General features: G+C 30.1%; 6 protein-coding genes across 6 annotated transcripts; all 6 read right to left on the reverse strand.

The window, feature by feature from the left end:
• Positions 1-2,506: 2,506 nt before the first annotated feature.
• On the reverse strand, positions 2,507-3,883 carry LOC113867885 (carboxylesterase 1-like). The gene has a single exon (XM_027503390.1). It carries the CDS (start codon positions 3,775-3,777, stop codon positions 2,809-2,811), a length of 969 nt encoding a protein of 322 aa, XP_027359191.1. The 5' UTR covers positions 3,778-3,883; the 3' UTR covers positions 2,507-2,808.
• Positions 3,884-8,583: 4,700 nt separating this feature from the next.
• Positions 8,584-13,929, reverse strand: LOC113866682 (carboxylesterase 1-like). The gene is made up of 3 exons (XM_027501492.1): positions 13,805-13,929; positions 9,669-10,252; positions 8,584-9,047 (listed from the first exon to the last, which is right to left on the reverse strand). The coding sequence occupies exons 1-3, from the start codon at positions 13,927-13,929 to the stop codon at positions 8,584-8,586; spliced, it is 1,173 nt and encodes a 390-aa protein (XP_027357293.1).
• Positions 13,930-20,811: 6,882 nt separating this feature from the next.
• On the reverse strand, positions 20,812-22,550 carry LOC113866683 (carboxylesterase 1-like). The gene is made up of 2 exons (XM_027501493.1): positions 22,002-22,550; positions 20,812-21,275 (listed from the first exon to the last, which is right to left on the reverse strand). Exons 1-2 carry the CDS (start codon positions 22,528-22,530, stop codon positions 20,812-20,814), a joined length of 993 nt encoding a protein of 330 aa, XP_027357294.1. The 5' UTR covers positions 22,531-22,550.
• A 6,124-nt stretch (positions 22,551-28,674) lies between these two features.
• Positions 28,675-30,153, reverse strand: LOC113866684. The gene is made up of 3 exons (XM_027501495.1): positions 30,083-30,153; positions 29,912-29,998; positions 28,675-29,119 (listed from the first exon to the last, which is right to left on the reverse strand). The coding sequence occupies exons 1-3, from the start codon at positions 30,151-30,153 to the stop codon at positions 28,675-28,677; spliced, it is 603 nt and encodes a 200-aa protein (XP_027357296.1).
• Positions 30,154-36,458: 6,305 nt separating this feature from the next.
• LOC113867735 (carboxylesterase 1-like) lies at positions 36,459-37,727 on the reverse strand. Its single transcript, XM_027503184.1, has one exon. The coding sequence runs from the start codon at positions 37,618-37,620 to the stop codon at positions 36,532-36,534; it is 1,089 nt and encodes a 362-aa protein (XP_027358985.1). The 5' UTR covers positions 37,621-37,727; the 3' UTR covers positions 36,459-36,531.
• A 16,861-nt stretch (positions 37,728-54,588) lies between these two features.
• Positions 54,589-58,246, reverse strand: LOC113866685. Its single transcript, XM_027501496.1, has 4 exons — positions 57,151-58,246; positions 56,450-56,842; positions 56,302-56,349; positions 54,589-56,024 (listed from the first exon to the last, which is right to left on the reverse strand). The coding sequence occupies exons 1-4, from the start codon at positions 58,244-58,246 to the stop codon at positions 54,589-54,591; spliced, it is 2,973 nt and encodes a 990-aa protein (XP_027357297.1).
• Between the last annotated feature and the right edge of the window lie 13,843 nt (positions 58,247-72,089).

A 72,089-nucleotide genomic window follows, 5' to 3' on the forward strand; every position in this document is an offset into this window, starting at 1 on the left:
TCTCACTGAATTATAAGACTTTATGACCTGTGTCAATGTACACCACTCGCTCTAAATGTTAAATTAGAGCTTGACAGTGATTATTTTGATATTTTAGAAAACAAAAAAGAGACAAAAGTTAGTGATGAATCATGTTGAGACGACGCATTTATTAATCTCCAACATGTTTTAAGCTTTTTATTAACACTAAAAAGACAAGTTGGTGATGAAATTAGTGATGAATTTGGTCCACGCTGAAGACTTTTCAACTCGATCTAATGTATATGACAATTTTCACCCATTTCATTACAAATGTTACTTGCATGTATGTAACAGTTTTCAAATAAAAAAAAAACATGAAAACCTCAAAGAGTAGTACTTCATCACAGGCTCCATGTGCAAGAGATAGATGCTCTGAAAGACAGCACGTAATAAACTAACTATACAACATTAATCATACAATTATGCAATTTTGATATCTTTACAATGTCTACACAGTGAACACGTGATTCTGTGCCAATAATAATGCTAATTTATGAGTATATTGTGTAAGGCACTATTCGATCGTCCGTCAATAAATCAAGAAATCAACACCCATTCAACTTCACTTATGGATAAGAAGTACTAATACTCTTTCGGTCTAATCTCAGATGAGGGGTATCATCACCCTTCTGCCTCACCATCCCTTCGATCTCAGCTCTGGATGAGAGGTACCAACACCCTTTCGGCCTCACTTTTGGACGAAAGGTACCAACATTCCTTCGACTTCACTATCCCTTTGATCATATCAAAATAAATTAATAAGGTAATTAAGGTAAATAATCAATAAAAAAAGGTTAATTATCCAAGCAGTCAGAAGGTTAATCTAGGGTTGACTCATTAAGTTCATTAGTCCAATATTATGCCTATAAAAGGAAAGTACGAAAGACAAGTAAAAGAGGAACTTCAGAATATTTAATAGCATTTATTATTCTATACCGAATACTTATTTGAGAGTGCTATTGCAGGTACCCTTCCCTAACAGATAAAGAGAATCTAAAATATTTTACGAGAACGTCACAACATTACGCGAGGACAGAAGTTATAGTGAACAAGTGTATTCTTACAGGAATAATGACTATATGCTCTAACTTCAAATAAAAACCAAGCTTTAGTTTGTTTCAAGACATCAAAAATTATATTTTCTCCGCTTGTTTATATTTAATATTGTTTTATCTGCTTGAAATGATGATCGAATTAGACACATGGTTTACTTATGGATTAATTATCAATTATTTTTTTTTAAAAAAATTATTATTTACTAATTGATAAACAAAAGTTATGAAATATAAAATAATTATATTTAAGTAAAAGTTAATCCAATGTTAAATTATAAATAAATTAATGACATTTTTTAATGCCTTGAGATAGCACCACGTTTAAGATACCTGTAAATAAAATGCACTTTAGACTTCTTAATTAATTGATGAGCAGCTAGACTAGTTTCTCCGATTTTATTAATTAAAATTTATGCCGTTAACAATTATGGAGAGTTTTTAATCACTTGTGATGCAAACGCACTTTTGTTTGTGGGTGAAGTTGACAAAGATAGAAGTTAGAAGATATTTTGAGGATGATTAATTGAATAATTGCAAATGGACAATTTAATTAAGAAACCATGCATGTTTCACGTGATTAATATCTTAATCATTTTGACTGTTGCTTCTCTTTTGGACTTTTGCCTTACTTTACTTCCGAAAGCTCTTACGTAATCTATAAACAAAATGCCTCTTGATATTATCTTAATCATATACATAATTAAAAACTTGAACAATTATTGGTTTATTATTTTATAATCCACATTAACTTTTTTACATATTATATTATATGTTAAAACAAAGTTATTCAACAGGATTTTTAAATTTTATTAGTTTAATTTGACAAAATTTTAATCCAACAATTATAAAACTTAATGTTCCAAAAAACAAAAGTTTTGGGCGGTGTGTAACCCGTAGAATTTGTGGCGATTTTATAGAGTTTTTCGCAAAAATATACTTTTTTTAAAGAGGGGTGTAAAGTTATATTAAATATCAATTTACATGGATTTCATCATACATGGTTTATAATTTTAAAGAATTTTCGTGACAAAATTTGGTACAAAATAGCATCAGTAATTTCTTTTTGGCACTTATAAGTGCTACAAAATTTAATATTTTGGATTTGGTCGGTGACGAGGCTTTTGCAATAGACTTTTTGCTAGAGCTCAATTAATATATGTGCACTCTGGGCCTCTGGCTTCTTTTGGGTCAAACCAGGCCCAAGTTATACACGGTCCAGAATAGCCTATTAATTTCTATCTTAACCCAATATATCTTCATCGTTCTCTTTAAGTGTCTTTGTAATATCAATGCTTCAACTTTGGGCCTTTAGGTTTTTCTGCCTCCTGTGACTTGGTTACATTTACGTATTGAGCAAAAACAACATAAGCGAAAGATTGAAACAACCCCGAAAAATAAAATACCCTTTTTTTTTTTTTCTATTTATAATCTTTTTAGTTTTTTTTAAATTTATTTTCACAAATATCGTTATTAATATTGGAGTTAAATATTTTTAAGTTAATATAGTTAATATTTTTTATCAGTTTCCTTTAACTATCTTTTTCATTCAACACCAGATGAAGAGCAACATAAAAGTAGAGCAACTGCAAAATGGGTAAGAGAAAGATAACACTGTGGTAACTTGAGAAATTTTTTCATAATCTCAGACAATTTGTAACAAACTGATTTTAAAACTCATAATTAAAATTTAGAAAAAGAAAGGTAACATAATTTAGAATAATTATTGATAGCATTAAGCATGGGAGGAGTAAACAAAATCTTTGAGTACCCGAAGGAGTCGTTTTTCTTTGGAGGGATCAGAATGCTCAACTCCATGATACCCTTCTTCATCAAAATCACACACCACTTTCACCCCTTTCTCCTTCAACAACGCCACCAACTCCTTCGCACGATCCACCATTGGGTCACCCTCGTTCGCACTCACCAACACCCTCCATCCAAGTTCCTTCACCATCTCCAGTTTCTCACTCCCACCCTTCACATTACAATACTCGTGCTCTTTCCCCACGCCACGTGGCAGCGCCAACTCCCAAAGCATATCCGTTACACACAACGGCAAATTCGCATCATTTTCAAGCCTCAACTCCGATTCAGTCCTCTCGCTCCCACCGAAAAACGGTTGCCGCACTATCAACCCTTTTATCTTAAGCGGCTCCAGATCACGCGCTTTCTCCGCTGCACGTAGACCGGCGAAGTACGCAATCGTCGCTCCTGCACTGTTTCCCATCAGAAAACAGCTAGAATAATCCACGTGTCGTGTCAACCACTCCTCGTCGCTCGTTCGGATCCACGCCAGCGCTTCGGTCGCATCGTCGTACGCCGCCGGTAAGCGATGCTCCGGGGCCAGGCGGTAATCGACGGAGGCGACGACGGCGTTGACGGTTTCGGCAATATGGACGCAGAGGTCGTGGAACATGGTGGAGGAGGCGCTGGCTACGATGAAACCGCTACCGTGGAAGAAAACAATGAGTGGGAGTTTGTTGGGGTTTGAGGATAGTGCTGTTCGGGGTAGGAATAAGCGAAGCCAGGTTTTGTTGGAGGGGTTTATCGTGAGGTCTTTGGTGAGAACACTGGTGCCTAAGGAGGGTGCTGTGTTTGGGATGTTGCGCAAGCGCGTGAGGGTGCCGTCGGGGTTTAGAACGAGGCCGACGTGGCGGTAGGGATCGTTGATGTTGGACGGTGAAGTTGTTTCGTTGGACATAGTGGAATTGGAATTTGGGGGTTTGTGTTTGATTTAGGTTAAAAGGATGAAGATGAAGGTGTGGCGTGGGGCAGTATTATAAAGGAGTTTGGAATGAACATCAACTTGTTGTCTTGTTTGTAATTCTTGCTGCAATACAAATTGAAATTTCCATTCATTTGCGTGGGTTCCACGGTTTCAAACTCGGCAACTTTGAAGATCGTAAGAGTATATTATCATTTTTATTTCAGTTATTTTTCATTAAAATGTTTTTCATTATTATATTAGTAATCCGTTTCATTTTATTTATACTAAATAATCATTAATATTTTTATGTAAATTATGAAAAATAAAAATTTAGCTTTAGATTTATTAATTGACATGTCTTTTATACTTTTATTCATTTTACAATTTATACTTATAAAAAATATTCGTTTTTTATTATTTATACAAGTTAATATCTCAATTTCCAATTTAACTTGTTAATATAAGTATTTTTAAAATAAAATAAAGTGTAATTTTATAACATAACTGCAGGTATTTTTTTTATATGGGAAAAAAATAAAAAACTATTCAAATATGATATTTTAGAAAAAAATTGTAAAAATAAGAAATTTTTTCAAAAATTTTTATTAAAAATTTTTAATCAATTTTTTTTATTTTTTTCAAAAATTATGGCAATTTTTTATTTTTAATAATTTTTAAAAAAATCACCAGTGTTAATTCTCAAAATTTAATAACTTTCGGTGATGATTTTTAAATATTTTTCTTTCATAATTTTTTAAAATTATTATATTTTAATATATATATTTTCAAATCCATATAAAAAATTATTCTGATAACTTCTTTATTTTGGTAAAAGTATTAAATATACGTATTATTAATGAGTTGTTAGGAAGCTGCGGAGTTGTGTGGGAGTATTCGGGAAGAAAATGACAACAGCTGATTATTGGGACTTTTTTATTTTAATAATATTAATTTAAAAATTAATTTCTGAAATAAATATAATTTAAAATTAATTTTATGTTAGGTGTTTTTTTTTTTCCAATTCAGCACTAATTTTTACTTTGACCACTAATATTACTATTTATTATTGAGCTCCCTTATCGATATATTGAATTCTCTGTTGTGATAATATATTAAAATAATAATAAAATTATAATATTGTCCATGCATGTGAGACTAATGCTGTGTTTGAAAAAAAAATATATTAAATAAGGAATTAGTTTTAAATTATATCTATTTTAAAAAATTAGTTTTTAAATTAGTTTTATTAAAATAAAAAAACCGATTATTGGATCAGAAGTTTGCTTGAAATGGATGCCAACTAAATCAAAGGGACAAAAGAGGATCAGTATGACCCAAAAACACGTGACATGAATTTATCTTTAGTTCACGTCATTATCTTTTTGTGAATTAGTAATATATCGTCTTATTTTTAATTTTCATCGGTTTTATTTTCTTTTACTTCCCATTCAAAAGTGCAATTTTAATCTTAAATTTTAAGGGTTTATATTTAATTTTTTTAATTTTTTCAAAGAACAATTTTATTTTCTTTAATTTTAATTTTTTATATTTAATATCTTGAATTTTTTTTAATGTGTCTTTTTCTTTTTTATATTTTTCTAAATATATAATTTTAGTTCATCTAATATTAATTGCCTATGTTTAGTCCCTTAAGTTTTTTTAAACATGTAATTTTGATCTATTTATTTTTAATTATCAATATTTAGTGCTTTAATTTTTTAAATGTTTAAGTTAAATTTTCTATTACAAAATTTTATTTAAGTTAATAAAAATATAATTAAAGTATGATATTTTATTAATGTTAAAATAAACAAGTATATAAAATATTTAAATAAAATATTTAAAATATAATAAAAAGTCTTAATGAAAAACTTAATTTAAATATTTAAATAATTATATAGATTAAATGTGAAGAATTAAATTTAGAAGAACTAAAATCGCATATTTAAAAACTTCAAGGACTAAACACGAGTAATTAAATTAAAAATACTAAAATTATAGATTCTAAAAATTTAAGAGACTAAATATGAGTAATTAAAACTATAGACTAAAATTGCGTATTTAAAAATTGTACATCATACGTTCAAAAATAAGGAATAAAATGACAATTAATTCATTATAATACAATTAAAGACGATTGATAAAACAAGCCTTGTTAGTTAGTCTTTTATGGACATGAGTGAACATTTAAAAGTAATTTTTTATTCTAAATTATGTTAAAATGTATTAAAAAGCATTAAAGAAGATGTGTTAATAATATATTTTTAAAAAAAATTATTGTAATTTTTTATTCAAATCTTTATTTCTTTAACGTGACATGTGATATTTTAAACATTTTATATTGAATTTTTCTTGTGTGGTTTTTTTGGTCAATTTGGATTTTCACTCTAAGCATCCGAGGCTCTATTTTCGCTTGTATGCATAAAAAACGATTAAGGCATTAATTATTTTTGTGTTTAGTTAGCAAGTTGGCTAAGTCAATCCATTAGAAGCCTTAATGATTTTGGGTATACAAGTGATTGGGGCAGAGGAGATTGAAAGTAAGGACAAGTTTACGATAGTGAAACATTATGCTTTAAATACTTGAGAGATTGAATACAATACTTTATTCGGTGAGTGGTTTGAGGTTAAGTTCAACAAAAAACATCTATCATATCCATGCTTTGAAGGTGCATTGGTTTTCACTCTCTCAACATGATTTGGATTTGAATGCAATGGTTTTGGATATATGAAAAGGAAAACGTATTATTAGCTTCATTTGCTTGTTGAATTAAATTAATATTTTTGTTTGATTGAAGACGAACAAAATTTAGAGTTTGGAGTGGTGATAATTCTATATTTAGTTTATTTCTTAAAGAGCAAATTTTCATCACCTTTTATAAATAATGAAATTTGTTAAAAAAATCATAATCATTGTGTATTGAGTCTGTAACCTTAAGAATAATTAAATATCATAAAAAAACAAATTTGTAGGTATATATAATGCATCTTAATGGGTGTATTTGGTGTTCAAAGAAGAAATTAAGAGCATGGAAGAAAGAATTGAACGCCTTAAATCTTTTTACCGGGCGAAACTACGACGGAAAATTAATGTATCTATATTTATAATAACTAGAAGTTTCTTCTTATCAAAATTTTGTTGCATTACCAAAGTAACCAGCTCTTTGAAAAAGTTGATTATGGTATGCAAGCAAAATTACAACAAAAATTTACTGGATTTACAGACAAAGTGTTGAAATATAAAATATATTCTTAATTGATTTCAACGATTTTGTAGTGTGAAACTTAGATCTGTAAAAATATTTCTCTAATGTTAGAACTTAGAATTTGTGAAAGCAATATTAAAGAGCACCTATCTAATCATGAACTCATTCAATCTTCTTCTTTTTTATCCTTTTTTCCCTCCTATTGTATGTCTAAATCGCTTGTGTTAAGGAATGAAGAATCCTAACTCAAATTATAGTTTTGTAATTCATGTTGATGTGCCCATTGATTGTTTTTTGCTCTATATATGCTTCTATGAATTGGTTGCTCATGGAAGATATTTGGTCACTAATTATGATTGAAGATTTAAATTAGAGAATAAGAAAGGAATAAGCAATATAACTTATGATGCTCTAGGAAAAAATTGTTAATAATGAAATATTTTAGATTCTTGATGCTAATGCTTTCTTTAAAAAAATTAAGGTCCATAATAATGAGAATGAGTTCTTCTGAAAAATTGAGATTTTACTAATTAATAATTTTTATCGTTGATTATTTAAATTTGAAATGAGTTCAAACCCAATGTAGTTATAACTATGTTATTCACGATATTGAAGTTTGTGTTTTAATTGATTGGTTGTCTCTCTCTTTTTCTTTTTCTTTTTATGTTTCTATAAATTCATCACTCGATTGATTTTAAACTTCGAGTTGTGATTGGAAATTTAAATTAGGAATTAAAAAGAAAATAAGCAACATTAACTCTGAAAAAAGAGATTGTTATTGTGAGATCTTTTAAATTTTTTTATGCTAGTGCTATTCTTAATTAAGAACATTTTAAGAATAAAGTTCATAATACGGTTGTGAATGATTATAACAAAGAATTGAGTTTTTAGTTATTATGAATTCAATCTTCTATTATTTCATTTTGGTTACTTAAATAAGGTTAAGTGAATTTATACTACCATAATTTTTTATGCACTGTAAAATTCTTTGCTCCATTATTTTGAATATTTTTTCTTATAATTCTCTTTAATTCAATTTAGTTATTTTAATTTTTAATAATAATAAACTTTCCCTTTTTACTCTCACACTTTTTTTCATCGCGAAGCAAGCAAATCAGTCATAATATTTGATATTTTTCATTTTAGAATACATATGCGAACTAAATACCCATACACATAAATAAACTGAAGAATTAATTATATGTTAAGTTAGACATATAAAATATTTTATTAAGTCATACTAGTCCATTATTAAGTATGTTACTATGTTCATATATAGACATGTTCAAATGAAATAAGAACTCAACAAAAATAACAGTTAATTATCAAATAATTTAAACAACCGAACAAGAACAGACGAAAAAATTAGATGGAGGGTGAAAATAATAACATACTAACAATCTAACACAAAATTTAAGTGCAATATCAATGTATTTTTATATTATTTTTAATTAAAATTAAAATGCTGTATTAGAAACTTACCACGGCATTAAAAATAACATTTTACTGAAATGGATTTATTCAATTTTTAAAATAAAACAACCTTAAAAAACACTTGTAAATGACACTTAAATTTGGTGAAACTATTTAACGCTCAAGCTTGCTTTTGGTTGTTAATGAAAACTTTGACTAACTCACTGAGCTGCTTTCCCTTGAATGGATCAAAAATTTCTACCCCATGGGTACCTTCGTCTTCAAAGTTCTTCACAACATGCACCCCTTTCTCTTCCATGAATTGTGCCAACTCCTTCTCACGATCCACAAGAGGGTCCTCACCGTTCCCACTCACCAATACTCTCCACCCAAATTCCCTCACCTTATCCAATTTCTGAATACCATTCCCAGACCTTGGATTGCAATATTCATGATCACGATCAGCCCCAATTGGCAGTGCCAATTCCCACATCAAATCAGTGACACACAGTGGAATAACTGGGTTATTCTGAAGTTTCAACTCTGATTCAGTCCTTTGGGTGCCCCCAAAAAATGCTTGACGCAATATTAATCCTTGGATCTTCAGTGGCTCAAGATCATTCACCTCTTCCAATGCACGTAGACCTGCAAAGAAATTTTTTTATCACTCATTTCGTCCACTAAAAGTATAACAAAATGTTTTATTCTTAATAGATTTTGTTACTTTAAATTAACTTCAGGATTAATGTTAACATAATTAAAAGAAAATATTATTAAATGATGAAATAAATTTAAAAATATTATTAATATACTTAAATTTAAAATATAAAAATTAATATATTTTAAGTAATTTAAAATATTTAATAGTTTCACAGCATTCATCCATAAGACCCATATTAATCAATATTTTTAGTTTATATGTTAAAAATTTAAAAACCAAACACATCTATCAAAACAATATTACTAGTGTAATTTTTATTTATTCATTAAGTAAAACTTATCTATAAAGATTGAACAAAAAGTTTGTCTAAATTATCACATGAAATGTATAACTTTATCTTAAATAAATTAATACAATTAAAAATTGATTTTTATTTAATTTTTAATAAATATATTTTATTAATTCATCTATAAAAAAATTTTAAAAATTCCAAAAGTCATCCTTAATGATTTTTCAAAAGGTTATTAAAAAATTTTAAAGTACCAAACATCGTTAAAGATAATTTTCAAAAAATCATAAAAAAGCCGTCAAGCATGTGCATTCACCTGCATGGTAGGCGATAGTGGCTCCAGCACTATTCCCCAAAACATAAGACTTGGAATAATCAACATATTGTGTTAGCCACTCCTCATCGCTGCTTCTGATCCAACGCAAAGCTTCCATCGCATCATCGTACGCCGCCGGCAACCGGTGCTCCGGCGCAAGGCGGTAGTCAACGGAGGCAACAATGGCTTCAACAGTTTCGGCCATTTGCACACAAAAATCATGGAACATGGTGGTAGATGCACTGTAAAGAATGAAACCACTGCCATGAAAGAAAACAACGAGAGGTAGCTTCTTGTGGTTGGAAGATAATGCAATTTTGGGTAGGAATAAGCGAACCCAAGTGTTGTTTGATTGGTTAATTGTGAGGTCTTTGGAGAAAACCGAGATTGGAAGAGTGGTGTCTGAGAAGGGTGATGTGTGCGGAGTAGTGTCTTGCAAACGAGTCAAAGTGCCATCGTCGTTGCGTTGGAATTGAAGATAGTGGAGAGGATTAATGGTTTCAGATTGTGGGGTGCTTTCATTGGACACGGTGGAGTTAAGGGTCTTTTGTATTTCGTTTTTGATTTTATGAAATTTTTCTTTGCTTCAATGGGGTTTATGTAAGGAGTTAACAAGAATAATTTTATTCATTTCTTTAATATTCATTCAATGCTACATGTAAAAATATTATAAATTTATTGTTCTGTTTAATGTTCATGTGCACCGACCAAAGTTCTATTTAATTTTTGTGAGACAGCTGTTGTATTGATCGGCACTCCTTGATTACACTTCTTTTTTTTTTTGGTTTTTTTATCCCTCTTGGTATGAGCCGTTGCTTTTATATATATATTATGCATACAAAAATTTTAAGATAATTTATTTAACAATTTTTTTTTAGTAAGAACAGATTGCAAAGTAGCACCTTCTGTTTTACAAAAAAACGTACAGAATATAGTTTCAAAACATATTTTTGCTAGATGGCAAGCTTTATTATTAAATTTCGATTTTGATATACAACATATAAAAGGAGAAAATATTTTTCTACCAGATTATTTAACAAGAGAGTTTTTATAGGACCATGTCAAAAATGACTAGTGCTGACTATGCATTACCAAAAAAGAGTGAACTAGAGATTCTAAAAACCCCTACCAGAGACAAAGGTAAAAAATCTATGACCTGTTTACAAGTTCTACAAGCCTAAGCCCAAAATAAACAATCAGAGTTATTAAAATAATATACAGTTTTGCCTAAACTATGTCAAAGCTCTCAGATAACCACACAGACCAGAAAATTGCTTTCATGGGCAGAGTCCACTTATAAAAGACCTACAATAACTGACAAAATTTTAGAATACTATGAAAACCATATGATCTTCTAGTAATAGAGATAGAAGCAGAATGATTTAAACTAATTGTTATGAAATAACAAGAAGTGTATTTTCCTCTAATTGTCATGTGGTTCCATCTTCAGCAGAACAAAAAAAAGAATTTTATGAATTAATTTTTATTGATTCAAAATCAATAGAATTAACTCATAAAAGAAATAAATAGAAAGAAATTATTTTTTCAAAATTCAAAATCTGTCAAATATTCACTCTTAAAGAGTGGGGACAACATTTATATTATTATCGTAAATTTACGATAGATTATCAGCCTACACAATATAATTACTTTGATTATATAAAAGCATGGAAGAAATTTTTATTTTTTCGACCAGACACCCATTCCTGGTTCATTTGGTTCCGGAAAGGGATTTCTCTACACTTTCCAAAATGGTTTTCAGCCTGGTTTCACAATTTTGGACCAGTTAGACAAATATTACCAGAAAGAGCCCAAATAGCCTTAGCCCATTTTAAAGAAAAAGCCAATTTCCAAGAACCATATAAATTTATTTCTTTTATAACCTCTCAAGGAATATCATGGATCATGATGTGGCAGTATGATTCTTTAACGTGACATGTGATATTTTAAACTTATATTGAATTTTTCTTGTGTGGTTTTTCTGGTCAATTTGGATTTTCACTCTAAGCATCCGAGGCTCTATTTTTGCTTGTATGCATGAAAAACGATTAAGTCATTAATTGTTTTTGTGTTTAGTTAGCAAGTTATGTTAGATTATTATTATTATGGATTAACATAATCAATTATTTATAATTTATAATATCAATTATATTATTATTATTATTATTATTATTATTATTATTATTATTATTATTATTATTGTTTAATTATATTTTATTTATTGACTAATTGATGGATAATATTACTTTGGGTTATTCTTTTAATAAACCGTGATGGGTCGGATTATTTAATAAGCCCATTGAGAGGTCCCTGGTCTCATCTGGAAAGTTTGTTATATGCTATCTCATTAGGCACTAACCCATACACACGATCAATTTTGTAACTTCTGATAACTTCCCAGACAGAGAGCAGAACACTCTCATCTCTTACGATTATCCTCTCATCTTTTTGTATACCAAAGACACATCAAATTCGAGATGGATGAATGATTGGTTCCGGGTATGTAATCTTAAACTAAAAACTAATTATAATTCGTATCTTGAATTGTTCATTGTTTAAAATTTTTCGGGTATGTAATCTTAAACTAAAAGCCAATTTAATGCATCTTATAATTCGTATCTTTAATTACTCATTGTTTAAAATTTCAACAATTGGTATCAGAGCCAGGTTAAGGTATGAATTATAGTTGCTTCTATGTATTCTGTAATTTGTTTGAAATCCTAACCAAAAGTTTCTCTTAAATTCTTGATAATGGAATAGTATGAAAAATTGATTTGAGTTTTTTTTATGAACATAAACACAGTCGTAATCCCTTTCAGATAAGAGATATAAAATTTCTACGAACTTAATTTGGAGATTTGTGCCTTTCGTTAATGATCAATCTTTTGTCAGATTTAATTCTGGTAATTAAAATTTTTTACGTCGATATTGAATCTTGCTTCCATTGAAGATAAATTTTCTTTCCGCTGAAACCCTTTAAAAAAATTTAGAATGTTATTAATATCGATTAGTATGGAAAAATTGAAAACTGCACTATTGCCACCTGTCCATAAATCTTGAAGCAATCATTGGTTTTATTGGCATATAAAGAAGTGCCGTGGGTAAGAATCTCCATAAACATTAATGTTATGTCAAATAAAGACGAAAAAAAATATAAAAGTTCATAAAATAGAATTAAAATTAAAATAGAAATAAAATTCAAAGTGGAATAATATGTTGTTGCTATATAGAATCTTGTGTTCTGGCTAGTAATTCTCCTGGAAACCATTGACTCTCGTTCCTATGAGACTTTCTTTAATTCGAATGAATTCTAATCCTTTTATAATTATCTAGTTTACATCTTCTATTAATTTGATATTTTTTTCAGATTTTAAAATATTGCAAATATTTATTATTATTAATTAATTAAAATTTTAAATTGATTAATTTATGTTGTATTCTTAGCATTTGGGTCTGAAATTTTGTGCATGATATTCATCTTGTATCTGACATTATTATGTTATGTAATCTTTTTGTCGGCATGTTGTACAAGAAATTTAATTTGTTGGATCCTTATAAGTATTGAAGCATGACTATTGATAATAATTAATGTACACTTTTACGGCATCACAAATTTTCATGATATTTAGACATGATAATTATTGTCATTTTGTGTAATTTTGGTCCACCTATCGTGGATTACAATTATATGGAATATATTTAAAATATATGGTTTATCTCATCATAAATTTAATGGTGCATTATTAATAATTATATCCTATCGATATATTATTATTGATGTGATTGACATGTAAATACAATGCATTTCTATTTTGCTTGTTTCAATTATTTTCTAATATCCTATTGATGTTAGTTTTCTAGTGTCATAAGCCTGTGTGTTATATTGTTATAAAATTTCTTATTTATTATAGTTCAGGACCCTTAGGCAAAACTATAACAATTGAGAAATTTTACTATTAAGGCATATTCTAGTTGTGAATACAGGATCATTTAACTCTCTTCTGCATGACTGATCGTGCATATTAAATGATTCCTTATCTTGTTTAATTCTAGCCTCTTTGCCTATGCAATTGACTTCGGTCAAAACACTAAATGGGATAAACTATGAGGATTGGAAAGAGTCCTTGGATCTCTACCTTGCTATCACCAACATGGACTTAGCCCTAAGAGAAAATGAGCCTCTAGCTCTCACTGTTGAATCCACTGCTGCCCAAAAGACCTCGCGAGAGAAGTGAGAACACTCTAATAGGGTCTGTCTCATGGTCATGAAGTATATCATGGAGAAGTCTATCAGACAGAGTATCCAAGAAAGCAATAATGCTAAAGATTTTCTAAAATCTGTTAGGAGATAAATTTCAAACCTATGACAAAGCAGTAAAAGGTCAGTACTTATCTTTACTTGAGAAGACCATGTATGATGGTGTCAGTGGAGTAAGTGAGCATATGATGAAGCAGATCCATTATTATAACAAACTGAAAGCACTGAAAGTGAATCTTGGTGATGACTATTTAATTTGGAAGATTCTGGATTCTCTCCCCTCTCAGTTTGACATGTTGAAAACATCCTACCATGCATATAAGCAGCTAAAATGGAAGATAGATGACGTGATTGCCATTGTTACTCAAGAAGAAGAAAATATGAAGAAGACTAAGTCTCACACTATTTAGTTTGCTACTTCCTCTTTTGGTGCTAAGAATAAGACAAAAAGAGGTTATAAGGGAAAGCCTCGTTTTGAAACTTATGTTGAGAAGGATAAAAAGGGGAAAACACCTGTCAATTTGGGACCCAAGAAGAATTCCTTTAAAGGGAGTTATAAATACTGCAAGAAGTATGGTTACAAGGTGGGTGATTATTTTTTCCTAAAGAAGAAACTTGAGAAACAAGGTATACCTCTAGCTTTAGCATGTTTTGAATCTAATACCATTGATATTCCTCCCCATTCTTGGTGGCTAGACTCGGGTGCCACTATTCATGTTATGAATTCTTTACAGGGATTCACAAGCCTGAGAAAGCCAAATGATGCAGAATCCAAGATTATCATGGGAGATAGAGCTAAAGCAGCTGTGAAAGACATAAGAGTAGTTTCTTTATGTTTACCTTCTGGACATGTTTTGGTGTTAAAGGATGTTGTTTATGTACCTTTCATTAGAAGGAATTTGATTTCAGTTTCTACCTTGGATAAGGACGGTTATTCTTTTACTTTTAGTAATGAAAAACTAGTTGTTTCTTTCAATTTCATTGTTGTCGCTTCTGGAGTTCTTTGTGATGGGCTATATATGTTAACCTTGAGTAACATGATTGCTAATTCTGTTATTAGACAAAAACGTGGTAGGATTGATGAGAACTCTTCTATGTTATGGCATAGACGTTTAGGGCATATTTCTAAGCTTCGAATTCAAAGATTAATCAAAGAAAGCATTCTTCATAATCTATACTTTTTTGATTTTGACACTTGTATTAATTGCATAAAAGGCAAATTCTCTGCCAAAGTCAGAAATAAAACTTCTGGCAGGTGTGATGGTATGTTACAGTTGATTCACACTGATATGTTTGAGCCTATGACACCTGCTACTTTGGGTGGATATAGGTACTTTATCACATTTATTGATGATTTCTCCAGGTTTGGATGGATAGAACTCCTTTAGGAGAAATCTGGATCTCTAAATGCCTTCGAATCTTTTAAAGCTGCTATTGAATTGAAAACGGGAAAGAAGATCAAATGTGTAAAGTTTGACAGATGAGGAGAATATTATGGAAGATATGATGAAACAGGTAGAAACCCTAGACTTTTTGCAAGATATCTTGAAGAATGTGGCATTGAAGTCCAATATACTATGTCAGGCACACCTGAGCAAAATGGAGTTGCAGAGAGAAGGAATAGGACACTTCTTGACATGGTGAGATGTATGTTGAGCCATTCCTCTGTACTAGTCTTTCTTTAGGGAGATGCCTTAAGGATTGCTGTGTACATTCTCAATCAAGTACCCAGCAAATCTGTACCTAAGACTCCTTATGAGCTCATGACTGGAAAGAAGCCGACCTTGAAGCATATACATGTATGAGGTTGTAAGGCAGAGATAAGACCTTATAATCCTCAGTTGAAGAAGCTTGATCCAAAAACTATCAGTGGTTTTTTCATTGGCTATTGCATTGGTTCTCGTGGCAGCAGATTCTATTGTCCTTCTCACTCTACTCGAGTTATTGAATCCGATCGTGCTGTATTCTTTGAAGATGTCTTGGATAGTGGGAGTCCAACAACACAGCCAATCATCCTTAGGGAGGACAGGGTTACAATTCTTATGTCATCAAATATTGTCGTTCCTATTGTTCTTGATCAAAATCTTCAAGACGAAGATATAGTAGCTCCTTTCATGAATGAACAGGAACAAGATGACCTTGTTGAAGAGGTTCCTTTGAGAAGATCTCAAAGAGCACGTAGGTCTTCAATACTTGATGATTACATTGTTTATCTTCAGGAACATGAATTCAATTTCAATGATGTTGATGATCCCATTTCTTTTGAAGAGGCCATCTCTTGCATGATGAATTAGCCTCTATGGCACAAAATGGTGTTTGGAATCTTGTTGAGTTACCAGTTGGTTGCAAGCCAGTTGGATGCAAATGGGTCTTTAAGACCAAACGTAATCCAAATGGTGAAATTGAAAGGTACAAAGCTAGACTAGTAGCCAAAGGCTATAGTCAGAGGGAGGGCATTGACTATAAAGAAACTTTCTCATCGGTATCTACTAAAGATGCTTTTCAAGTTGTTATGGCTTTGGTGGCGCACTTTGATTTAGAACTTCACCAGATGGATGTGAAAATAACATTCTTGAATGGAGATTTACATGAAAATGTCTATATGGTTTAGCTTGATGGCTTTACTGAAATTGGCAAAGAACACTTAGTTTGCAAACTTAAGAAATCCATTTATGGATTGAAGGAGACATCTAGACAATGGTACTTAAAATTTGATCAGGTGGTCAATTCCCTTGGTTTCAAGGAAAATGCTTTAGATCAATGTATTTATCTGAAAACTAGTGGGAGCAATTTCATCATTCTTGTGCTTTGTGTTGATGATATTCTTTTGGCAAGTAGTTGTGTTAAACTTTTGACTGAGACAAAGTCGATGTTGACTAACCACTTTGATATGAATGACCTAGGTGATGCCTCTATTGTTCTAGGCATACAAATTTATCGTGATAGGTCACGTGGTGTCCTTGGATTGTCTCAGAAAGGATACATTGATAGAATCCTCAAACGGTTTAACATGCATTCTTGTTCCTCATGTGCTGCACCTGTTCAAAAGGAGGACAAACTTTCTAAATCTCAATGTCCTCAAAATGATAATGAAAGAGCTGAAATGAAGAAAGTCTCATATGCTTCCGCTATTGGCAGTTTAATGTATGCTCAAGTTTGCACTCGTCCTGATATTGCTTTTGTTATCAATGCTTTAGGAAGATACTTGAGCAACCCAGGTTTGGGTCATTGGAGAGCCGCAAAGAAGGTCATGAGGTACTTGTAGGACACAAAAGATCACATGTTGACCTATAAGAAGTTTGATCAACTTCAGGTCACTGGTTATTCTGATTCTGATTTTGCAGGTTGTCCTGATGATCGAAAATCTACATCCCGCTGTATCTTCATGATGGAAGGAGAAGCTATTTCTTAGAAAAGTGTAAAACAGACTCTTACAGCTACCTGTACCATGGAAGCAGAATATATCGCTTGCTACGAAGCTACTTGCCAAGCCATGTGGCTCAAGAACTTGATTTCTGGACTCCAAGTCATTGAGAGTATATCTAGGCCACTTGTGCTATATTACGATAATTCTTCTGTTGTACACTTCTCTCAAAACAACAAAAGCTCCTCTCGTACAAAGCACTTTGACATAAAATATCTATTTGTTAGAGAGAAGGTTTCAGAATTTCAGACTAAGATGGTGCACATCTCCACAGAGAAGATGTTGGCTGATCCACTAACCAAAGGCTTAAATGTTAGAATCTTCAAAAATCATGTAGCCCACATGGGTGTAGTTGAATCTTTTGATGTTTTGGGTTAGTGGGAGTTTGAAATTTTTTTCTTCTACTTTAATCATTGTGAGGTATATTTGAGACGACGCTATTTTATTATCATATCTCATATATAGCATTTCTAAATGCTTAGGTCATTCTTTGGAATTGCATTTTAAATTGAATAAAATGTTATGCATTACTTTATATCCATCACCCTTTATATGAAGTATAAGTACGTCACACATATATGATATTCCTATCGGATATTTTATTTACACTTTCATGACTTATATTTTCTGCAGTTTTGGTGAAATAATATTCATATTATGTCATCCAAGTGGGAAATTGTTAGATTATTATTATTATTATTATTATTATGGATTGACATAATCAATTATTTATAATTTATAATATCAATTATTATTATTATTATATTATTATTATTATTATTATTATTGTTTAATTATATTTTATTTATTGACCAATTGATGGATAATATTACTTCGGGTTATTCTTTTAATAAACCGTGATGGGTTGGATTATTTAATAAGCCCATTGAGAGGTCCCTGGTCTCATCTGGGAAGTTGGTTATATGTCATTCTATCAGGCACTAACTCATACACACGATCAATTTTGTAACTTCTAATAACTTTCCAGACAGATAGCAGAACACTCTCATCTCTTATGATTATCCTCTCATCTTTTTGTATACCAGAGACACATCAAATTCGAGATAGATTATGTAATCTTAAACTAAAAACCAATTTAATGCATCTTATAATTCGTATCTTGAATTGCTCATTGTTTAAAATTTCAACAAGTTAGCCAAGTCAACCCATTAAAAGCCCTAATGATTTTGGGTATACAAGTGATTGGGGCAGAGGAGATCAAAAGTAAGGTCAAGTTTACGATAGTGAAACATTATGCTTTAAATACTTGAGAGATTGAATGCAATACTTTATTCGGTGAGTGGTTTGAGGTTAAGTTCAACAAAATACATTCATCATATCCATGCTTTGAAGGTGCATTGGTTTCACTCTCTCAGCATGATTTGGATTTGAATGCAATGGTTTTGGATATATGAAAAGGAAAACGTATTATTAGCTTCATTTGCTTGTTGAATTAAATTAATATTTTTGTTTGATTGAAGACGAACAAAATCTAGAGTTTGGAGTGGTGATAATTCTATATTTAGTTTATTTCTTAAAGAACAAATTTTCATCTCCTTTTATAAATAATGAAATTTGTTAAAAAAAAACATAATCATTGTGTATTGAGTCTGTAACCTTAAAAATAATTAAATATTATAAAAAAAACAAATTTTTAGGTATATATAATGCATCTTAATGGGTGTATCTGGTGTTCAAAGAAGAAATTAAGAGCTTGGAAGAAAGAATTGAAGTCCTTAAATCTTTTTACCGGGTGAAACTACGACGGAAAATTAATGTATCTATATTTATAATAACTAGAAGTTTCTTCTTATCAAAATTTTGTTGCATTACCAAAGTAACCAGCTCTTTGAAAAAGTTGATTATGGTATGCAAGCAAAATTACAACAAAAATTTACCGGATTTACCGACAAAGTGTTGAAATATACAATATATTCTTAATTGATTTCAACGATTTTGTAGTGTGAAACTTAGATCTCTAAAAACATTTCTCTAATGTTAGAACTTAGAATTTGTGAAAGCAATATTAAAGAGCACCTATCTAAACATGAACTCATTCAATCTTCTTCTTTTTTATCCTTTTTTTCCTCCTATTGTATGTCTAAATCGCTAGTGTTAAGGAATGAGGAACCCTAACTCAAATTTATTATAGTTTTATAATTCATGTTGATGTGTCTATTGATTGTTTTTTGCTCTATATATGCTTCTATGAATTGATTTCTCATGGAAGATATTTGGTCACTAATTATGATTGAAGATTTAAATTAGAGATTAAGAAAGGAATAAGCAATATAACTTATGATGCTCTAGGAAAAAATTGTTAATAATGAAATATTTTAGATTCTTGATGCTAATGCTTTCTTTAAAAAAATTAAGGTCCATAACTATGAGAATGAGTTCTACCGAAAAATTGAGTTTTTACTCATTAATTATTTTCGTCGTTGATTATTTAAATTTGAAATGAGTTCAAACCCAATGTAGTTATAGCTATGTTATTCACGATATTGAAGTTTGTGTTTTAATTGATTGATTCTCTCTCTCTTTTTCTTTTTCTTTTTATGTTTCTATAAATTCATCACTCGGTTGATTTTAAACTTCAAGTTGTGATTAGAAATTTGAATTAGGAATTAAAAAGAAAATAAGCAATATTAACTCTGAAGAAAAATATTGTTACTATGAGATCTTTTAAATTTTTTTATGCTAGTGCTATTCTTAATTAGGAACATTTTAGGAATAAAGTTCATAATACAGTTGTGAATGATTATAACAAAGAATTGAGTTTATAGTTATTATGAATTCAATCTTCTATTAATTCATTTTGGTTACTTAAATAAGCTTAAGTGAATTTATACTACCATAATTTTTTATGCACTGTAAAATTCTTTGTTTTGCTCCATTATTTTGAATATTTTTTTTATAATTCTCTTTAATTCAATTTAGTTATTTTAATTTTTAATAATAATAAACTTTCCTTTTTACTCTCACACTTCTTTTCATCACAAACCAAGCAAAACAGTCATAATATTTGATATTTTTCATTTTAAAATACAAACTGAAGAATTAATTATATGTTAAGCTAGACATATAAAATATTTTATTAAGTCATACTAGTCCATTATTAAGTTTTTTACTATGTCCATATATAGACATGTTCAAATGAAATAAGAACTCAACAAAAATAACAATTAATTATCAAATAATTTAAACAACCGAACAAGAACAGACGAAAAAATTAGATGGAGGGTGAAAATAATAACATACTAACAATCTAACACAAAATTTAAGTGCAATATCAATGTATTTTTATATTATTTTTAATTAAAATTAAAATGCTGTATTAAAAACTTACCACGGCATTAAAAATAACATTTTACTGAAATGGATTTATTCAATTTTTAAAATAAAACAACCTTAAAAAACACTTGTAAATGACACTTAAATTTGGTGCAACTATTTAACGCTCAAGCTTGCTTTTGGTTGTTAATGAAAACTTTGACTAACTCACTGAATTGCTTTCCCTTGAATGGATCAAAAATTTCTACCCCATGGGTACCTTCTTCTTCAAAGTTCTTCACAACATGCACCCCTTTCTCTTCCATGAATTGTGCCAACTCCTTCTCACGATCCACAAGAGGGTCCTCACCATTCCCACTCACCAATACTCTCCACCCAAGTTCCCTCAACTTATCCAATTTCTCAAGGCCATTCCCAGACCTTGGATTGCAATATTCATGATCACGATCAGCCCCAATTGGCAGTGCCAATTCCCACATCAAATCAGCGGCGCACAATGGAATAACTGGGTCAATCTGAAGCCTCAACTCTGATTCACTCCTTTGGGTGCCCCCAAAAAATGCTTGACGCAATATTAATCCCTGGATCCTCAGGGGCTCAAGATCATTCACCTCTTCCACTGCACGTAGGCCTGAAAAGAAAATTTTTTATCACTCATTTCGTCCACTAAAACTACAACAAAATGTTTTGTTCTTAATAGATTTTGTTACTTAAAATTAACTTCAAGATTAATGTTAACATAATTAAAAGAAAATATTATTATATGATGACATAAATTTAAAAATATTATTAATATATTTAAATTTAAAATATAAAAATTAATACAATTTAAGTAATATAAAATATTTAATAGTTTCCCAGTATTCATCCATAAGACCCATATTAATCAATATTTTTAGTGTATTTGTTAAAAATTTAAAAACCAAACACATCTATCAAAACAATATTACTAGTATAATTTTTATTTATTCATTAAGTAAAACTTATCTATAAAGATTGAACAAAAAATTTGTCTAAATTATCACATGAAATGTATAACTTTATCTTAAATAAATTAATACAATTAAAAATTGATTTTTATTTAATTTTTTATAAATATATTTTATTAATTCATCTATAAAAAAATTCTAAAAATTCCAAAGTCATCCTTATTGATTTTTTAAAAGGTTATTAAAAAATTTTAAACTACCAAACATCGTCAAAGATAATTTTCAAAAAATCATAAAAAAATTAAAAATTACTGTCGATAAGTGTTTTTTTTTTTTTCATTTTCTGTTTATTTTTTCGAATTCTTATATTTTAATATTTAAAATTTTTCATATTAAAAAAAGAAAAGCCGTCAAGCATGTGCATTCACCTGCATGGTAGGCGATAGTGGCTCCAGCACTATTCCCCATAAGATAACACTTGGAATAATCAACAGATTGTGTCAGCCACTCCTCATCGCTGCTTCTGATCCAACGCAAAGCTTCCATCGCATCATCGTACGCCGCCGGCAACCGGTGCTCCGGCGCAAGGCGGTAGTCAATGGAGGCAACAATGGCTTCAACGGTTTCGGCCATTTGCACACAAAAGTCATGGAACATGGTGGTAGATGCACTGAAAAGAATGAAACCACTACCATGAAAGAAAACAATGAGAGGTAGCTTCTTGTGGTTGGAAGATAATGCAATTTTGGGTAGGAATAAGCGAACCCAAGTGTTGTTTGATTGGTTAATTGTGAGGTCTTTGGAGAAAACCGAGATTGGAAGAGTGGCGTCTGAGGAGGGTGATGTGTGCGGAGTAGTGTCTTGCAAACGAGTCAAAGTGCCATCTTCGTTGCGTTGGAATTGAAGATAGTGGAGAGGATTAATGGTTTCAGATTGTGGGGTGCTTTCATTGGACATGGTGGAGTTAAGGGTCTTCTGTATTTCGTTTTTGATTTTGTGAAATTTTTCTTTGCTTCAATGGGGTTTATGTAAGGAGTTAACAAGAATAATTTTATTCATTTCTTTAATATTCATTCAATGCTACATGTAAAAATATTATAAATTTATTGTTCTGTTTAATGTTCATGATCACCGACCAGAGTTCTATTTAATTTTTGTGAGACAGCTGTTGTATTGATAGGCACTCCTTTGTTACACTTTTTTTTTTTTTTTGGTTTTTTTTATCCCTCATGGTATTAGCCGTTGCTTTTATTTATTTATTTATATATATATATAATTAAAAAATAATAAATTATAACTGGTTAAATATAAATTAAATAAAAAAACTAAAATTAAATATAAATTTTTAGATTTACACACTAGCGTAAGAAATTTTTTTTTTATATATATGAAGTATTAATTAGTTATATTAATATTTCTTTTGATAGCAAATAAAAATAAATTGAAATTAAGGTATTGTGATTTAAAATATTATTAAATTTTAATTTATTTTATATTATTCAATATAATTATTTTTAAAATAATTTGAATTTATTTTTAATATTTTTTATTTTTGAGATATAAATTAATAATTTTATACCATTTTTAAAATAAAAAGATAAATTTTCTTAACATTAATTGTTAAAATTTAATTCTTTCTATTAAGATGCTACATGGTTTCATAATTTTTATAATTAACTTTGATATTTATAATAAAAACTTAAATAATCAACTAATGATATTTAATGTTAATAAAAATTTTAAATTATTCTTAAATAATCTTGAATGAACGTAGTTTATTTTTCTATAAAATTAATACTAAATGAGATTAACTAATTTTTTAAATTAACATGATTTATTTTTTTAATTATATTTGAGATTGAAAGGAGTATTTAAATATTTGTATAAAATTTTAAGATTGAGAAAGGGTACTTAAAAAATAATAATTTTTAAAAAAAATATTTTTTATTTATAAAATATAAAAGTATAAAAATATTATATTTATATTAAAATATATTATTTTAGAGTGTTTAAATTTATCCTTAAATACTGATGTCAATAAACTTGATATTATTTAAATTTCTTGATCATTATGTTTCTTAGTGTCTTTTATAACTTTTAATCGGTTTACTTTTTTTGAAACTTAATTTTTTAAGTTTGTTGAATTTTGAAATTCTGGTTGCTAGTTCTTGGCACCAAAATTTTGCATAATTGTTCTTGTGTTCTTGATTGTTTTTCTTGCAATTTTAGTTGTTTGATTCATATTTTAGCATTTTGGACAGTTGTTTAGTGTTATTACATTGTGTTAATGTGAATTGTGATGTGTTGAAATTTTCTAAAACAATAGATCCATCCATTGCTTCATGTCTTGGCTAAAACTCATCTAACTTGATTTAATTCGTTATTATGCTTTAGGATGTTAGATTTGATAATTTCTTAGAGTCTTAATTCTGTTCTAGCAAGTGTTATTGGCTGTATGTTTTGTTCCTTATTTAGTTTTGTCTAAATCATTGTTAGGTGTTGTTAGTACCTTGCTGAAATTAGTGAATAGCTGGCTGAATTAGTGCTATAATTCTGTGATTGTGAAAAGAAAAAGAAAGGAAAGATACAAGAATATTGAAAAGAGATAGTATAAAAAAACGAGAAAAGGAAGAGCAAAAGCATACAAAGAAGAAAAAAAGGGAGAAAGTTAAAACTGAGAACTATATGTTGTGTATTTCATGCATGTTTTTGCATGATAACATGTTCATAGTGGCTGTTTGTGAATCATTAAATTGCAAGGCTGATTGTATGCTAAATTTGATCAAGTGAGTTGCATTCTAGAGTTCTAGGATTTTCCTTTTTTGAGTGCTAACTTGTAAAGGTGTCTTAATCCTAGCTTGTTATGATTGAATTCCATGTTTGTCACATTTAACTCGCTTTGAGTTTAGCATTCATTGTGATTAAACCTTTTCTTGCTTGTCTTCATTTGGATCCTAAAGTTTTGTCTAGTGGCTGCCATCTTATACTATTGGAATTGGATTGTCTTAGCTTGAATCACATGGTAGCATATTAGACGATGAACTAGAACTTAGACCTTAAGCTTCTTAGGAGAATAGCATTTTGAGAAATTAAGAGAGTCTTGAGAAGTATACACGTGAGGAGAGGAGCATACCACAAACATTCACACACCAATATTATATCTTGTGAATTTACTAACATTTTGTGTGTTTCTTGTGAGTACCATTCTCGGCCTTAGAGGAGAACACTATCAAGTTGAAGAATTGTACACAATCCAAGAGCAAAGCCTTGTAAATTCTTACAATTTGGGAGGCTGTTTTATGATTATATACACTCCTTGTATTTGGAGTTTTTACTTGATTTAGTGAGATTTTTCTTTTAAGTAAGTAGAATTAGTGTAGTAGGATTTTAAAGCTTTTTAATTTGGACTTGAACTATGAAATTTGGTTAATTAGTTTCAGACTTTAAAATCATACAATTATCACATTCACTTTCAAATGTCATCATGCATGCAAGACATATGCATATGCAAACAATCAGATATTCAAATTCACAATGACATCAAACATCACTAGTAATGATGAACTTTATTCTCACAAATGTCCTTGTTAGACACAATAGTCATCCTTCTTTTCTTAGAGACAGCTTGGACTGAACTTACCCACTTGCTTTCAATGGAGTTTATGATCCCTACATCCAGCAATTTCATCACCTCCTTCCTCACTAGTTCCTTCATGGCTGGATTTAACCTTCTTTGTGGAGGTGGAAGGAGTTGCCCCGACTCTCTGCTGGTATTCACCAAAATCTACTCTAGCATCTTGGCAAAGCATAGTAATGATAGAGGGAAAACTAAGTGAATCTCCTGTAACACCTTAATTTAAATTTCCAAAATAAATTTATTTCATGATAGATGAGAATAAATAAAATTTCATTCAATTAGTTCCTGATGCATAGTTCAATAAAGTATTTCAAAAACAAGGGAGAGTTACAAGTTTGCATCAAATAAATGCTACAGAACCAAATTAATACATCAAATTTTCAAAAATTAATTTTCTAAGTCTTATTACAGTTTTATCCCTCCCGTTCACTGAGTTCAGTGCTGATCTTCTTGGTCAATTGAAAAATGAACGTAAGAATGAATACTTTACACTATCACACACAAGTACAAAGACTCACCTTGAAAGTTTCACAACAATTGCTAATATGATAAAATTACGTTCAAGCATCAATATATTCTTTTAGACAATAATCCCACATATTTACACATCAATTTACTCACAGGTGCGCTCACTACACCCTCAATCATTTTACACACACACGTGCGCTCACTATGGATGGTCTCAACATCAGGGACTTACTCAGTTTCACACTATGAATGGTCACCAGATAGCTCTCACTCCACAAATACAACGTTAATGGGGTGAAATCAATCTCTTTACCCCTCACCATAGTGTGTTTGTTAGGGAGAGTGTCGCCTTTGACTCTTATGGTGTTGGTATAAAATTCCTGAGTAATTTCCTTCCACTCATTTCCAGCACAGCTAGTGAAAAGATCTCAACCCCTCTTTTGAATCTCCTCTTGGAATTACGGATAACTACCTTCTTGAATTTCAAAATTTCTATCATGCACTATTTGTCTTCTTAGAATATTGGCCTTGAAGTAATTTTCATAGGCCATGAATAAGAATCTAGGGTCATTTGCAGGTAGAGGTCTAGATGAAGATGCTCCAACAGTTCTAGCTCACTTGGCTCTGAGGTGGTCTTCCTTGGAGTATTCACTATGATGCTGCAGAGAGAGAAAGAAATAATGAGTGAAATATGCATTAAAGTTAGGCAGTAATGTTGTATATCAAGATGCAGTGGAAGTTATTAATGTGTAGTAATGGCAGTTTCAAAGTTGTTCTAAATTCTCAGTGAAAATGCATATTAGAATGGATGTTGTGAGGAAGTGCAATATCAAAGTAAGTACTATGCTTAATAAAAGTAATTACTTTATGGTTCAGGCATGATAGCTTTAAAGCAGCAATATTGACACAAAACATTCTCACAAGTACAAGTGGCATGTTAGGCTATGTGCAAATGATATTAGGGAGGTGGATGACAGTTCTGTAGTGCTGATCTAGTGAAAGGGAAGTGTAAAGAGAGGACTATACTTCCAAAATAGTTATACAATCCAAACTATTCTATAACATGTGCATGTGAAAGTGATTGGTAGAGTGATGACTATGGAATGGTGTTCTACCAAAGTGAGAACTATGTTTAAGTGAAAGAACTACTCAAAATGTAGTATGACAGACCACTTATGCAGGCAAAATAGATACAGATCCCCTTAAAAATGCAAATGAAATGCCAATTATGTACAAAAAGTACCAGGCAAACACAAAAAGGAAAATTCTAATGCAAAATTTATGGAAGTTAAGCAATCTTACAGACAGTGTAATAAAAGAATCAGCTAACTTAGATGTGCAGTGGCCACACAGCTGCTCAGTTAAATCACAATAAAAAAACTTGGAGGCACTTGCTCAGGTAAACATTAATACACATTTGATTCAAAAAAGCTAGAGAAATGCAATTTGTACAATAAGAATTTATTGCAAATGGAGAAGTATATTGCTGAAGTGAATACTATAATGAATGATAGTCGCTACTACGAAGTTCAAGCATGTTGGAGCATAATTATCAGAGATGTGTGGCTACTAGCATAAACATAGATTACAGTACATTGTGCAGTATACATACAACGGTAGTGCAATTCAGAGTAAGTTTAACAAGTTTACACACACATAATGCACAGTCATAAATCAAAATTCACAACACCAAGTGCTAACTTTCATACATGATAGTAACTACCATAGGGTCTACATATGCTAGAGTGAATCAAACCAGAATTTTATGTAATTTAACCATGGAGAATTAAATTTTAGGGTAACATGATAACTATTTACCTAGAATGATCTTAGAATAAGCACTGTCATATCAGAGAGTTCAAAGCAATTACTATGGCATATGAAAGTGACTACCGTAGGGTACAATCATGACAAAATGCAGCAAATTAACTCAAATAATTATTCTCATTGCCCTTCAATCATGTAATCAACCCAAAAATCACAAGTTTCATGCAACAATTTGAACATAGAAAGCCTTAGATCAAAAGCCCCAATTTGTAATGCGAGAAACCCTAACACAGAGAGTAAGAGAGTGAAAACTTACATGAATTGAGGTGTAGAATCAATGGAAATACGAAGAGGAGTGGTGGTCTCAATGCAACAAATCAAATGTGAGGGAGAGAGTGCAGGGAAAATCGAGACTGAGAGGGAAAGTGCTCAGATAGTAAGAGTGAAAGTGAGGGAGAAAATGGGCACTTTATACTATTACAAGCGATAGTAACTACTACAGGGGCGCTTAAATTCAAAACTGCTTGATAGGCTTACGCGTGACTACTATTGCAAGCGATAGTATGCATCACTTGTGTTCAAAAAGTGCTCTGCGTAGCTACTGTTATTTTCAATAGTATCCATTACAGAGAGCGCTCATCTGTGTAATGGTCAGAGTGTCTGCGCGTAGCTACTATCATAAAGGATAATAGACACACGCATTCCAATTAGCCCAAAAACAAAAGTGATCACTACAAAAAGCAAGGTCACATACCTATGTTGAAAGTAGCTACTATAACTTAGGAAAGTGGTTACCTTCATAATGGACTTTCAATTTCTTCTCTAAAGTGACTACCTTATGTTGTGGAAGTGGTCACTTCTCCACTGTACTTGGACTTTCTTGAATTTTTGCAAAATTTTAGTCTAAGAACTACAATGTCTTGCTGAAAGATTAAAATTATGCAATAACACATGTCAAATGAAAAATTTCATGCATAGTGAAGTGGCTGTGCAGCAAAATTTATGCAGTAAACTCATCAATTATCACAGCTCAAATGCAAGACTATTATTGAATGCAGAAGAACAACTAAATTTTTTTATCTAAATTGTGAGTTGTCTCTCACAGAGCGCTTCTTTAATGTCACTAGCTTGACGTATAAAGTGAATTACTCATGACAAGGGTTGTGGTTGAGGTCTATGATAGAGGTGTGCAGATCAATCTCCTCAACCTCCTCTAAGGGATGTGAATTTTACATGAAGTGTTTTAGACGATGGTCATTTACCATAAAGCTCTTGTAAGTGGAATCACTTTTGATTTTCACTACACCATGAGGAAGCACCTTTATAACTGTGAATAGACCTATCCACCTTAATCTAAGCTTTTCTGGAATGAATTTGAGGCAAGAATTGAACAAGAGGATCTTTTGACCAACACAAAATTCTTTCCTAGATATCATCTTGTCATGGTATCTTTTAGTCTTTTTCTTATAAATTCTTGAGTTCTCATATTCCTCTAACCACAGCTCCTCTAATTCTTGCAGTTGCAACGTCCTTTGCTCTTTAGCTGAGTCGTAGTACAAATTACAAGTTTTCACTGCCCAATATGCCTTGTGTTCTACTTCAACTGGTAAATGACAAGTTTTTCCATAGATAACCCTATATGGAGACATGCTGAAGGGTGTCTTAAATGCAGTCCTGTGTGCGCACAATGCATCATCAAGTCTACGATTCCAATCTTTCCGGTGGGGCTGACCGATTCTCTCAAGTATCTTCTTTATTTCTCTGTTAGATAGCTAAGCTTGTCCATTGGTCTGTGGATGGTATGCAGTGAAAAATTTGTGCAGAACTCCATATTTTCTCAATAGGATCTCCATTGTCTTGTTGTAGAAGTAACTTTCTTGATCACTAATGATGGCTCTAAGGATCTCAAACCTGCAAAATAAGTTGATACAAACAAAATTTGCACTAACCCTGGCATCATTAGTCCTAGTGGCCTCAGCTTTCACCCATTTTGAGACATAATCAATAGCAAGTAATATGTACAAAAAATCAAAAGATGATAGAAAGGGTCCCATTAAGTCAATACTCCAGACATCAAAGATGTCAAAATATAGTATAGGCTATTGAGGCATCTCTTGTTTCCAAGTGATCATTCCTCCTACTCTTTGGCATCTTTCTCATGTGGAATATGTTTGCCAAGAGTCCTTGAAAATTGAAAGCCAATACAGTTCTGCATCTAGCATTTTCCTTATTGTCCTCTGAGGTCCAAGATGACATCTTACAACTGAAGCATGGTAGAACTGTAGTATGGATGTGATTCCCTCATCAGATACACACCTTTTGATGACTTAGTCGGTGCAAAACTTCCACAAGTAAAGGTCATCTCACATATAATGTTTGGCATCACTCTTAATTTTTTGTTTTTGAGTCCTTGGTGCATTTGCTAAAAAAACTCCTACAGCTAAGAAATTAATAATGTCAGCATACCAAGGCACTTGTGAAACATACAACTCTAAGAGTTGCTCATCAGAAAAATCATCCTTGAGTGGAATGGGTTTAGGGACTCCCTCTATTCTGCTCAGATGATCTGCTACCAAGTTCTATGATTCACTTTTATCCTTGATCTCCAAGTCAAACTCTTGTAGTAAGAACATCCACCTTATGAGCCTTGGCTTGGAATTTGTCTTTTCCAGCAAAAACTTCAAAGCAGAATGGTCAATGAATACCATAACTCTTGAACTTAATAGATATGACCTAAATTTATCTAAAGTAAAGACTATGGCCAATAATTTCCTTTCAGTTGTGGTGTAGTTACACTGTGCATGGTCTAGGGTTCTAGAAGCCTAATAAATGACATGAGGGATCTTACCAACCCACTGTGCTAAAATAGCTCTCACTACATAGTTTGAAACATCACACATCAACTCAAATGGCATCTTCCAATTTGGAGGTTGAAGAATAGAAGTTGTAGTCAAGGCTCTCTTTAGGAAGTCAAATGCCTCTTCACATTTTTCATCAAAGTTGAATTCAACTTCTTTTTGCAGTAGCTTGGAAAAAGGGATGACAATTTTTCAGAAATTCTTAATAAATTTCCTGTAAAATTATGCATGGCCAGCTAATCTTTCTAACATCTAATCAATGAATGACAGTGGGAAATGGTCCTTCCTTGTCACCTACTTTATCCTTCTATAATATATACAGACTCTCCAGCTGTTTTCAACCCTTGTAGGTGTCAGCTCATTCCTTATCACAGTGAGTCCAGATTTATTTGGAACCACTTGGATCGGGCTAACCTAAGTGCTATCTAAGATGGGATAGATGATTCCAGCCTGGAGTAGCTTGGTGACTTCTTTCTTCACCACTTCTAATATGGTCGAGTTTACCTTCCTCTGAAGTTGTCTCACTAGTTTAACTTCATCCTTTAGTAAGATTCTGTGCATGCACACGAGGGGCTGATTCTAGGAATGTCAGCTAGTGACTAGCCTATGGCTCTCTTTGATGGTTTTTGTACTATGCATGAGCATGTTATTGAAATGACCAATATTACAGCAAGACTTAAGTATTTAGGAATGAAAGTGGATGAGAATTTCCTTGTGCAGTTCATTTTGAACTCATTACCATCTAATTATGGTCCATTCCAAATGAACTATGATACCATGAAAGATAAATGGAATGTGCATGAATTGCACAGTATGTTAGTTTAGGAGGAAACAAGACTAAAGAACCAGGAAATTCATTCCATTAATCTTATAAGTCAAACAGCTAGTAAGATCTATAAGCTAAAGGCCAAGAAATTTAAGAAGAAAGGACCTACTAAAGCTGAACAGGTCACTGATGATAAACAAAAGGGAAGAAAGAAAGATAAATGTCACTTTTATGGTAAAGAGGGACATTCTCAGAAAGATTGTTTGAAATGCAAGACATGGTTCGAAAAGAAAAGTACATTTAACCATTTTGTATGTTCTGAACTAAATTTTGCTAAAGTTCCTTCTAATACTTGGTGGCTTGATTTTAGTGCTACAACTCATGTTTCCAATATAATGCAGAGATTTCTTATGATCCAAACCATAAACCTAAATGAGAACTTTTCGTTCATGGGAAACCGAATGGAGATCCCAATTGAAGGCATAAGGACTTATCGTCTTATATTAGATACCGAACACCATTTGGATCTAATGCAAACTCTATGTATCTTCAATTTCTCGTAATTTAATTTTGGTTTCAAAACTTGATATTAATGAGTTTACTTTTACATTTGGACATGGTTGTTTCAGTTTATTTAAACATAATTTCGTTATTGGTTCTGGAATTCTTATGGATGGTTTATATAAATTGAAACTTGATGTTTATTTCTCTGAATCTTTGTTTTCTGTTTACCATAATATTGAAAATAAACATAACATAATAAATGAAAATTCTACTTACTTGTGACATAAACGTTTAGGACATATATCCAAAGAAAGAATAGAAAGATTAGTAAAGGATGAAATTCTTCCAAATTTACATTTTACTAATCTGAATGTATGTGTGGATTGTATCAAAGGAAAACAAACAAAACACACAAAGAAATGAGCCACAAGAAGCACACAACTTCTTGAAATTATACACACCAATATTTGTGGACCTTTTGATGTTAATTCCTTCAATAATGAAAAGTACTTTATCACCTTCATTGATGGTTTTTCACGTTATGGTTATATCTATTTGTTGCATGATAAGTCTCAAGATGTAAATGGTTTAGAGATTTATATTGAAGGAGTAGAAAGACAATTAGATAGAAAGATGAAAATTATTAGGTCTGATCAAGATGGTAAGTTTTATGGAAGATATGATGAAAATAGACAACATCCAAGTCTATTTGCTAAATTTCTTGAGAAACGTGGTATTTGTGCTCAATACATAATATCAAGTATACCACAACAAAATGGTATAGCAGAAAGACATAATAGAACATTAATGGATATGGTTAGGAGTATGTTAAGCAATTCGTCTTTACCCAAGTCATTGTGGATGCATGCTTTAAAAACTGCTGTGTATATATTTAATAGGGTTCCTAGTAAAACAGTTTCAAAGACACATTTTGAACTGTGGACAAGTAGGAAACCTAGTTTAAGACATCTTCGTATTTAAGGATGTCAGACAGAAGTAAGAGTTTATAATCCACAAGAAAAGAAACTAGATACAAAAACAATCAATGGGTATTTCATTGGTTGTCCAGAAAAATCTAAACGGTATAGATTTTATTGTCCTACCCATAGTACTAGAATTGTTGAAACTGAGAATCCTCGGTTCATTAAAGATGATGAGATTAGTGGAAGTAAAGCTTCACAAAATATAGAGATTAAAGAAGTTAGAGTACGAGTTCCTATAACTCATACTTCTATTGTTCTTCCTAATATTGTTGAATCGCATAACAATCAAGAAGAACAACAAATTAATGATCCTGAGGTTAACAATGAATCTATAGTAGAAAAACCACAAGAAATAGTATTAAGAAGATCTCAAAGAGAAAGAAGACTTGCTATTTCGAATAATTATGTGATATACCTACAAGAATCAAAAAATGATTTAGGTATTGGTAATGATCCAGTTTCATTTTTAGAAGTCATTAATTGTGATAATTCTGATCAATGGTTAAATGCTATGAAAGATGAGCTTAAATCTATAAAACATAATGATGTATGGGACCTTGTGGAGTTGCCAGAAGGGTGTAAGAAAGTTGGTTGTAAGTGTATCTTTAAGACCAAACGTGACTCTGAAGGCAATATTGAATGTATAAGGCCCAACTTATTGCCAAAGGATTTACTCAGAAAGATAGCATTGACTATAAAGAGACCTTTCCACCAGTCTTTAAGAAAGACTCTCTCAGAATTATTATGGCATTGGTGGCTCATTATGATTTAGAGTTACATCAAATGGATATGAAAACTACCTTTCTAAATGAAAATTTAGATGAAGAAGTTTATATGGACCAACGAATGGAGATCGTAGAAGAAGGAAAGGAACATATAGTGTGTAAACTTAAGAAGTGTCAATATACGAACTTAAGCAAACTTTTCGACAATGATATCTTAAGTTTAATGATATTATTACTTCCTTTGGATTTAAGGAAAACATTGTTGATCGGTGTATACATCTAAAGGTTAGTGGGAGTAATTTTATCTTTTTGATCCTGTATGTTGATGATATCTTGCTTGCAACTAATGATTTTGGTCTTTTAAGTGAAACAAAAAAGTTTCTCTTTAATAATTTTGATATGAAAGATATGTGTGAGGCAATTTATGTGATTGGGATAAAAATATTCCGTTATAAATCATAAGGATTATTGGGTTTGTCTTAGAAATCATATATCAATAAAGTATTAGAGAGATTTAGAATGAAAAAATGCTCAATATCTCCAGTTCCAATTCAGAAAAGAGATAAGTTCAGCCTTATGCAATGTCTAAAGAATGATTTAGAACGAAAACAGATGGAAACGATCCCAGATGCATCTGTTGTTGGGAGTTTAATATATGTTCAAACATACGAGGTTAGATATCAGCTTTGCAGTTGGTAGGTTGGGGAGATACCAGAGTAATCTAGGATTAGATCATTGGAAAGCTACAAAAAAAAGTCTTAAGATATTTGCAAGGAACAAAAGATTTCATGCTTACGTATAAAAGATTTGATCATCTTGAGGTGATTGGATATTCAGATTCAAATTTTGTTAGCTATATGGATACAAGAAAGTCTATGTTTGATTATCTATATTTTTCAGTCGAATGAGCGATATCATGGAAGAGTGTGAAGCAATCAATTATTGCTGCATTCATTATGGAAGCTGAATTTGTGGCATGCTTTAAGGTCATGGTTCAGGCTAAATGGTTGCAAAATTTTATTTCAGGACTTGCAGTAGTCGACAATATTGCCAAGTCGCTGAAAATTTATTGCAATAATTTTGCTGCTGTCTTCTTTTCTAAAAACGACAAGTATTTGAAAGGTGCTAAACATATGGAGTTAAAATACTTTGTCATTAAAGAAAAAGTTTAGAAACATAGAGTGTCAATAGAACATATTAGCACAAATCACATGATTGTTGATCCCTTAACGAAAAGGTTATCCCCTAAAGTATTTATAAATCATGTTAAGAGTATGGGTATTATGTCAATTGATGAATGTTAAATGACATTATTATTTTTGAATGTTTGACGTTTTGAGCTCATTATTGTTTAAATTTTTGAATTTTCTATTTTCTATGTATGTGCATGCAAATAATAATATAGAAAATAGATTTTGTCTTTGATATAGATAGCATGAATCCATTATGTTAATCCCATTATAAATTTTTTATTATATAGACTTATAATTATAATTTTGACCATAATATTTTTTTATTGGTCTTTTATTATATTTAAATGAAAAATATTGTATATTTTAAAATATAAAAATATAATTATAATTTTTTTTGTCCTTTTTACACAGAAGCTATCTTTTCTTATCAACTAGAGAGTGGACAAGGGATTGAGTTCATAATATGATTAATTTTCTTAAGGAGTTTGATGAATTCTCTAGCTTCAACATTAATCTTGATAAATCTAACAATTAATGCAACCCAAAAATATAAACCAATTTGAAGATACTAATTATATTCCAAAAACCATCACATATCCAACATAACTTATTTTTAATTTATTTCAATAAAAAAATTTTAGTATGTACATTTTTTCTTTTAAATCTTTTTAAAAAATATTCTGAATATACTAATTAGTATTTACTAATAATTTAACCTGTACAAATTAACATATACAATTTACTTAAAAAGAGGAATGAATTAATTCAATAAATTAAACCTATTTGACACATACGATCATATCAAAATAATTCAACCCAATTCAAACTAATCTAGTTTATTTTAAACCCAAGTCACATGGTTAATTCATAATACACATATTATATATGTACGCCATATGAATTTGAATTGGGAATTAGCCTTTGAAAACTGTGTCGACTTCATCTAAACGTATTTTGAAATGCAAATAAAATGTATACTTTTTTATGCTCTGATTTACCGTCAGAACATTTAAAATCAATTCTTCAGAAATTTAAAATAAATCAAGTCCATTCATCGTGTTTGGTAACTCACTTTTTGACAAATTACATACATTAATTTTAAACTTAAATAAGTAAATAATTTTTAACGATATATATCTTTTAAAATTAGTGTTTATAAAATTTTTTAATTGATTTTAATTATGTAACTTTTTGTAAGTAGTCTATATTGTTAATTAAGAGTTGTTAAATAATAATTAAGTAAATAGTGTTCGGCGTATCACATAAAATTCTAATTTCATAGGTAATACTAAAATAAGTAATTAGTTTTAAAAATATTTTTTTTAATTCTTTTGCTTTTATTACTATGGTGCAAAGAATGTATATTTTTTATTGTTCAAGAAATTAAGTATGAGAAGAGGAAAATAATACACAATGATCGAAATAGTAATTTAATTTATGAAGAAAATGACTTTAATAATGTTTTTAAACTAAGATATACACAAATGATATTCATAGTTTGTTTGAAAAAAATTATATTGGATAAAAATGACAGGTTGAACTTCAAAAGTATTAGTATAAAAAAAAATTAAATAATTTTAGTCAAAGACAGCAAGGTTGTTTACATCGAAAGCAATTCTTTGACAGAGGAAGAAAAATTGTTGTATTATCCAAATTTGTTAAAAAAAATAGAAATATACATAAGTTCAAAAAATATAAATAATTTTTTTATCTTACACAATACAACTTTTCTACTTATTTTTTTAAAAAAAATTAAAAAATATATATTTTAACATTAAATAAAATTCCTTCAAAGAGTGTTCTTAAGATAAAGATGAGAGGTAAAATTCTTCATAAATAAAAACATATTTACTTATCTTAAGAAAACTAATAATAAAAAAATTAATTTTAGAGACAATATTTACTTAGTTAAGTTTATTTTAATTGGATTTTAGTTTTTAGAAGTGGAACAAACTGGCTGTAGCCCAATTTCAAAAATACAAATTAGAAAATGCAAAATTGAAATCTTTATTGTTTAAAATTGTCGATTTTGATATCCTCAAAAGACAATGCTTCACTCAATTCACAGAAGACAGAGCTTCGATAAAAGTTTTGACAACCACAAAGAGTTCCTTTGCTTTCAAAGGCTGAGTGTCTTGAATCCCATGATAATCCCCCGCTGTGAAATGTCCCACAACTCTCACACCCTCTCTTTGCATATACCTCACTAACTGCGCTTGACGATCCACAAGTGGGTCACCGCGACACCCGGTAACCAGTACCCACCATCCACGATGTTTGATCATTTCCACTCTCTTCCCACCATTCCCCGCCGTCGGATTGCAATACTCGTGATCACGGTCAACCCCAACCGGTAACGACAATTCCCACAACGCATCGTTATTACACAGTGACAAATGAGGCTCATTCGCAAGCCTCAGCTCCGAACCCGTCCTGTGGGTCCCACTGAAAAACGGTTGCACCAAAATAAGCCCTTTGATCTTAAGCTCTTGATCATCATCATTGGCCGCAGCTACACGTAGACCCGCGTTGTAGGCTATGTTTCCTCCCGCACTACTCCCCATGAGATAAACATGGGAATAATCAGCGTAATTTTTCAGCCAATCATCCACTTGGTTGGTTTTTATCCAGTGTAGCGCCTCCACGGCATCCTCGTACGCCGCGGGGAGTCTGTGTTCCGGTGCGAGACGGTACTCTACGGACGCAACGATGGCAGCGACGTCGTTTGCCATGTTGAGGCAGAAATCGTGGAAAATCGTCGAGGCCGCACTGAGAAATATGAACCCGCCCCCATGGAAGAAAACCACAAGGGGGAGTTTGGAGCTGTGATCGAGTGCTTTGCGGGGTAGGTAGATCCTCACCCACGTGCCTTTCGATTGGTTAATGGTGTGGTCTTTGGAGAGTACGAGGTTGGGGGTGGTGGGATCGGGGGCGGGAGGGCTCTCTGGGGGTTTATTGGGGCGCGTGACGGTGCCGTTTGGGTTGAGGATAAGGTTGAGTTGCTTGTAAGGGTCGTTATTGCATGAAGTTGGAGATGGGGTTTGGAGTGTGGTTGAGTTTGCAATGAAGAGAAAGGTTAAGGAAAATGCAAATGCAATTGAAGTTCTCCAAAAGCATTTGGAGTTTGATAAAGAAAAGAGTGGCATCGTTGATTTTTTAAAACTAGGATGGAAGAGGGAGAGAAGCTATCCATCTCCTCATTTAAGGGGAGAAGAAACAATTCTTCATATCCTTCATCTGGATTTGGATAAAGATTGATTGATGGACAGTATCCCGAGGTTAAAATTATCACAATTTTATTATAAATATAAGGAAACTATTCATTTCAAGATTTTAATTATTTTAAAATAGGAAATTTTTTATTAAAAATATTTAACATATAGAAGGTATAAAAGATATTTTTTCAAATATTTTAAATTAACCATAAAAATAATGATAGCCAAATCACCAATGTAATTCTCATTGAAAATATTTTTTTAATTTTATTTTTAGTGTCTATATTTTTTTTTTGTTTTAATGTGTGATTTTTTTGTCATATTTCCCTTTTTTTTCAATTTACATCATTATAGTAAACCAAAAGTGATATTTTTTGTAAGATACGGTTTGGTTCAATGAATTAAAGATGGAGGAAAAGTTGTTGTGTAATAATGATGAGCCAATAGTTGATAATTTGTCTTCATTAATATGAAATGCTTGCATACAAAGTCATGCCAATCATTTGTAAATTACTGTGTTAGTAAAATATTTTATAATCTAAAATTTTAAAATGCAGGATGAATCCATTGGTTGATATCATTACAGTTCAAACAATATACGCAATAACCTTTTGTCCTTGTCTTTCCCCATGTGCTCGAATTGGACAAGCTTTGTTGTTTGTCAGGTTTTGGTTTAATAATTTCACCATTTATAAATGTGCTAAACGTCAATTGATCTATGGCATGTTAACAGAGTAGATGAGGTTCATAATAGAGTAGTGTTTTGTTAAAAGGGCACAATCTATATGATGTTTAGTTGAATTTTCAATTCAGGATAACATACCTATAGTCCAAAGACTATTTTGTCACTTATTTTTTTGTATTTAATAATTTAAGAAGGTTACACCATTTAGAAATTGGCCTTAAACTTCTTTTTTTTCAAATAATTGTTGAAGAGTATCAAACTATCATAGGACGATGAGTCTTCGGATTCTCAAAACAAATTATTTTAGAATGATTCCCTTCAGAGTTCAGACAGAGGGAATATTTTAGTATGATCTTAAACTATTTTTTAAAATTAACCCATCTAAGATTGAAGCAGAAATTTTAAATATGCTATCATATAACTCAATTTGCTTGATGTGAAAATTGCAATTTTGTTTTAAGTCGATATTTATTTTTGAAAAAATCTGAATTTAATTATTATGAAAAAAAGAAATAGAAATAAAGTGTTTTAAGAAATAAAATAAAATATTATCTTGATAAAATAAAAAATTAGAAATAATTTTTTTAAAAAATAAAATATTATAAATAATTAAAATCTTAAATCAATGTTATTTTATACATGAAATGGGAAAATTTTAAATTTTTAGCTTTTTATGAGAAACTCTAACATAGAAAGAGAGAGAAACCACGGAGAAGGGGCTAAAAAAATTTAAAAAATAATTTCTTTTTTTTTAAATATAGTGAAGGAAAAAGAGAGAAAAACAAAACAAAATAAAGATAAGATTTCAATAGTTTCAAGTTATGCATTATATAAATTTTGTTGACATATTTATATTTTGAATGAATATTTTATATATCAAGTCAATCCTAAAATATTTAAATATTAAAAAAATATTTATGAACTGTCATCGGCTACCATGTATCACTACACCTCTTTCATCAATTACCATAAAAGTTTTTCTTTCACCATCATTTATCTTCTTTATTTCTCCAAACTCTACTACCTTCAACCACCTTAATGAAATCTATTTTCTCTCCACCAGTTCTTCTCTTTTTCAAACCATACTCCCTTCGACCACTCAAAATTCACTTATCTTTTTCCTCCAAACTACTACTTTCAAGCATCCAAAATTCACCACTCTTCTGCCCATCATTTTTTCTTTTTCTTTATCTATTATCCCCCATGCACAAAACCTATCATGGAAGTTTCTCACTCACTTTTTTTCCTTTTTCTCCTTCTCTCTCACATTAACCTTTACCATCAAAATCATAGCCTCCATCAACATCACCTTCACTTTTTCATAACCCTATTTTGTTGGAGAAAAGCATCTTGTAACTCATCCTAAAATTTGATGTTCTTTAAATTTAAAATTTTCAAAATTTAGATTTTTGCTCTTTTTGTCTAATTTTTTTTTATTTTATCTAAAAATAAGGTTCTTATTATTTTATTTATTTTTATCTTTATTTTTTGGTATGTTTTATTTATATTAGCCTAGCTTAAATAAAAATGCTTAATTTCTTATTTTTATTTATTTATTTTAATTTAGTTCTCTTGATTCTATTTATTAATTTTTTTAAGTAACAATAATTAGAATAGTTATAATAAGGGATTATTAAAATTGACTCAATACAATAAAATTTTATATTTTATTATATTATATTTGAATTATATTTTTATTTGTAAAATTTATCTCATTTTAATATTAATAATAAATTTTCTCTAATTTTTCATATAATTTCATTGTTTATGTCTTAATTATTATGTTGGTTATTATCTTTTAATATTGTTATCTTTTGTGTTATTTGTTGTATACTCGTAGAATGTTGATTTTATTTTATTTTATACTTATAATTTACTTTCTGTTATATTATGAACTGTAAATTACTTTTTTTTTATAATCAATAAATAAATAATAATATAATTACATCAATTTATAATACTAATATATAACTTTTCTATTGTCATGTATTATAAATTGATAAAGTTTATGTATATCTACGTTATCAAAATTTTATGAAATATTAATTTATTAGTCTTTAATTAATTAGATAATTATCTTAATAATTAATTAAAATATTTTCTTCCTCTAATTACTAATTTACTAATTAATCAATTTAAATTAAAATTATTTTATTAATGCAATAATTTATCACACTAATGTGCAGTCACTCTACCTTACGCATTTTAGATTGTCAAAATTCATGAGTACCAACGTTATCTTAAGTTTTATACATTATCAATATATTTTTAAAATCTTTAAATTTGACTTCTAAAAGTAATGAATTATGTAATTGTTTTTATTTAATTAAATTTATCATCTAAAACATTCTCCTGATTAAATTATTAAGTAATATAAATTGGTAAAATTCAATCATATTCATCTCTAGTTAATCATGTATGTATCACTATTACTTTTATTTTTATTTTCATGATTAATTAAAAACATATCTTCTAAAATATTTCTCTATTATAAAATGTAATTCATTTGTATATTTATTAATTAATAAAATTAAAATATTTTTATCATATTAGTGCAGTGATTTACAACATTATTGTTTAATATCTTTACTTTTATATACTTTAAACTATTAAAACTTTTATGTATTAACGTTATCTTGAGTCTTATGCAATCTAAATTTATTAAATGAAGTTTTAATCTTTTTATTGAATAATTATCTTTTTTAATAAATATATATTTATTCCTTTCATTAAATAGAATTAACTTCTTACTTTAAATTTTTTTAAGAAATATTTCTAATTTTGATAAATTAAATAAGCAACATTTGATTACTTAATTTTATTTTTTTCATTTTATTATAAATTTTAACAACATCGATGTGTAATTTACATTACTTTTAATTATACAATAAATTATAAGATATTTATGTATAGCTTATGCTATTTTAAATTCTTTTTTAATATGAATTTTTAAATTCAAGTACAAATTTAAATTTTTTATTTACAAATAAAAATAATTTTTTAATTATTTTTAACATAGTTATGTGATCTCTTATCATATTTTATATTATTTATCATAATCTTATAAAAATAGTTTAATCTAAAAAAAACACTTTCTTTTATTAAATTTAATTTTAATTAACTAACTTTAAAAAATTTTATTACAAAATTACGTGACTTTAAGTTTTTCATTATACTTAGGATATATAATAGTAGAAATTTGACTCATCAAATTAAAATAATTTTTTTAAAATATTAATTATTATTTTAATAAATAATTTTTTTTCAAATATACAAATAGCAAGACGTATTGTTGGGAGGTTAAATAATTTGTTTTAAATTAAAATAAATTTATATACTTAAAGTAAGTGTTATTTAAATAAACTTGCAAAGTTAATTCTTTGGTTGCACGAATTCTAAACTTATTTTTATTTCAAAAATGATAATGTTTTATTTATAAAGATGTTTTTCCAAATACGATGTACCGTTCTGTTGCAACACTTAAAATCAAAGAAAAAAAAGTGAAAAATGGAAGAACATCTATTCAGGTCTGTATCCATCACAAAGTTCTTCTTATATGTTCTTCCTATTTTTTTTCATTGTCTTCTCTTAAATCTGACTAGAATAAATTATCTAATAAAATATTTGAAACATGCTTCCATCATGGATGGATTGTTTTTGCAAATAGTCAGGGAGATTCCACAAAATTGTCTTTTCTTTCTGGTTTCAGTCCACTTAAAGTTTTAAATATCAAAATAAAGAATAATAATAAAATTAATTAATCTAAATCGATGTGCTTAGAATAATGCTTAAAAAATTTGAAAATAATTTTTTTTAAAAAAAGTTATATTAAAATACATTTGAAATCATGAAAAATAAATATTCTTTATTTTTTAAAAACTTCACTAATATTTAAAAATATTAGTTATCCCTTTTAATCTCTAAATTATAATGAAATAAAATCACATGATACAAGAAGATGACTTGTGTAACGCATGCAAGAGTTAGGGTAGATCCAAAGATGACATAGTGTTTGACATTTCAGCATCGTTACCGTATTTTACTAACGTCACACACTATTATTCTCTGTTTTTTTTTTTTAAATAATTTAATTTTATTTAAATAAAAATAAAATTTTTGATTTCCTCCTAATTCTCTTCCTACTCTCCCAACTCTATCTCTCTTCTTTCCTTCCTACAATCTTAACTCCTTTTCCTTTTATAATCTTTGGGAAAAAATTTAATTTTTACTTAAATAAATTAAGTAAATTTAAATTTATTTTAAAAGAAAACCTAATACCCATGAATTGCTTGTCCATGTCCGATAATCTTTGATAATTTTATTTTATTATTATTTAACCTTTCCGAAAAAGGTATTCATTATCTATTCATGTCAAATTTAAATTAAATTAAAGCTTAGTTTTATTTTTTTCTATATATTTTATTTATATAATTTTAGGTTCTTTATATTTAATTATTTATATTTAGTTTTCATACAATAAGGAAAGTTAATTGGTTGTTGGAGTTTAACTGGTGTGTAGCAATTTTGGAGATGTTCTACCAAAATTTCTTCAATATATATATATATATATATATAACCCACACATTTAAAAGCTTTTGCCAAGTGAAGTGAGATAAGAAGTTATATTTTTTAATGCACTTCTGACAACACTTTATTATTGGAAGCACTGTGGAAAGCATATTTTTACGAATTGTTTTAGAATTCTGTAAAACACTTTAGTATTTTTCTTGTATATTATGGCAAGGGAAATTGTCGCATGTCAAAACACTGGAAAAAGTAGTGTAAAATCGCTTTTAAAAAGACATTTTTGTAAAATATATTTCATTTAAATTTAGTTTGCAAAGATGGTCCCTCACGCTAACTATTTCTTTTTATGAAATATTGTATAGGTGTTCTTCTTAATACACTTCTAACACCACAAAAAACAAAAAACATAGTTGTCATTCACGCATGTGTATATGCCTCTCAACAAGCATGATTCTTTTCAATCGAATATTCTGTACCATCGTGTGTATGTGTAGTCTAAAATCATGAAAAATCTATCAGACAAAAACTGAATCACCTAACTGTAGGAAACATAAAACTGGGAACATTATAACCATAGTTGCCATATAGCCCAAAATAAGAGTGATTTATTGGAACTGATTGTTGTTCTCTCTGGCCTTATAATAAACTTAAAAAATTCGCAGTCATAAAGTAAAATTAATAAAAGGCTGAGAGAATGCATGATTGAAGTTGCTTTTGTCATTTGGCTCCATAAGGGAGACATGGTTGCCCCATAAGTTTGGTAAATGTTTCTGATTATTGTGATTCCTCTGCATGCAAGGGCTTGTTAGGTGTGTTAAAAAGAGGGTATTTATGTGTTGCTAGGATTCCTACTTTCTTCTCCTTTAAAATATCAACAAAAAATTTCTTTTTCTCTTTCTCTTTCCCTCTTTTTACCCTCTCCTTACCCCTCATCTGTACTCCTTTTCTTCTTGAAACTTTAAAAATCTTCTCTTCTTTTACTAGATTTTCAACTTAGTCATAGGTACCATAGGAAAAGATGGAGAACTAGCAAACAGTGGCAGCATTGTACCAACCTCGCTTTCACTATTAATTTTTTTTTTTTTTATAACTCTGAGACCCAACTAAAAATTTTCATTATAAAAAAAAAATTTAAGTTTGAAAGGAAAAACAAGACGTGAATGAAATATAAGAAAAAAAAGAAAACAACAAAAAAATTTATTAAAATATATTGTATTTTTATAGTTCACAAGAAAGAGAAAGATTATTAATAATTTTTAATGGAGTTAACATTTTTTTTAACGAAAACAAACTTGTTTAAAATACTTTTATAAGATAAGAGACTAAAATAATGATTAAAGAACTAAATTAAAATAAAATTAAAATTAATAGACTAATTTACTAATTAACATTTTATTTATAATAAAAATATAACTTTATGGTTAATTAATTTTTAAGAATATATTTAATTAGTAAATTATAAATTTAATTAAAATTTATTAATAGAATAACATATTATTTATATTATTATCTAGTCAACTATTATTATATTAATAAATAATCGGTTTTTATAATAATTATTTTAAAAATATATTTACTATATATTTTAATTGATTGATAGTGTAGAAAAAATTATATTAATAATATAAAAAATATATTCATAAATTATTTGATATTTAATTTTTAAGATAGTCGTAAGTTATTTTTATAGAATAAAAATAAATTAACTATTTATAAAATTTATTTATTTAAAATATTTAAAGGACTATGTTATTTCTTTCATAAAAATTTAAATTATTCGATCATAGTTAAATATTTGTTTTTATAATTATAATTATAGTTAAATATTATGTTAATATTTATATGTATGATAATTGAATAATATATATATATATATATATATTATAATTGAAGAAGGGAAAAAAGATACATAGTCAAAATTAAACAAATTAAAAATTGGAGATAGAATATAGATTAAATGATTAAAGGAAAAGCGGCATAGAGTTGATAAAAAAAGAGATGAAAAAGCATAGATCGAAAAGGATGGACGGTGAGATATCTTTGTCATTAAATAATGGGGGGAAAATGTAAGAGAAGTATATATGATATAATGACGGAAAATGTTAATTTTAACTTTTTAAGTTAAATTTAAATAGTAAAATTTTACTGAAATTATTTGTTATATTTTATATTTTTAAAGTAAAAAATATATTTTTAATAAAAATTTATTACTTTTAAATATTTAACCATAACTCTACATGTTAAAGTTAACAAAATCCTGTGCAAAAAACATCTTGAACTAGTGTCCATAATAATTCTTAATCTTCAGAAAGTGAAAAGAATGTGAAGAACTCAGGATCCAACTCATCAATTGGCATTATCTCTCGCTTTGTCCTCACGGATCGAGGTACTATTTCATGTCAATTAATACTTCCTTCTGTAATTTTTCTTCTGCAAATCACGTAAGATATTCAAAATGCTATGCATTGCATGATACTCACACCCACGTTATGAAATTGCATTATATGAAAACAGCTATATAAGATGGTAGATAGCTCATAGTGTATTGAGAGGTTGAAATTTGATTCTGTAAGCAAATTGGTACCTTTGCTTTTGATTGCATGCCCTCTATAACATAGTTCTACTGCTAAATTCGTTCATGAAAATGTGAATATAGTATGTAGAAGAAGCTTTAACCGGATGAGAATCAACATCCTCCCCAATTAGTTTTTAATTGCATAAATCTGATGTTTTTTAAAACTTCGAAACAAATTCATTTTTATCCTTATAATTTATTTTGGTTTTCGTTTTTATTTCTATTTTTTTTATTTTGATCCTTCTAGTAATATGCCCAAATATATATAGTCTTCAACGTATAATCATTTAAATCAATATGTGGTATACTATACGAACTGAAGCCTATACATAATAATATTATAAAGAATAAAATGACATTAAAAATATAAAAATCAAAACCTTAATTTAAAATTATATATACCAAAATTTAACGTTCTAAAGTATAAGAAACAAAATTAAAATAAAAATAAATTAAAAAGAAAAATGTATTTAAATCTAAAATAATTTTATAAATTAAGGTGCAAATTAGTTTGATCTCAAGAATATTCCATCCATTACAAGAATTAGTTTAAGATCAAATTGTGTGTTCAAAAACAAATAATACTAATTAAAAGTATAATGAAAGGGAAAGTGAGTCTAACATCCTTACTTAAATTTGATTAAGTTAGTGCTTTTTGACTTTTTAAAAAGTTACAAAATGTTGTAAACTATTAAATTAAAAAGTTTTTAATCTAACGATTAATAATATTACAAAAAAAATGCTACTAAAGGATAATTTTATAATTTTTCCTACTCGTTTTCTTCTCTTTTTCAATACCCTCGTTATTTGTTGTGTGGTGAAAATATCCACCATGATTGAGGTCTCAACAATAATAAAAGATAAACAGGTAGCTTGCTTCCAAGTAGCTTGCTTCTAAGTCAACTCAGCAACAACTTTGCCGGTACTAACTTGCATCTCTAGTGACAAAATACGATACCCAAAAGCAATGAGTTGTCGCATAAGAGATTGTCACCAAAGAAGATTGAATGCTATCGAAGAGAGGCGGAAGCATGGTGGTAGTGGCATATACCTATATCAAGCAATGGAAAAAAAGTGTGTTACTTCATCTAGTAAGTAATCCAAAGGCATCCACAAGCGTCTGAGATTATAAGGGACCTCAGTGAGAAAGGAAGCGAATTCTATTTATTCATGTTAGCGCTTAGTGAGTCTCTTCCTTCATCCCGAGAGAAAGCATGAGTGAGGAACACCGGGTGGTCTCAACCGACAAGGTCTTTCAAGTGACCGAAAACTCGACTACGAGGATAAGAAGGAAAAGAAGTTCAACGCGGAGCTCCATTGCACATGTGGGATGGAAGCAATGAAAACAAAAGGTCAAGAGGTAGGGCGCGATTGTTGACAGTGATGCCACTGTCGAAGTGCAAGCTGAGACTGTTGAAACTGGAACGCATAAAGGACTATCTGTTGATGAAGGAGGAGTTCATAGCAAATTAGGAGCAGCTCAAGCCTCAAGAAGAGAAAGCTGAAGAAGATAGATCCAAAGTTGATAACCTTAAGTGTTCTCTTATTAGCACTAGTAAATTTGAAGAACTCATTCACAAGAATCATGCAATTATTTTGTCATTAGTGAGACTTGAAAATGTTGGCATTTTGATTTTTGTCAATAAGGTTCAGCGAGCCTACACCTAGGAAGAAAGAAAGATGAAGAAATCAGAAAGTATTTTATATTTTTCTCCTTTATTTATTAAAAAGTTTCTCATATTTATTAAATTTAAGAGAGGACGTTAGACTCATTCTAAAAGGGAGTAAGATTTTTTTTTTCTTTTTTTAGCATAAACTACACTATTAAAAGTTAATATATTTTTATTTTTTGTTCATTTTTGTTTAAGTAAAAAAAAAATTTACTTAAGGAAAAGTGAGAAATACACTAATTAATGTAGAAGATAAAAGTGGTATCTGTAATAATATATTAATGTATAATTTAATGTGAATCACAAAATTAATAATATAAGAGAAAATGTGTGTAACTGACACATAATTCTTTAGTTTTTTTTTTTTATGCACTAAGCATATTTTCTCGTATAATCTTCATTGATTAGTAACTTTTAGTTGAAAAGATCACCAAAATCGATATGATTTTTTTAATAAATCATTTTTTGGGCCTGGATCATACTTGGCCCAGCACTGGTACTGGCCTTTTGAAGCCCAGCGAATATAGGTGCATAGTAAAGTGGGCCTTATATATAAAACAGTTTACAAAGCAAATTTCAAACACACACACTGGTTGGAAAATTTGGAGCAAGCATATTGAATCCGTGTCTACTCATCAAACATCAGTTTAAGTTCAATAATTTTTTTCAAGACGTGTAAAATTTATAAGGTGAAATCGAAACTTATCTTGTTTGGGTCAAAGCTCGATAATCTAAACTGAATAAATGTGTGTTTGATTACCTTAAAAATTCTGTAAACAGAACACATAAATTATAATTAACAACGTTAACTTCAACGTAGATTCATATGTATTTGAATATGAAACTAAATACACTATGAATCCTCCAAATAAAGTTAAATTAGTATCGTAGAGAAGGTAAAATGGAAACGGTAGGGTTATGAAAATATAACTTAAATGAGAAAATAGTTTCTGAATAACAATATAATAAAATTTCTTGCTACAATATCTATACTGAACATAGGCACTTACAACAATTCACAACGTTGATACCGCTGTTATAATAAACACATGTTACCACTATCATCATAAATTTTCTTTTCTTAATTCGATTTTTTTTTAGGTGTTCTTGCATTTGTCAACTATGGAATTAAAATTTGATTCAACGTCAATACTAATTACCACGTCATATTAACGTATGAGAATATTCTATAAATTGGGTTAAGATCCATTTTTTTAAACTTAAAAAAAATCGATTACATGATATAATTTTTTAAAAAACTTTTTATTTCCCATTTTTGGTTTTTGAAACAAGTCCTCGAACTTTTTTTTTAAATACTACTTTTTTACAAAACTGCATAATTACTATAATTTATAAATATAAATTTCAATTAAAAAATATCTTTTATAAAAAAAAAAAAAAAACTTGAACAAACACCCTTTAATATCTTGTATTGTTTAGTACAGAGATACTTACACTGCAATTCACCACTTTGTGGAAAAAAAATAGCTCCTTTTGTTACCCCAGATGAAAAGAAAATCTTCAATAGAGCTTTATAGTAAGAAGTTATAATGAAATATGAATTTAACAGTGGTTCAAATATAAAGAACCAATATTTTTTTCTTTTTAATGAATGATAACTATTCCCCACTCCCTTTAGGTATTGCAGGAGAAAGACACTATCGAGCCGGTTCAAAGGTCAAAGTTCATGTCTTTAAACTTATCACTAAAATAAAGTTTGTCTTTAAACTTATAATAATAATAATAATTTGTTTGGGGTGGATGCCAAAGTTAATACAATGAGTAAAGACAAGATTCAAGTATCAATAGATACAAGATACAACTTTTACTTTCACAGTAGATTTTATTACTTTCACCTTTGCATGAAAACTGATCTTTAATTAAGAACGCGTGCAATCCCCATAAAAAGGATTTTGGCCATTAATGAATGATCTTTTATTCAAAGTAGCTTTCATGTTCCTTTTCTTTATTGTTTGTTTTTCTCGGCCATCTCCGAGGTCTCTAATGTCCTAGTCACAGTTCTTTTTAATACTTTTTGTAATATTGTCTTGTAATTGCACTGTCGCTTAAATCAAGAACAATAAATTCTTAATTAATATCGCTGACATAATAGTAAACTGCCCCATATAATTAAGGTTATAATGTCACAACCTGTTCATTTATTGAAGCTTTCTTTTATTTATTTTGGTGTTGTGTGCAAGAGATAAGATATATATATTGAAATTGTCTTTATTTACTATTCTTTTTCGGTTGATTAGATTTATTGTAATTGCAATGTTATGGAAAAAAAGTTATTATTATTTTTTACTAGTTTTCTTCACATCCTTTTATTGTAAAATTAATTCTCACTAGAGATACTAAGCTAGTTCTTCTTTACAATTGCTTTCTCACCTTCGTAAATCCATAATGGAGCTAAGTCTCTTCAATTGATAAGTTCAACCTTGTTTTTTACTTTTTAACCACCATTGAAATCTTACTTTAAACCAATTTCAATTTCCCATAACAATCTTTTTTATTTTCTTCCATTCGCTTACATTTTATTGAATAAAAAGATAATATTAATTATTATTGGTCCTATTATAAAAAAAACAATAATTACTAATTTTTGTCTAAAAAATAAGAAATAAGCATTTATTTTTATATACATTCAAATTTTTCTGTATTCTTATTTATTTTGAAATATGTATAAATAAGGCATTCTCTTATTACTTTTTTTTTTGCGTATCTCTTATTACTTTTTAAAGTACATAAATTTATTCATTTAATATATGAGTTATAAGTTTGATAATTTATCATCAAAGGTATTTTTAAAATATACTATAACTTTATTATCTATAATTACTTTTTTATTAATTTTAATAAATTATTTATTTTTTCTTATAAAAAGGAGTGAAAAGAATATTATTTTCTTTGTAAAAACTATTAAAATGATGAATATATATATCATATTAAATTGTTGAAGTTTTGAATTAAATATTGCATCTAATCAACTTAAATGACCCGCCGGTGACTGGAATGTAAAAAATGTTAATATTTTTACCGCATCACATTTCTCAACAAGTGATGTTAGTGGCCACAATTGAAAACTACATCCTACGTGCAAATAAGGGAATATATCTAAAGTTTTCATACATAAATAATTTATTTATTATTAACTTGATACACTTTTGAATGTCTTTTTTGTTATAGTTACATAAAAGAATTTGAAAAAATAAAAAAATATATAATATCAATTTTTAGTAATTCAAACAAAAGTAACTGTTAAAGATAAACTGAGACATTGAGCAATTCTACCATGGACATGCATGTTAAACAATCATATACCAAATAGAAACTAAGACATCCCTAATCTATAATCAAATAAATAGATATTTTATCCACAGTTTACATATATTTTTAGTTAAAAAATATTTTTTATTTAGTTTTAGTTTTTATAATTTTTTTTGTTTTATTTTCTATTTAAAAGATTATTAGTTTTAGACTTTTAGTCTTTAATAATTGTTTAATAATGGTTTGACAAACTTAAGTATTATTGAATGTTAATTTTGTATATGTGTCACTTTTACGTAAACTCACAAATAAAAAAAACTTAAATCAATAATTTTTTAAATATAAAACCATAAAAAATAATTTTATAAAACTAAACATAAAATACAATTTATTTTAAAAATTTAATAACATATTTAAGTCTTTACTGATAAATTACATAACATATTAGTCAAAGGATAAAGTTAGTTGATTATAATCTAGTTTAGATAAACTTTTGTAAAATTATTTTAAAAATATAATTAAAATTATTCTCATAAGTTAAAATTATCTTACATTCTGATTTTTTAAAACAAATTAATTAATTTATACAAAACATGAGTTGCATGAATTAATTTTAATTTATAAAAAATGATTTATTTAATCTTTTTTTATTACAAGTATTCTAGAAAAATTCACCAAATTGAAGCTATATCATATACAATATGTGATGGTCTTAGTAAAACAGGCGCTTGCAATGCCCCAGCCATATACGGTTCTAATTAAGGTGTACAAACACTAACACCTATAGTGGTTGATACTGTATTTTATCAAAATTTCAATTGAAAACAGCAACGAGATATGAAACTTTTAGTTTTAGAAAATATTAAAAATCCTTGAATGATATAGAACTCGTTGTTAAAACAATATGAACTTGCAAACATCTCAATATTTCAAATATAAATAGAAAGAAATTGAGTACTAATTAAAGAAAGAAAAGAAGGACATAATTCTCTTAATAGAATAATTAGTTAAAAGAAGTAGCATTAAACTAGTTTTAATATAAATGCTCATAATATATGCTTCACAAAATTAAAGGGAAAAAAACTTCTTATTTTAGAAATAAATCTTACCAAGTATATCCTATCTAAATAGCTTTTAGATAAACATATAACTATGTGAAAAAGGTAGAATTTAGATCCTCTTAAAGCCAACTTTTCTTTCCATTTTTTCCAGCAAAAATCACAACTACTTATATCAAATGGTTACTCCACTTTCGAAAATAACTCGTAATTATCATGTTTAGGTGAAAAAATCAACTTATAACAATGATTTCAAACAATAAGCGATTATTAATTTTGTCATATATAGATTTAGAAGTAATGAGTTGAAATAAAATTCTCCAAGTAACTTGAACAACCTTACACCAAGAGGATTGAATCATATAAAACTATTTAATTTTTTCTTTCGGTTTAATAAATTTGAAGAAAGGAATGCTTTATGAAGTACTTGTATAGGATTTTAAACCACTTTAGTTAAGGCAAAATTTTAATACTATGATGCTAGAATTACTATCTTTCCACATTAATTAATTATAACAAAATTCTTTTTCATAACGTTAATCTCAATTTAAGTGTCCAATTATGGGAAACATTGTCCTACACAATTAGCATTGCCTAGAAAGCTACGATGAATTAAAACCAATTTAATCATAGACTAGGTGTACTAGGCTATAAATTCCTTTTTAACAAAAATGTGTACTAGCTCACCTTTGTCCCCTTACATCAGTCCCTTATAATTAATGCTAACTTACCTTTAACAAAAATAAAGCAAAAAATCATGAATGAATGAACTAAATGGAGAAACCCGTAATCCAAACTACACAATATGAGAATCAGCAAAATATTTATCACCAATCTTCTTGGACCTTTCGTTCATAGTTTGAAGAAAAAGTAGCTCTCACAGAACTTTATGATTCTCAAGATTATTTTATGTAAGAACATAATCTTATTAAGTTTTATTTAGCATGCCCGCAGAAAATTATCAACTTTCATCACAAAATGTTGATCGTTTGTTCACTAAAATTTTGTTTAAGTATAATGTAATAAGATTTTCTGTCAAAACACAATATTCATACGATAAATTTATATTTTTTTGTTCATTATGTGAATCATATAATCATAATCCTCTTTTTACTCTTCCTATCTGTTTCTCAGTGCACCTTTTTTTCACAAAAACTATGTCCAGATACAATTTCTCTTTCCGATTTGCTTGTGATGTGAAGCATAATTTCTAAACCTCCCAGTTAATGAAAAGATTCCTTTTGCAGTAACTTATGTTTTTCATTATTTTTTATTGAGAAATATATGGCTTTTTCTGCTTTAAATGATGAGCCAACTACGATTTTCATAAATAGATCATTAATAAAAGCTTTAGAGATGTACTTTGCTTTCAACTCATAAGGTACAAAGCTTCGCTGTTCGGACAACAGAAAATTTTGCCACAATTTTCTTGTGAGTTACAGAAAACTTCATATCTATTTTTTAAAATTTAATAGTGTATCTCTCTATCTTGTTCTAGAATATAATCATTTTTTTCGATTTAAAAATTTGTCTTAAAGTAGTAACTTATTTTGACTTTCTAAATATATTTATTTGACATATTCAACACAAAATTACCAATTATAGAATGAATTTTTGTTCTTTGATTTTAATAAAATCTATAACTAATCAAAGTGAATCATTCTTTAATAAAATTGCATCCTTCTTTTTTAAATATAATAATATCACGTTACTTAGATACAATTCATGAAAAATATATATAAGATTCTTCTTTGCACCAGTCTGCTTGCAATAAATATTACAATCAGAAAGCACCATTAACGTGCAATAGATTCAGAAAAAGAAATCAATTAATTTGTATGTCTAATTATACAGAGTTACAATGATAAACTAAAAACAGAAATCCTAATTAAAAAAACAATTTAAAGATAAATACTTTGACTTTTAATAGAATAAAATAATAAAAAAGGTATTAAAATGTATAGCACTAATATTTTTCTTCAAATAATAAATTGTCATTGTATGAAAATGATTTAGGGTTATGAATTAGTTTAAGAAAATGTGAAATGAGAAAGAAAAGTAGAGTGACAGAGGTTCTCACCTAATTGATTGAAGACAGGCTGCGATGCTACCAAACAATGCTCGCCTCACCTCAGTTTCGAGACGTACCAATCCAAAACTGAAAAACACTGCAACACTGCACACACACCAGAGAGAGTTTCAATTCCTCTATTTTATTTCATCAAACTAAACCTCACACCCTCCATCAGCCGCCAATTCCACCTCCAACTCCAATGTCTCATAAATCAACACCACCCTCTCTGCACCTTCTCCACCTTTTCACTCCCCACATTTATTCATCTCCAACCTAAATCCTAAATCTATTTTATTCCCTTCACATGTGCAAAAACTGCATATTCAATGACAATAATAATAATTTTATTGAAACTTGTAATATTTATGTTATTTATATTGACCTGTTTATTATATTCTTAAAATGCACATTAAAAACATTAATTAATGAAAATAAATCATCTTTGTTAAAGACAATTCAAAGCCTCTTATATTGTAATATCATCATAATCTTAAAATTAATTATAATAAACTTTGATTTTAAAAATGTGTTTTTTCGCTAATACAAGCATACCTTGATATTTACATAATTTGACAGAAGCATCTCATTTATTTTCTGAAAGATACTTTCTATCGACCAATCAAGGAAAGAAATATAACTCAATCATACATTTTAATACTCAATTTTGCAATGAAAAATGATAAAAAAAAAAAACACTTTCAGAATTACACTCAAACTATTTTCCAATCTGTTCCTCACCTAAACCCTAAATAATTAAAAAATAACCCAACATAACTTTTAAAAAATATAAATGTGATCATATAATATCAAATGAAAAAAAATAAATTTTGCTCTTTGAATTCTGAACAGCCAATGGTAGAAGTACACAAAAACCCTGACCCATCTTTTCAACACAGCACCCCAACCAACCAAGTATCCCGCCAACGTTATTATTCCCGACTCATTAATTCGATATATATTAAATTAAAAATGAAATAACAGCAAACAATAAAACAACATAAAAAACATCGATAATGATCCATTCATCCCACTCTTTTCAATCACATCAATAGTACTCCACCGGCGGCCACTGACAGCGACGACTGCAGCTGTAGCAGGTGGTGGTAACAGTCGGCGGCGGTGGGTCTTTGCTCAGGGTTCTGCTCCATGCACCGATTCTCAAGCTCCCTAAGCATCTTCGGCACCCCACCCAACCCACACGTCCTTATCAAATACCCCACTCCCCACACATCCACCTTCACCCCATGCAACCCTCTCTCCATCTCCGGCGCGTGCCCCCCACGCTCCACCACCACCCTCTTGTTCAACTCCGGCGCCCCCGCCGCCTCCTCAAAGCCACGCACGAACCACTCGTTCTCCCTATCCATTCTTCTCACCACCTTCTCCCAATTTAAATCCCTGTGCATAAACGACAAGTCGTGTAACGCCACTAACGCTTTCGTCACGTACTTCAACGCTTCCACCAACTGTTCCCAGTTCAACGGCTTCACTCTACACCCTCTCGGCTTAAACGACAAGCTCAAATCCTTCTCCGACGAATTGAACAAAAACTCCGCATGCGGGATTCTATGGTCTAAAATCTCGTAAACCTCCTTAACCGCTGCCCATTTTCTCTTTTCCGAAAATACCCTCGTGCACGTGTTTGGCGTCAATTCCGTCATCACGCCGTTACCCGAACAAACCCTTTCAAAATCAGTGTAAGCAAAAGCCTTGTTATTGTTCATGCTAAGACAACGCTTGCCCAATAGCGCTAATAAACCACCCATTCTGAAACATGGAACCAACGATTTGAGTCTTTCCGATGGCGTAGTCAGATTCACTTCGTGTAAATCCGTACGGTTGATTATGTTTATGCCCTCTTGTGACCTACTTAAAGCACAAAACGTCACCGTATTGCCAATTGCGTAGTACCCAAGGATATAAGGGAGGTCCACGTAGGTCCATAAAATTTTTGCAACTATGGTATTTGATGGATCGGGTTGACCCTCTTTCAATTGGTCAATTTCTTCCCCTCTCCATAGGCAATAATTGTGAATGAAACCGGTTACGTTAGGCCATTGATCTTGCAACATTGTTTCCGTCGATGTTGAGGTGGGTTTTCTAATTAGCACCATTTCTTCGGGGCAGAATCTCGATATAACCCTATTGATGCAATCGTCCCATAGAGTGATGAAGGATTCTCGGCTTGACGAAGTGGGAATTGAGAGACTAGGGTTGTTTCGAATTATGGGTCCCACAACGTCGTACATTATGGCTCTGCAGTCTAAGGGTTCGGTTGTTGTTGTGAAGAACAGTTCTTTCCCTTGTGGCATGTCCTCGAACACGTCTCTTCTCAGTGGGAAGCGTAAATCTTCGGGTGGTGGCTCTTGTAAATAGCGTTTTAACTCGAATAAGGTTGGAAGTGCTTGTGGCAACGCACGTAGGAGGCAGTCCATGTAGTACTCCGTTGGGTCTCGAAAATCCAATGTTGCAATAGCTGCAGCACCAACCCAAAATAATACAATAATGAGAGTGATTTTTACTTATTATCTTATTAATCATTTTAATATCATATAAAATAAAAGTGTACATTTAATATTTTAAAATATATAAATATTGAATATTTAACGAGTGAGAGAATGGGCGTAAAGATTTTATTAGATTATTAGAATGATGCATGACAATGGATACTGTGTGTTATTGCCAAGTTGAACACATCAAATTACAGGTAGATAATAAGGGCAGTGATGAGCATTACTAAAAAGAACACTCACATCTTATGGAAAGTGCTTTGGAGGGAAGTTGAACTCTTTCAGCAAAACCTGGGAAAGAGAGATACGGACAGAGTTAGATAGAATCCTAGAATATGTAAAACAAGGTAACAAACATGGTTTAAGGAAACAAACAGGTTTGGTTTGGCACCAGAAGAAGCTGAGGCTGGAGAAGACTTTCTTCTGCCAAAAACTTTGACTTGCTGACCCAAAACGAATCTATCAACAGAGAAACCTTTCAGAGGACCATCCTCGAAAGATTCCATGGGACAAGGAACCATGGCATCATCAAAGCAAGTGAGTTCATCAGCATTCAGAAAGCTTGAAGATTGAAGCCTCACTCTCCCTCTGTGGATTTCACCTTCTTCAGCCCATAAACTCACTGATTCCTCCCATGTCATTCTTATCTTCCCAATTCTTCGGAGTTCTTTAGATGAAGAAGAACCTGAAATATCCAAGAGAGAATCTAACCCTAATAACCCCCCTCTTGAACCATGAAAGAAAGCTTCACCCCCACTCGTCATAGCCAATTGCTTTGTCCTAGCTGCAACAATGACACAGCGCAGGAATGTTAGAAAAAGTTTGCAACTTTGATTACGTTTTCATCTCTCACCTTCTAAAGCATTAGGATCAGAGAATCACAGTAAATATACGTGTACCCTATGAACCCTTCATGAATGGATCAAAACTACTGTGCATTCCATAAAAGGGAAAGTATATATAATTAAAATGAAACTAGAAAACAAAACTTTACTGTGTAGCCAAGTGCATTGAAGATCACATTTTTAATAAAGATATCATATGTTTTCCCATTTTCATGCTATCTTGAGTTTCCATGCTTCAACTACAAACCTGAGAGAGGAACCTCATCATCTTTGAAAGGTCGAGGTGGTGGTGGCAGGGCTCTCGTAGCAGCAAGAGCTGTTCTAGCTTCATCACCAGAAACAAAAGAAGAACTAACTCTTCCATGAGAGGATCTCATTCTGGATCCCATGAACTGTGAAAGCTCTTCAAAAACCTCTTCATCAAAAGAAGCTGGGAGTCTATGAAGCTTCCTCTCATAAGGTGAGAGCCTAAAATAACTCTTCCCAATTTGTTCCCTTTCACCCCCTCTTTCCCATTCATACACTTTTCTGAACTCTCCCAACATGTTATCCCATTTAGTCCCAGCAGTTTTTGCATCCCTATTAACTCCATGCCTCTTCAGAAACTCAGCAACCTCTCTATCTTTATCAGCCCTAGTTTTCCCTCTCGTGATTCCCAATTCTGAATGTTGTTCAGCTCTTGAAGAAGATGAATCAGACCCACAACCTTGATACTGTTCCTTCCAAGCCCTTGCTAACCACAACATCTCATTGGGTTTCCAAACTGGGCTCACATATTTCCCTTTTCTGAGTTGTTGGTGAACTTGCTCTACCTCAGGCTTGTTCCCTTCTTGGCCAGAACCTCCTGATAGCAAAGGCATGGGAGAGTGTGATGGAGATGAAGCAGTGTCTGATGAAGAAGCTGCAGCCGAAGGGTGTGTTTGGAGTGGTTGGGGGTTTGATGATGTATGTTGTGTGGTTGGTGAAGGGCTTGATTCTGCAGCCGGAAGCATGGCCATTTGAGACTGTTTCTGTTGTGCAGGAGGGGATGGTAGAAGCTGCTTCCATTGTCCACTGTATCTTGCTCTCTTGGGGTTCAGTGTCTCAAACTGTTGCTCAAAGGGTGAAGAACTTGCACCACTTGAAACATATAGAGGACTTGAAATGAAAGGGGATGCACCAGTTACAACAACAATTTGTGACTGTTGTTGTTGATGGTGGTGGATTGGCCTTGCTTCTGGAATGGATTCCTCACGTGGGGGTTTAGGAGATGTTGAAATCTGTTGTGTTTGTTGTTGGTGGTGATGAGATTGAGGTTGCTGCTGTTGTGGTTGCTTCTTGGTTGTGTCTCCCTTGTCACCCATTATGGACTAATGGGCCCGTTCAAAAGAAGGGTTTTTTGACAGAGGAAGGGAATTGTAGAGAGACACAAGGAAGGAACCAGAACAAATGTAGTAACAAGGAGCTATGTTTGCATTGGAGTTGAACTAGGTAGCTTGGTAATGTGTTGGCATAATGGGGGGTTTTTTGTTTTTTTCTTTTATCTTTGTTGGTGTTGTGGTTGTGACATGTTCTCAAAAGGGTTTTGAATGCGCTTGTTGGCTTGATAGATAGATGATGGCACTACTGCCATATCTTCAAAAGGGAAAGTCACAAAGTGGAGAGGATCGCAGCAAGCAAAAGCAAACATCCGAAACGATGAAAAGTAGCAACAGAAAGGAGAAAAAACTAAAAAGTCAAGAGAGTGTGTGGGAACTGCCGTGAATGAGACGGTTCGGTTTTTTTTTCTGGTTTTTATTTTATTTTTAGAATAATGATTCCTTAATGCCCACATTTTGGGTGTAGTATAAGTATAAGTAAAGGAAAGAGAAATAAAGAGAAAATTTTTTAAAAATACGATTAGAATTGATAAAACAAAAAAATAAAAAAGATGAAGATGTTGAACATACGAAAAAATTGAATGTGAAAATATAATTAATGTTATTTTAACTCTTTGATTTCAATTAAGTGTGGCAGCCCCGTTTGTAATTTTGATGTGTCATTCTTGACAAGTTGGTGAGAGGCAGAAAGAGAAGAGAGAGAGGGTGCAAGTGTATGATTAGAGAGGGGGTGTCATGATTGTACTGCTTCTGAAAAACGCGGCTCTAAGAATTTTTAGCATTGTTTGTTTTTTCTTTAATTTAATTGTCCTTTTTTGTTATACATTTATTTTGTGTTTTGGGGGTGAAGTTCATTCAATGTTTGTTATGCATTTCTGTTGTTTGGGAAATGAGAAAGAAAGAAACAAATGTTCCCGCTCAGAGCGAGGGTGTGGAGACTCAGAGTGAGTGAGTGAGTGAGGTTTTTGGTAATGTTTTGTTTTTGGGGTTTGAGAGAGGAGATGGAGACTGCACGAATCGATGGCTCTGCCTCAATGAGACTTTGCTTATGACAATTTTGGCACTGTCCTATTTTTTCTTCCTTTTTTTTTTCTTTAAATAAAATTTCTTCACCCCTTTTCTTTTCTTTTAAATTTGTTGGGCTTGGCATGTTTTTGCCTTCTCTCTGTCTCACTTCTATTTATAGGTTTTTCTTTATTTTCAAGCAAGTAGTGCTGCCTTGCTACATTTTTGGTATAATTTTGGTCTTTACTCGTTTAAATAAACGTTCCTAATCTTTCTCTCTTCTAATAAGACTAGAAAAATGGTGAGGGAGACTTAAAGTGAATAATTAAAGCACAAACCTCGCCACCCTGCTGGAAACTATGACTTTAAGACAAGTTCATGTGCTTTTTATTGCCATTCATCATTTCTTTCAATTTGATAGATTTAACAGGGTGTTCAACTTCTCTATTGCAGGGGATGACCCTTTTGATTTAATATTCTGTTTTATTTCATTGTTACAAGATAGCCTTTTGTATATTTTGTTTACTATTCAATATCTATAAATATTATAACATTTTTCATTTGATCGTTTTAAATATCACAATTTTCTCGTTTGATTCTGGTAAATATCATAAATTTCTTATTAAGGCTCCCTAAACGAGGAATTAAATAAAAAATTGTAATGCTTAAATGATTAGAAATAAATAAATAAAAGCAAATATTTTATAACAAAAGTATTTTATAGATGACTCATTTAAAAATTAACAGTGAGAAATTAAATAAAAGTTATTTTTTTTTAAAGACACAAAATTTAATTGTCAAACTTTTTACATTAAAATTTTAAGGTAAGAAAATAATGTCAATGTTTAAGACAGAAGATTTTCATGTTTAAAGAGAGCTTCTAAAATCCTACTTTAGCTAAATTTTACAGCTTATTAGCTACTATACTCCATCTTCACCCTTCCAATCCTTGGGGGTTATATATACAAATCCATTATTTGAATACTAAAATTTGACATGGTCTGTAACATTATGTGAGTATGTTTAGTATAGTTTTTGAATATATTTTTTTATAATTTGTTTTAAAACTTTTTATATACATGATCAGAACTGCACGAAAACAAATTACTAATTTTTTAATTTTATATTTTTGTAATTTTTTTAAATAATATTTTTTAGAATATTTTTTAAAAAATTCATATTTAAAATAATTAACCGTTGCATTTTATAGCAATTGGAATTGTGTTTATGATTGTGTATAATACATGGATTTGTCCTTACTATGATTTGATTGCAACATAATCTCTCCCTAACGCTGATTGTGATTAGTTGTAATTGTGTAATTGTTTTCTTTTCCTCTTCTATAATACATATCTTTTACACAATCATTTCGATTCGTTTGTCTTTGTTCTCTGATATTTAATAAGATGTGTTTCTCACATTTTTATTTAATTTGTCGTTTTCTCCTCAGGTGTTTGTTACTGTAGTGTTTCGCTAATACAAGTATATTTTATTTAGTCCCACGTTGATATAAATTTTTATTATTAAAATTATTAAAAGGTAATCATTATAATAATATTTATTATTAATTATAAAAATAAATTTTATTTTTAAATATATTAAATTTTAAAAGTAACCTAATATATTTTAAGCCTTTATTCAAAAACATTTTAATTTAATAATATTTGTGTATTGCACAAAATTTACTAATATAAAATCATCAGTTGGACTAGAAAAAAGGTCAGCCTTTCATGGAACAGTTAATCACATTTTAAATTATCATAGAAAGAAACACCTACATTCAATACAAACTAAAATCATCATTGGGTCTATTTATTGATTGAAAAATTATAAGCTGAATTACAAAAAAAAATAAAAATTAACTTTAATTAAATAATTTAAAATTATGATAAACCTGTTTGTCAACAATCTGTTAGGACAATGTTTTAGCTTTAAATATTCAATTTTATTATTTACTAGTGTCACCTATGCATCTATTAATTTAAGAATTGTTTGATTATTTATTGATGAAAAAAGTGTTATTTTATTTTTAATATTTAGAAGAAAAAATAAATATAATTTTCTTCATAATAAAATAAATCATACGCATACTATGATATGTTAATATGATAATGTTCAGAAGAAAAAAATTTACATTAAAAAAAATAGATATGAATATCTACAGCAATAGTTTTGTTAAATCAAGAAAATAAATAATAAATATGTTTGATATTTATAATTTTTTTTATTTTAAAAAATGAATCCACGCATTAGTCATTTTTAAAATAAAATATCATTTATAAACAATTTTTTTCAAAGAACATGATTTTTCTCATTAGTCAAAATTATTATTTTTTGAGACCTTTTATAGATCTAATACTAAGATCTAGTTTCATAAATTTCTAACAAAATTTTTATTGACAGAAAATTAATATAAAAATAATTAATTTTTTTATAAATTAAAAATAACTTATCTCTTTAAATATAAATTTTAAAAATAATGAATATAAATTAATTAAAACTTACACAAAATTTATTTTTTATATTATTTTATTTTCATATAAAAATTTCTCTAAAAATTTATCTAAACTAAACCTAAACAATATAAGTTAAAGTTTTTCACCAGTAAAAGTTGATCTTGGAAGAAAGAACTCAACCTAAAATAATAATTATTTTTTATCTTTGTTAATGAGATTATAAAAAATAAAAATGTATAAAATATCTTCTTTTAATCTAAATAAAAGTCTTAAATATAGAAAAATTATATCCATTCTTAAAATAAAAATTTTATTTTAATATTTAATCCCTTCGTTATTGACTTATTGTTGGACTAATAACATTTTTTTAACTCGTTAATTATTATCCAAATTTCATTATATTAATCAATAAATTAATTTATGTTTTTCGAGGGCATGCATAACTGTAATACCACACATGTCAACCTCAAACTGTGATTAACAAGATAAATTTGCCCCATCACAGCATAGGAATTTTTATTGACAGATGCAAGATTATTATTCTATAGATCACTCTTTTTGAATATTATGTGACAATACTAAAAATTTAAATTATTAACCCGAAATTCGTTTCGAAACAAAATGGCTTTTAATAACATTTTTTCAACAATATTATGCAAATAATAAATGTTAAAATATTTCTTAATCTCAGCTACCACGAAGATATCATATTAAGGTTAATTAACATCTGTTATTTAATCAGGTTAGGTCCACACTTCGAATTAATTTTCTCGAATAACCTTACGAATTGAAATTTGAAAAGAATCAGCTTCCATGGAGACTATTCAATGGAATGATGATTAGGATAATTGCTTAACTTCTTATATTTAATCTTACTTGCTGTGCCACATGTCTTTTGAGTTAGTGCGTGATCCCCTATTATGTTTATAGACATATTCAGTAGCTCCATTCATATTTTCAGAGACAGATTTTTTTTTTTTTCCATTTGTCAATATTTTTATTTATCCTTGTGATATAAAGAAAAATAAGAGGAAAAAAATAAAAAAAATATAATGAGTGATATGATAAGAGATTAAAATAAAAAATAACATGTGAAATGAAAAAAACAGATGATACGAAGTTCTTGACAAAATAATATATGAAACAGTTGCTTTAATTTATTCATTCAATCTCTTACTTTTTAATTTTAACAATTTTCATACTATTTAACAATGTTATTTGTGTTTCACAGTATGATTCTAATCCTATATTTCTACTCAGCATATTGGGGGTTTTATTTTCTCAATACTTAATTATTTGCCACACAATACTTTTGTTCACTAAATGGGTACATTTCTTTGTACGTTACATATACTCATTGGTTTTGAAGTTTCTAATATGTTTTGTTCAATTTAACTAAAACAATATAATCATTTACTTTTGAAAAACTTATAAAAGTTAATAGAAATAAATATTTTTAAAAAAAATTAAATTTTATCAAGGACAAATTATATTTACACTCTCAAGGTTTAACAAAATTTCATGCGATACTTTTATCTATAACTTGTGAAATAATATAACCTCGTATACATTTTTCAATTGTATAATTTGCTCCTTATTTTGTATGGAGTTATATAAGTCATGAAAAGTTAAAGTATTTTAAAAAATATATATCAATCAACAATTTATTAAACTTCATTGAATGTAAATGTAAGTTTCCCTTAAATCAAACATGCAAAATGCAGCCAGACAAATGCATATGTATTGTCTTTCACAGATGTACACAAGCAATGAAAGCTAGATAATAGAGTAGGTAGTATATACTTTTTTGTTCCTATATTTGTTCGACTTAATTAGTTGTCTTAATTTTTCTTTTATTAATGTAGTTACACAAATAATTAATGGGATAAATTAAAAACTAAAAAAATTAGGGATCAAAATTGAAAGAGTTGAAGAATTAAAACTCAGTAACAAAATAACTTGTGTTTGTTGGAAGTACCATACTAGGTAGTGGTTTTCTATGAATCTCTACTGAATTATGCTACTTTTATTCGATTCATTGAGTAGGAGCCAAGGTGGCTAACAAGGAAGCAACACAAGCATATAAAATAGCAATACTAGTATATTCTACTAAGTGCATTATTTCAAATGACATGGTGGCATGCATTTCTCTTTCTAATTTAAAGGCAATAGTAGAAAAGGAAGTTAAGTGGGACTTAATTAGCAACCAGTGGGAGGCCGGCGCAGAGCTAATACATAGTTAGCACACCAAAACCATAGCTAACAAAAATCACAATTGGAACTTTGGCTTTGGCCCCTACCAACACCTACAAATCTATCTCTCTCTTTCTCTGCATTGTACTTTACACACAATGGGTTATTTCCAGTACCATTAAGGCTAGCTAGAAGAGGAGTATGGCATGAACTCAGAAGTGAGATATGTACTCTTATTAATCATTATTGTTCTTGCTTTCTAAATTTAGACCCTATATATCTTCCAATTTCAAAGCATAAACCCGGGCCTTTAAGTCAGGAGGATAGGCACCTTTATCCACTATACTACTAATCATTATTATAGGACCTCTATGTTAATAATGATTATTTATTTATTATTTATTATTGTTCCTTTTATATATATACTCATTCCCTTTCACATTATACTTTTATATTTTTTTAAATCTTATTTTCATTTAAAAATGTTTATCACTTGGAAAAATAAAATACATAGTAATTAATTTTTTTCAATAATACTTTCACTCATTTATTGGTATCATCTCTAAATATTTAAATGGATATAGATTCACAATTACATTTTAATTCTTTTAATTAATATATCTTTGTCAAAAAATATTATTTTATTACATTAATTTTTATAATTAATAATTATTTTTTTAAGTACATGTTACCTTAAAAGGAAAAATTAATGATCTGATGATTTAGTTTTAATTTAATTCTTTTTGTCAACCAAAAATCTATAGATGTAAGCTTAATTGGCAATGATGATATGTCCTCATTTTGTGTACTTTTTAGTTTTTCCATCGCGTTTTGTATTTAAGTAATCATTAGTTAAACAAATGGTAAAAGTCATATATGTTTGTATATAAATTTACTAATCATAGGAATGGGTAAAATTTAGGAGAAAAAACATGCAATTTTAATTATGTTGTATCTCTAATTGATGGATTTTGTGGTTCAAAGAAAAAAGTTAAGAGAATTCAGTAGTTTAATATTGGCAGACAAGCATAGCTGAAGGACAATAAACTATAACTAGTCTGGACAAACAAGAGGAAGGGCTGGTCTCTAGACTTTTAAACTCTGGTTCTATATGGTTCAAAATCAAGATTAAACTTGCATTATAAGGCAATTAGACTTTGGTCGTTCTCACCAGAATATTTGGGAAAAATTAGTACATTATGAGGTTAATAACCAGCTGATTCATGTGTTTCAAGTGCTAGAAAATAAAATCTCAAAGAAAGGAAATCAAATCAATTGAAACACCAAGCCATTTGTGGGGTACCTAAATTAAATCCTTCGTAGACTTCACAAGATCAATTGAATTCTTAATCCGATTTTCTCTTGATTCAGAGTCAACCATTTAAGCACCGATTAGGTTGAAAAATCATTCATTGAGACAAGTGCTTAAAATTCGAGTAAAAAGGGTTTGACAATCAAGCGTTCTATAAATCACTAGATCAATCTAAGCATATGTATTAACATTGTAGATCTTCTCAACTCTTACCAAAACATGGAAAATTAATCATTATGTAATCTTCAAATTAGATTTACAATAAATTTAAAATAAAAAATTATATAGTTGATCAATCTAAACACAAACCACATTAAACATCAAAGAAGATACAAGAGAAATTGAGAAGATAAGACGTCAAACCAATAATTAAAAGTTGAATTTTGAAACTAAATCTCAAGATTCACTACTAAAAAGTCTGTTTATACAGATAAATTTATAGACGAATTTTTAGAGCATTACAGATGGTATTTTCCATTACAGACGGATTTACAGACGGACATAAACTGTCTGTAATATCCTCATCGGTAAAGAATTACAAACGGATTTTCAACGGAAAAATCTGTCTGTAATCCGTCGATGATATATTTTACTATTATTGATATTTTTTTGTTTATATAGATAGTTATTTCCTGTTGTTCTTGATTATCACAATTTATAAACAAAATAGAAACTATAGATTCGGCATCTAAACATTCCAAAATGATTTATAAAATATAAAATTTAAATGTTATTACAAAGGAAGACAAAAAAGTATCTAAATAAATACATTTAAAAATAAAATACAAGTCTTTATCAGGAATAATCTGTATGGTCATAATTCGAAGAAGCATCATCATCAGTAGAAGATGAGTCAGTAGAGGAATGATGCATGTAGGTGAAAACTGGTGGTGCTAGAGCTGGTGGAGGAGGAGGAAGAGGTGTGGAGCTGCTTGCTCTCATGAGCTCAAAATAAGCATGCATTTGCTGCATTTGCATATGCTGTTGCGTCATCTGCTGCTGGACCTCCCTTTGCATTCTCGACACCACCTTCTTCTCTATCTTCTCCATTTTGTTTGCTCACTTCTTCTTCCATGCACTTTCTTTGCTCTTCCACATCTCCTCATTCTGCTTCTGGAGTTCTTCATTGAGGGCATGGACCTGAGTGCGGACCATGTCCTCCACATCCTCAGGTGCAAGAGAAGGGGCATCTCCAGTGACAGATGCAGGGGACATGGAGTCTGCAAAGCGGCCCCCCATGCCATAAATGCGACCTTTATAAAGGCCACCCACTGTCTGTGACCACATAGCATCCTCATCTACTGACTCTGGATTCTGAGAAGATGCTTCCTCAAGCCTTTGAATATAGTCATCCTACAGTTCAGTTCAGATAATTAGATATTAGTTTGGAGAACTATTTAATAAGTCGCTAATAATAACATATATTATCAATAACTATGACTTACATATGTGGCCTGAGATCGTATATCAACCCACAGGTTTTTGTCCTGCCTGCGAGTGTGTGTCTCCTTAAACAACTCTCCAGTAGTAGGTGGCCTCTTCAACGACTTCTACTGCAATTGGAAATAAATCACAATATCAAATATGAAATTATAGATAGAGTAAACTGAATTTTAAAATCACATACCAAGTTCGCCTTAATGTCAGCCAAAGTCGTAGACCCACCAGTATGCAGTGACCCCCCCTTTATTAGATGCCCTGTTTGTCTTGTTCTTTACAGAGAGATTTTTAAACTCATCCGTACCCCAATACTCCTGCAAGGCATGAAGAAAGTTGGGTGCTATCCAATCAGCAGTAGAAGGGTCCTAGCGAGCCTCAGTGTACATCTGTCTTAGTCGCTTTGCAGTGTGACTCTTCCAGGCCTTGAAAATCATCTTTTCGTCTTGGGGGGAATGGAGAAGTTGCTCTACAGAAACACAATTTCATTAGAAGAGGTACAAATAGTCATATGTAATTATACTTAGTTAAAATTAATACACTATTATTACCTTCCAATCTTTGAACCATTCCATCTTTGTATCATTTGACACCTTTGCAAAACTTCTGTAAGGCGCATCAAACATCTTCTTAATCGTATCTATGACCTGATGGAGACCTTTCTGTGGTGGTATCCAACTGATAACACAATAAAATAAAATATAACTACTAACATTCACATAAAATATGCAATGTTAGGCATATTTGATTGAATTACTTTCCAAGTGAACCCATCCCATCTCCAACTTTTATTACATTTTTCAGGGTAAGATAAGAAATATACTTGTCTTGCATTTTGTGCAATGATGAAGGGGTCAAAGCCTCTATATCTTTTGGTATGGTTAATCTCAATTATATTGTAATGGTTATGTTTACGTGTACCTGTTGGGCGTGTTGGATCAAACCATTCACACTTGAATAAGACAATCCTTTTTATGGTTTCACCAGCATATTTAAGCTCAACAATTTCATGAAGTTTTCCATACCAATCACTGTCACCATCACTTGAATTTCCTCTTACACTAACTCCACTATTATCTGTTTTTCTCCCTTGACATGATTCAATAGTTTGGAATTTATACCTATTAACAAAGTAAATTGGCCAACAATATGCTTTATTTTTTGGACCTCTGGACAAGTTATATAGGTCAGGATCTGTGATACCATTACTAGGATCACGCACCTACACATACCATAAATCGATGTCAATTGATTGAATACAGAATAATATTAAAAAGTCAATTAACTAACATGTTAGGGAAATGTCATGATTTACATAACTTTTAAACCATGATGGAAATTGATTAAGGGATTCGTGACCATATAATTGTTCAAAATATCTGTAAACATTTCAACATCATTAACTAGATTTGAATGACCATGATAAAAAAAAATCATTAAAGCAATCATAAGTCACTTACGTTCTGAATGGTTGAACTTCATCACAATTTAATAAGATGTACAAGTGGGCGGCCTCTGATTCATCACCTAAGATCCATCGTTCTTCACATTTTTCAGATACACGACCTGGTTGGTTGAATATAGATAGACTTGGCTCATTACTACTTTCTCCCCCATTATCATTTCGACCAACCCAAGTTCTCCTAGATTGAACATGAGGTTCAAAATAGTATGTGCAAAAATTTGATGTCTCCTTTGATATATATGTCTGACATATGGATCCTTCCACTTGAGCTCTATTTTTCACAGTCCTTTTAAACCCTCCAATTTCTTGTTCAAACGGATACATCCACCTGTATTGTATTGGTCCACATACACGTGCTTCATACGCTAAGTGTATAGGCAAGTGCTCCATGGAGTCAAAGAAACCAGGGAGAAGTATTCTCTCTAATTTGCACAAAATGACAAGAATATTTTTCTCCATAACTAATAGATCTTCAACTCTTAGAGTAGGTGAACACAGGTCCCTAAAGTACTCACTTAACTCAGTCAATGGTTTCCAAACATGGTCTGGTAGTTTCCTAAATGTAGCAGGTAGAAGACACTCCATGAATATGTGGCAATCATGACTTTTCATCCCAAAAAATCTTCCTTGTTCAACATTCACACAACGACCGAGGTTTGAAGCGTAACTGTCATGCATTTTTAACTCCTTCACCCACTTACGCACATCTTGTCTTTGTGGTAAAGTTAGAGTGTAACTTGCCTTTGGCTTTAACCATCGACCATTTGCAAGTTGTTGTAACCTCAATTCATGACGCCTACAATATTCTTCTAAATCTTGCCTTGCCTTGACATTATCTTTAGTTCAATCAGTGTCCATTACAGTATTCATGATATTGTCAAATACATTTTTTTCCACATGCATCACATCTAAACAATGACGAACTAAGTTATCCTTTTAATATGGGAGCTCCCAGAATATACTTTGTTTGGTCCAATTATGTGTCATCCCATAACTAGGAAACCTAATGGATTTTCCTACTTCGGTTATTTTTGGCAAGTGTTTAACTCTATCCCATACTTGATGACCATTTAAACGGCCGGGAGGGTCCTCATTCTCAACAGTTGCTTTATTAAATTTGTACGCTTGACGCCTATAAGGATGTTCCATATCTAAAAATCTCATATGGCAATCAAACTATGAATTTTTCTCTCCATGTTTTAAAGTAAATGCCTTTGTATCCTCCATACAAATTGGACATGCTAATTTCCCTTGAGTCATCCATCCAGACAACATTCCATAAGCAGGAAAATCATTTATCGTCCACATCAGTGCTGCCTTCATGATAAAATTTTACTTCCTTGATACGTCATAAGTTACTACACCCTCACACCATAACTCTTTCAACTCATAAATCAAAGGTTGAAGGTATACATCAATTTTAGCCTTTGAATTTTCTAGACTAGGAATTATTACAGTCAAGAATAAATGTGGATTTTTCATGCTCATTTCAGGAGGAAGATTAAAAGGTGTAACCACAATAGGCCAACAAGAAAATGGTTTATTAAATTGATTGTTTGGAGCGAACCCATCAGCACATAACCCTAACCTTACATTTCTAGGATCGGATGCAAACTCAGGATACACTTGATCAAAATGTTGCCAAGCCTGACCATGAGATGGATGAGTCATTATCCCATCACTCCTTTTATTTTCAGCATGCCACATCATGTAAGGAGCTGAACTCATAGACGCATACAACCTTTTTAGCCTAGGAATTAAAGGCAAATAATGCATTCTACTTTGCGGTATATCTTTATGTTTACCACTTCTACCACCTCTTCTTGGTTTAAACCTAGGCTTTCCACAGAATTTGCAATTGGTCAAAACAGCATCATCTTTGTAATACAGCATGCAGCCTTTCAAACAATAATCAATTTTGACTTCTTTTAATCCAAGTTTGGAAACTAATTTTTTGGCTTGGTAAAAGTCCTTTGGGATGGAGTTAGGTTCGGGACTAAGCTCACTAATTAATGTAACCCATTGATCAAATAAACTCTGACTTTGATTGTCTTCTGACTTTATGCTTAACATTCTTATTGCTAAAGATAACTCTGAATGCACACACCCATCCCATAAAGGTTTGTTTACTGCTTCTAAAACATTATAAAACTTTGCAGCCTCTCCATTAGGTTCTTGTTCAGCTTCAAAATCATGAAAAATTCCAAATTGAGGACCAACAGCATCATAAACCATTTCTTGATAACGACTATTGCTTTCTTCGCAACTTACATTACCTACATGACCACCTGATTGTAATATATTTGAATTACCTACTTGATTTTCTAAAATAACTTCTTCCCCATGCTCAGTCCATATCTAATAATCATGTTTAAATCCAAACTTATACAAATCATATCTAATTGAATCAATATCCAAAAGCTTTCTACACTTGCACTTAGAACATGGACACCTAACGACCTGATTGGTGATGAATTGCTGCGAATTACAACAGACGCGTATAAATTCCTCTACACCCTCAAAGAATTCAGGTTTTATCTCCCCCGACTTGGGTACAACCTATCATACATCCACTGACGATTTCTGAGAAACATCTTCCTCAAGAACTATATAAACCTAATACAAATATACAATGTGGTATCAACCTTCTAAAATACATTACAGAAATTTTTAATATAAATTTTGGCAGAATATCCCCTGATACATGTTAATTTCCTTACATTTGTTTACCATTTTTTTACAAAAATAAAAATTTCACCTAAAATCAACTAATAAATTATATAACAATAAATTATTCGATACATCAAACAGAAACACATCACAATCATAAACCGTTCTAGAGCACATCCCCTTGTAACTCCACAACATGCATATTCTACAAACTCCACAAACACAAACAATCCCACAGCACGCAATAATCAGGTTCGGAGAAGGACCTCTACGCCTTTCCCCCAGTCATACAATCTTCAATCCTACAACTCTATCTTAGAAATTTTAAGTCTCTAAAAAACATAAAAAATTAAAAAACTAAATCGATTAAAAGTTAGAGTATCGTACTAGGAATATAATGATACAAAAAAACTTTCAAATGGTTGCTCCAATCACTCGCAATGGCCAAAACACTGAGCTCCTAGAGAGAGAGAGAGGGGGAGCGAGAGAGAGAGTTCTGATAATGGGGGAGGGGAAGAGGAGACGCGATTTTTATGGGTTTCAGTCACTACAGACGGGAAAATCCGTCTGTAATGGATTTAATGAAACAATGCGTTTCAAATGGCACTTTACAGATGGATTTTTCCATCTATAAATGCGTCAATCCTATTTACAGACGGAAAAATCCGTCTGTAATTTGTCACCTGAAAGGTCGGTTAAAACCGCCATATTTACAGACGGAAAAATTCGTCTGTAATTTTTCGCTATAATATTTCCTCCTATTTTCAAATTACAGATAGATTTTTTCATCTGTAACTGCTGTCTATAACATTTGGCGCCAAAAGGCGGGCTAAATACAGACGGATTATTCCACAAATAATCAATCTGTAAAATAAAATAAAATTATTTTAGAAAAAAAATAAAATTATTCCACAAATCCATCTGTAAAGCCGTCTGTAATACAGACGGATTAAAATCCGTCTATAAAATTCATCTGTATTAAGCACTTTTCTAGTAGTGATTCATCTTTAGATAATCCGAGTCTAATGAACTGATAGATTACTTATTCTTTCGTGGAGGTTTTTAAAAACAAATAAAAGCAAACGAGAGAAACCTAGAAAAAGAAAAGGAAGAGCATCAAAATATGTTTATTCTTTAGAGGTCTTCAAATTTTTCTGCTAAAGACCTGTTTAAACACCTCTCTAATTCTCTCTCTTTGAGTTTTAGGCTCAATTTGAGTAATTTAAAAGCAACTTTATTGGAAATATAAATTAATATAAAAAATAATATATTTTTTCATAAGTTAAAAAT

The sequence above is a fragment of the Abrus precatorius genome, unplaced genomic scaffold (assembly GCF_003935025.1).
Source record: "Abrus precatorius isolate BTA unplaced genomic scaffold, Abrus_2018 Scaffold5, whole genome shotgun sequence".
NCBI lineage: Eukaryota > Viridiplantae > Streptophyta > Magnoliopsida > Fabales > Fabaceae > Abrus > Abrus precatorius.

Bases quoted from the DNA above. Each gene is read 5' to 3' on its own strand.
- LOC113866685 (XM_027501496.1), bottom strand. From the start codon at position 58,246: ATGGGTGACAAGGGAGACACAACCAAGAAGCAACCACAACAGCAGCAA. The intron at 56,843-57,150 runs GTTTGTAGTTGA...TCATTGTTGCAG, and splicing joins TGATGAGGTTCCTCTCTCAG to CTAGGACAAAGCAATTGGCT. The intron at 56,025-56,301 runs GTGAGTGTTCTT...TTGGTGCTGCAG, and splicing joins CAAAGCACTTTCCATAAGAT to CTATTGCAACATTGGATTTT.
- LOC113867885 (XM_027503390.1), bottom strand. From the start codon at position 3,777: ATGTCCAACGAAACAACTTCACCGTCCAACATCAACGATCCCTACCGC.
- LOC113866684 (XM_027501495.1), bottom strand. From the start codon at position 30,153: ATGGTATTCATTGACCATTCTGCTTTGAAGTTTTTGCTGGAAAAGACA. The intron at 29,999-30,082 runs GTGGATGTTCTT...TCATCTGAGCAG, and splicing joins TCCAAGCCAAGGCTCATAAG to AATAGAGGGAGTCCCTAAAC. The intron at 29,120-29,911 runs GTATGCTGACAT...GTGCGCACACAG, and splicing joins TATGTTTCACAAGTGCCTTG to GACTGCATTTAAGACACCCT.
- LOC113866683 (XM_027501493.1), bottom strand. From the start codon at position 22,530: ATGTCCAATGAAAGCACCCCACAATCTGAAACCATTAATCCTCTCCAC. The intron at 21,276-22,001 runs GTGAATGCACAT...TTTTCTTTTCAG, and splicing joins CACTATCGCCTACCATGCAG to GCCTACGTGCAGTGGAAGAG.
- LOC113867735 (XM_027503184.1), bottom strand. From the start codon at position 37,620: ATGCCACTCTTTTCTTTATCAAACTCCAAATGCTTTTGGAGAACTTCA.
- LOC113866682 (XM_027501492.1), bottom strand. From the start codon at position 13,929: ATGAGACAGACCCTATTAGAGTGTTCTCACTTCTCTCGCGAGGTCTTT. The intron at 10,253-13,804 runs GTAGAGATCCAA...ACCCCATTGAAG, and splicing joins TCCATGTTGGTGATAGCAAG to CAAAGAAAAATTTCATAAAA. The intron at 9,048-9,668 runs GTGAATGCACAT...ATTTCTTTGCAG, and splicing joins CACTATCGCCTACCATGCAG to GTCTACGTGCATTGGAAGAG.